The sequence below is a fragment of the Coregonus lavaretus genome (assembly GCF_964263955.1).
Source record: "Coregonus lavaretus genome assembly, contig: HAP1_SCAFFOLD_611, whole genome shotgun sequence".
Lineage (NCBI taxonomy): Eukaryota > Metazoa > Chordata > Actinopteri > Salmoniformes > Salmonidae > Coregonus > Coregonus lavaretus.
In genome coordinates this window covers 40,001-105,707 of record NW_028162780.1, presented here as the reverse complement: position 1 = coordinate 105,707, position 65,707 = coordinate 40,001, and the positions used below count along the sequence as shown (strand labels likewise).

General features: G+C 45.1%; 3 protein-coding genes across 3 annotated transcripts in view; 1 reads left to right on the top strand and 2 right to left on the bottom strand.

Moving 5' to 3' along the window:
• LOC311118861 (retinal-specific phospholipid-transporting ATPase ABCA4-like) overlaps positions 1–12,511 on the top strand; it is a gene marked incomplete at both ends in the record, with an annotated part of 39,291 nt that extends 26,780 nt beyond the window's left edge. Inside the window, 13 exons of the mRNA XM_084193627.1 lie at positions 28–175; positions 337–460; positions 1,287–1,416; positions 1,625–1,745; positions 2,185–2,247; positions 2,355–2,461; positions 2,687–2,828; positions 6,262–6,396; positions 8,115–8,218; positions 8,735–8,827; positions 11,108–11,357; positions 11,741–11,846; positions 12,288–12,511. Of these exons, the coding sequence (XP_084049753.1) occupies positions 28–175; positions 337–460; positions 1,287–1,416; positions 1,625–1,745; positions 2,185–2,247; positions 2,355–2,461; positions 2,687–2,828; positions 6,262–6,396; positions 8,115–8,218; positions 8,735–8,827; positions 11,108–11,357; positions 11,741–11,846; positions 12,288–12,511 (1,747 nt within the window). The remainder of the gene's footprint in view (positions 1–27; positions 176–336; positions 461–1,286; positions 1,417–1,624; positions 1,746–2,184; positions 2,248–2,354; positions 2,462–2,686; positions 2,829–6,261; positions 6,397–8,114; positions 8,219–8,734; positions 8,828–11,107; positions 11,358–11,740; positions 11,847–12,287) is intronic.
• A 2,358-nt stretch (positions 12,512–14,869) lies between these two features.
• On the bottom strand, positions 14,870–45,925 carry tecrl2b (trans-2,3-enoyl-CoA reductase-like 2b; the record flags this gene model as incomplete). The annotated part of the gene is made up of 12 exons (XM_084193625.1): positions 14,870–14,997; positions 15,696–15,741; positions 17,460–17,548; positions 17,772–17,829; positions 18,139–18,182; positions 18,407–18,479; positions 21,555–21,660; positions 22,283–22,398; positions 24,053–24,156; positions 44,048–44,092; positions 45,366–45,417; positions 45,770–45,925. The coding sequence occupies 12 exons, from the start codon at positions 45,923–45,925 to the stop codon at positions 14,870–14,872; spliced, it is 1,017 nt and encodes a 338-aa protein (XP_084049751.1).
• A 14,724-nt stretch (positions 45,926–60,649) lies between these two features.
• The window catches only part of LOC311118858 (noelin-3-like), a gene marked incomplete at both ends in the record, with an annotated part of 30,265 nt that continues 25,207 nt past the window's right edge, over positions 60,650–65,707 (bottom strand). Inside the window, 2 exons of the mRNA XM_084193624.1 lie at positions 60,650–61,327; positions 63,283–63,389. Coding sequence (XP_084049750.1) covers positions 60,650–61,327; positions 63,283–63,389 — 785 coding nt within the window. The remainder of the gene's footprint in view (positions 61,328–63,282; positions 63,390–65,707) is intronic.

Genomic DNA, 65,707 nt, shown 5'->3' with positions numbered 1-65,707 from the left:
TCTCTCTCTCTCTCTCTCTCTCTCTAGGTGGTCAGTAACCCCCATGATGTACCCCATGTCGTACATCTTTAACATCCCCAGTACGGCCTACGTCTCTCTGTCCTGCATCAACCTGTTCATCGGCATCAACAGCAGCGCCCTCACATTCATATTGGAACTGTTCGAGAACAACCGGGTGAGGAAGGGGGAGAGAGGGAGAGGCAGATTGTGTATGGGAGAGGAAGAAAGAGAGAGCGGTGGAGAATTATGCACATTAATGTCTAGTAGTGTTTTGTGTTCTCCGGTCTCTGCTAATGTTGAATTGTTGTTGTTGTTTCTTGTTGTTGTGCTCCCCAGGCCTTGTTAGAGTTCAATGAGTGGCTGAAGAAAGGTCTCCTGGTGTTCCCTCACTTCTGTCTGGGCCGGGGTCTGATTGACATGGCTATGAACCAGGCAGTGACTGATGTCTACGCACACTTTGGTGAGCACAACATAGCTAATGTTGTATCTCTGTGGCCCACAACACTGCCACATTAAACCTCCTCCAGCCCACAACACTGCCACATCAAACCTCCTCCAGCTCACAGCACTGCCACATCAAACCTCCTCCAGCTCACAGCACTGCCACATCAAACCTCCTCCAGCCCACAGCACTGCCACATCAAATCTCCTCCAGCTCACAACACTACCACATCAAACCTCCTCCAGCCCACAGCACTGCCACATCAAACCTCCTCCAGCCCACAACACTGCCACATCAAACCTCCTCCAGCCCACAACACTGCCACATCAAACCTCCTCCAGCCCACAACACTGCCACATCAAACCTCCTCCAGACCACAACACTGCCACATCAAACCTCCTCCAGCCCACAACACTGCCACATCAAACCTCCTCCAGCCCACAACACTGCCACATCAAACCTCCTCCAGACCACAACACTGCCACATCAAACCTCCTCCAGCCCACAACACTGCCACATCAAACCTCCTCCAGACCACAACACTGCAACATTAAACCTCCTCCAGCCCACAACACTGCCACATCAAACCTCCTCCAGCTCACAACACTGCCACATCAAACCTCCTCCAGCCCACAACACTGCCACATCAAACCTCCTCCAGCTCACAGCACTGCCACATCAAACCTCCTCCAGCTCACAGCACTCCTCTGTTCATTTAACCTCCTCCAGCCCACATAAACTATTCATTTGGGCATATCTCTAGCCTGGTAACCAGATCTGTTTGTATTTTAGCCAACTCTTCTGAGGATCAAGGCCCGGTATATTGTCCCATGTTGTGTTTCAGGTGAGGACCGTGCCATGAACCCGTTCAAATGGGACTTTGTAGGGAAGAACCTGGCCTTCATGGCTGTGGAGGGATTTGTGTATTTCCTCTTCAACATCCTCATACAGTACCGCTTCTTCCTGGACCACTGGTGAGGAACTATCTGTGTTCAATATTACATTTTATCCCGTCTTTGCACATTAGGAAATTAAAATCCCATTCACACTGGAAATCAACCTAATTTAGTGGGTCATTCAAGTTAGTTACTTATCTCAAACCCTACGTACACTTGATGTGAAAAGGGGTCGTATCGATCGATCAACCAATCAATGATCTAATAAATTCTCCCCCCCCCCCAGGTTATCAGACTTCCGAGGGCCCCCTCCTAAAGATGAGGACGAGGACGTGGCGGTGGAGAGAGAGAGGATCTACAACGGAGGGAACAAGAGTGACATTCTACAGATCAGAGACCTCTGCAAGGTCAACGATCATCTGAATACGACATTAGGAGACCCCCACGCAACACTTGTCTTAACATGCTTGTGCATACAGACTCCTCAAAAAAATATATCTGTTTCGCAACCCGTTGTGTCAAATGTGGTCTGCAACCTACTGGACCGAAGGGAGGAAACTGTGAAGTAATATTGGATTGTAGGCATGTGTAGTTACGTATATACTGCGTCTGTGTCCCTCTGGACAAACGTACTCTGGGTCTGTGTCCCTCTGGACAAACGTACTCTGGGTCTGTGTCCCTCTGTACAAACGTACTCTGGGTCTGTGTCCCTCTGTACAAACGTACTCTGGGTCTGTGTCCCTCTGTACAAACGTACTCTTGGTCTGTGTCCCTCTGTACAAACGTACTCTGGGTCTGTGTCCCTCTCTGTACAAACGTACTCTGGGTCTGTGTCCCTCTCTACAGACGTACTCTGGGAAGAAGAGACAAGCAGTGGACAGGATCTGTGTGGGCGTGCCTGCAGGAGAGGTCTGCCTCTATAAGCTCTTTCACCTTTAACCTTCTACCCCCTTAATTTCTTTAACAGATTGCAGTGTTCCACAGTCGCTAGTCTGACCACGTCTCTCTGCTGTCAGTGTTTTGGTCTGTTAGGAGTGAACGGGGCAGGGAAGACCACTACCTTCAAGATGTTGACTGGAGACACAGACGTTAGTTCCGGAGAGGCCACTGTCGCTGGATACAGGTACAACACATCGGAATAACACCAGGAATTATGTGGGGAAATAGTGTGTGTTGGACCCCATTCAGAAAATACTCAATGTTGTTGTATTCCTCCTGCAAAAAGCAACTGACAATGGTGCAAGTGTAGACAAGCCTTTTTTGAATTTGAATCAACGTTTTAAGTGAATCCACCCAATGCAGTAGAGACAAACTATCTCCAAGCACCACTTTCTCTGTGGTCCCTCAGTATCCTGTCAGACATGTTGGACGTGCATCAGAATATGGGCTACTGCCCCCAGTTTGATGCTATAGACGACCTGCTGACAGGCAGGGAACACCTGTACCTCTACGCTCGCCTCCGAGGGGTCCCCGAGTCAGACATCAGCAGAGTGAGTAGAGATAGATAATACTGGGTGTGTGTGTGTGTGTGTGTGTGTGTGTGTGTGTGTTTGTGTGTGTGTGTTTGTTTGTGTGTGTGTGTGTCTGTGTGTGTGTGTGTGTTTGTGTGTGTGTGTGTGTGTGTGTGTGTGTCTGTGTGTGTGTGTGTGTGTGTGTTTGTGTGTGTGTGTGTGTGTGTGTGTGTGTGTGTGTGTGTGTGTGTGTGTGTGTGTGTGTGTGTGTGTGTGTGTGTTTGTGTTTAAAATCAAATCAAATCACATTTTATTTGTCACATACAAGTGTTTAGCAGGTGTTATTGCGAGTGTAGCGAAATGCTTGTGCTTCTAGCTCCCACAGTGCAGTAATATCTAACAAGTAATATTTAACAATTTCACAACGTATACCCAATACACACAAATCTAAGTAAGGAATGGAATTAAGAATATATACATATATGGACAATCAATGACAGAGCGGCATGGACTAAGATACAGTAGAATATTATAGAATACAGTATATACATATGAGATGAGTAATGCAAGATATGTAAACATTATTAAAGTGACTAGTGTTCCATTTCTTAAATTGGCCAGTGATTTCAATAGGGAGCAGCAGCCTCTAATATGCTAGTTAGTGATGGCTATTTAACAGTCTGATGGCCTTGAGATAGAAGCTGTTTTTCATTCTCTCGGTCCCAGCTCTGATGTACCTGTGCTGACCTCGCCTTCTGGATGATAGCGGGGTGAACAGGCAGTGGCTCGGGTGGTTGATGTCCTTGATGATCTTTTTGGCCTTCCTGTGACATCGGGTGCTGTAGGTGTCCTGGAGGGCGGGTAGTTTGCCCCCGGTGATGTGTTCGGCAGACCGCACCACCCTCTGGAGAGCCCTGCGGTTGCCATACCAGGCGGTCATACAGCCCGACAGGATGCTCTCAATTGTGCATCTGTAAAAGTTTGTGAGGGTTTTAGGTGCCAAGCCAAATTTATTCAGCCTCCTGAGGTTGAAAAGGCTCTGTTGCGCCTTCTTCACCACACCGTCTGTGTGGGTGGACCATTTCAGTTTTTCAGTGATGTGTACGCAGAGGAACTTGAAGCTTTCTACCTTCTCCACTGCGGTTCCGTGGATGTGGATAGTGGGGTTCACCCTCTGCTGTTTCCTGAAGTCCACGATCATCTCCTTTGTTTTGTTGACGTTGAGTGAGAGGTTATTTTCCTGGCACCACACTCCCAGAGCCCTCACCTCCTCCCTGTAGGCTGTCTAGTCATTGTTGGTAATCAAGCCTACTACTGTTGTGTCGTCTGCAAACTTGATGATTGAGTTGGAGGCGTGCTTGGCCACGAAATCATTGGTGAACAGGGAGTACAGTAGGGGGCTGAGTACGCACCCATGTGGGGCCCCCGTGTACCTTCACCACCTGGGGGCGGCCCGTCAGGAAGTCCAGGACCCAGTTGCACAGGGCGGGGTTCAGACTCAGGGCCTCGAGCTTAATGATGAGCTTGGAGGGTACTATGGGGTTGAATGCTGAGCTATAGTCAATGAACAGCATTCTTACATAGGTATTCCTCTTGTCCAGATGGGATAGGGCAGTGTGCAGTGTGATGGCGATTGCATCGTCTGTGGATCTATTGGGGCGGTAAGCAAATTGAAGTGGGTCTAGGGTGACAGGTAAGGTAGAGGTGATATGATCCTTGACTAGTCTCTCAAAGCACTTCATGATGACAGAGGTGAGTGCTACAGGGCGATAGTCATTTAGTTCAGTTACCTTTGCTTTCTTGGGCACAGGAACAATGGTGGCCAATGTGAAGCATGTGGAAACAGCAGACTGGGAAGGGAGAGATTGAATATGTCCATGAACACACCAGCCAGCTGGTCTGCGCATGCTCTGAGGACGCGGCTAGGGATGCCGTCTGGGCCGGCAGCCTTGCGGAGGTTAACATGCTTAAATGTTTTAATCACGTCGGCCATGGAGAAGGAGAGGCCACAGTCCTTGGTAGTGGGCCTCGTCAGTGGCACTTTGTTATCCTCAAAGCGGGCGAAGAAGGTGTTTAGCTTGTCTGGAAGTGAGACGTGGCTGGTTTTCTTTTTGTAGTCCGTGATTGTCTGCCACATACGTCTTGTGTCTAAGCCGTTGAATTGCGACTCCACTTTGTCTCTATACTGATGTTTTGCCAGTTTAATTGCCTTGTGGAGTGAGTAGCTACACTGTTTGCATTCTGCCATATTCCCAGTCACCTTGCCAGGGTTGAATGCGGTGGTTCGCGCTTTCAGATTTGTGCGAATGCTGCCGTCTATCCACGGTTTCTGGTTAGGGTAGGTTTTAATAGTCACAGTGGGCACAACATCACCTATACAATTCCTGATAAACTCTGTCACCATTTCAGTGTATATGTCTAAATTATTTTCGGGAGCTACCCGGAACATATCCCAGTCAGCGTGATCAAAACAATCTTGAAGCGTGGATTCCGATTGGTCAGTCCAGCGTTGAATAGTCCTTAGCACGGTTACTTCTTGTTTGAGTTTCTGCCTATAGGAAGGGAGAAGCAAAATGGAGTCGTGGTCAGATTTGCTGAAAGGTGGGCGGGGGAGGGCCTTATAACCATCCCGGAAGTTTGAATAGCAATGGTCGAGGATTTTAGCAGCGCGAGTACAACAGTTGATATGTTGATAGAACTTCGGCAGCCTAGTCCTCAAATTTGCTTTGTTAAAATCCCCGGCTACAATAAATGCAGCCTCAGGATATGTGGTTTAGTGTTTGCATAAGGTCCAGTGAAGTTCTTTGAGGGCCGTCGTGGTATCGGCTTGAGGGGGGATATACACGGACGTGACTATAACCAAAGAGAATTATCTTGGGAGATAATACGGTCGGCATTTGATTGTGAGGTATTCTAGGTTGGGTAAACAGAAGGACTCGAGTTCCTCTATGTTACTACAATTACACCATGAGTCGTTAATCATGAAACACACACCTCCGCCCTTCTGCTTCCTGGAGAGATATTTATTTCTCTCTGCGCGATGAACTGAGAACCCATCTGGCTGGACCGATTTCGACAGAATATCCCCAGAGAGCCATGTTTCCGTGAAACAAAGTATGTTACAGGCCCTGATGTCTCTCTGGAAAGAAATCCTTGCCCTGAGCTCGTCGACTTTGTTATCCAAAGACTGAACATTAGCGAGTAATATAATTGGAAGCGATGGGTGGTGTACGCGCCTCCTAAGTCGGACCAGCAGGCCGAGTGCCTCTCCTCCGACGGTGTGTGTGTGTGTGTGTGTGTGTGTGTGTGTTTGTGTGTGTGTGTGTGTTTGTGTGAGTGTACTGTATGTGTGTATTCAGGTGTGTGTATGCAGGTGTGTGTATTCAGGTGTGTGTATGTATTTCTGTTAACATGCCTGTATTTTACCCTTTGCCGTTTGTGACATCCTGCACCTGTCCTGTCTCCCCACTAGGTGGCAGAGTGGGGCATCCAGAAGCTGGGCCTGTCAGAGTATGCTGGTCGCTGTGCAGGAACATACAGCGGAGGCAACAAGAGGAAGCTCTCCACAGCCATCGCTATGATTGGCTGCCCAGCCCTGGTTCTACTGGTGAGTCAACCAATCGGTGTTTAACACTACCATTGAAAAGGCAGGGCAGGCTCCCCAACCAGCTATGATTGGCTGGTTATACTGGTGAGTCAACCAATCAGTGTTTAACACTACCATTGAAAAGGCAGGGCAGGCTCCCCAACCAGCTATGATTGGCTGGTTATACCGGTGAGTCAGCCAATGGCATGGGACTTTATTCATTCCCACATGGGCCTGTGTTTTGGACAGTGTAGGGGTGATATGTACATCCTATTTGTCCACTGGTGCAGTGCCCCAAAAATACCTAAAAACCAGACCAGAGACAGCATGGACAGCTAAATGTTAGACAACGTTACAAGTGTTATACCTTGACACTATACATTCACTACCGTTCAAAAGTTTGGGGTCACTTAGAAATGTCCTTGTTTTCGAAAGAAAAGCAATTTTTTTTGTCCATTAAAATAACATCAAATTGATCCGAAATACAGTGTAGACATTGTTAATGTTGTAAATGGCTATTGTAGCTGGAAACGACTGATTTTTTATGGAATATCTACATAGGCGTACAGAGGCCCATTATCAGCAACCATCAGTCCTGTGTTCCAATGGCACGTTGTGTTTGCTAATCCAAGTTTATCATTAGAAAACCCTTTTGCAATAATGTTAGCACAGCTGAAAATTGTTGTGCTGATTAAAGAAGCAATAAAACTGGCCTTCTTGAGACTAGTTGAGTATCTGGAGCATCAGCAATTGTGGGTTCAATTACAGGCTCAAAATGGCCAGAAACAAAGAACTTTCTTCTGAAACTCGTCATTCTATTCTTGTTCTGAGAAATGAAGGCTGTTCCATGCGAGAATTATCCATGAAACTGAAGACAGAAAAATTGCTTTTCTTTCGAAAACAAGGACATTTCTAAGTGACCCCAAACTTTTGAACGGTAGTGTACATTATATATACACTATACACTATACACTATACACTACATGTACACTATACACTATACACTACATATACACTATACACTATACACTATACACTATACACTATACATACACTATACATACACTATACACTATACACTATACACTATACACTACACACTACACACTATACACTACATGTACACTATACACTATACACTATACACTATACACTATACACTATACACTATACATACACTATACATACACTATACACTATACACTACACATTACACACTATACACTATACACTATACACTATACACTACACACTACACACTATACACTACATGTACACTATACACTATACACTATACACTATACACTACACACTATACACTACATGTACACTACATGTACACTATACACTATACACTATACACTACACACTACACACTACACACTATACACTATACACTATACACTACACACTACACACTATACACTATACACTATACACTATACACTATACACTATACACTACACACTATACACTATACACTATACACTATACACTATACACTACACACTATACACTATACACTATACACTATACACTATACACTACACACTATACACTATACACTATACACTATACATACAGTATACACAGTTCAGCTCAGACTGCCACTACTGTGAAATGCCTGTCATATGTTAATGCCGATAAGGCGTTTTCACTGTGTTTATAAGACATTTAGAGTCATACTATATAGGACCCCAGTCCATCATGCTAATGTGTGTATGTATATCCCCCTATAGGATGAACCCACTACAGGTATGGACCCCCACTCCAGGAGGTTCCTGTGGACTGCCATTATGAGTGTCATCCAGGACGGGAGGGCTGTGGTTCTGACATCACACAGGTACACCCCACCCACACACACACACACCCAGGCCCTTCCCCAACACTTTCCCAAACAAGTCCAGTCCAATGGGATTACTGTACAATAACTAGTGTAGTTGCTGTTGATCCAAGACACAGCAACGTGGTAAACATGGGCAGGGAAGGAAGGAAGGAAGGAAGATGGAAGGATGGAGGGAAGGAAGGAGGGAAGGAAGGACAGAGGGAGGGAGGGAGGGAGGGAGGGAGGGAGGGAGGGAGGGAGGGAGGGAGGGAGGGAGGGAGGGATGGAAGGGAGAGAGAGAGAGAGAGAGAGAGAGAGAGAGAGAGAGAGAGAGAGAGAGAGAGAGAGAGAGAGAGAGAGAGAGAGAGAGAGAGAGAGAGAGAGAGAGAGAGAGAGAGAGAGAGAGAGAGAGAGAGAGAGAGAGAGAGAGAGAGAGAGAGAGAGAGAGAGAGAGAGAGAGAGAGAGAGAGAGGCTGAAGTGGTAAAGAGACAGTTTGATGTCTATTGACTGCTTATCTGTCTCTGTCTCCCCAGTATGGAGGAGTGTGAAGCTCTGTGCACTCGTTTGGCCATCATGGTCAACGGCACCTTCAAGTGTCTGGGAACCATACAGCACCTCAAATACAAGTAAGTCTGTTATCATACAGCACCTCAAATACAAGTAAGTCTGTTATCATACAGCACCTCAAATACAAGTAAGTCTGTTATCATACAACACCTCAAATACAAGTAAGTCTGTTATCATACAACACCTCAAATATAAGTAAGTCTGTTATCATACAACACCTCAAATACAAGTAAGTCTGTTATCATACAGCACCTCAAATACAAGTAAGTCTGTTATCATACAGCACCTCAAATACAAGTAAGTCTGTTATCATACAGCACCTCAAATACAAGTAAGTCTGTTATCATACAACACCTCAAATACAAGTAACTCTGTTATCATACAGCACCTCAAATACAAGTAAGTCTGTTATCATACAGCACCTCAAATACAAGTAAGTCTGTTATCATACAACACCTCAAATACAAGTAAGTCTGTTATCATACAGCACCTCAAATACAAGTAAGTCTGTTATCATACAGCACCTCAAATACAAGTAAGTATGTTATCATACAACACCTCAAATACAAGTAAGTCTGTTATCATACAGCACCTCAAATACAAGTAAGTCTGTCTTCCTTCTTACATAGGCGCTTATCCTACACTGGCTTCATTATACCCATCACTCCAGAGACTTTTTCCCTGCTGCTCATGTCCCAGGACAATTGTTCCTATCCGTCTTGAAGGACCATAAAAAAAGAGAGGAAGATTTAACAACAATCACATCATTTCTAATTAAATTAGTAGAAAAATAACACACCTGGTTTGACAAGATCTAAACGAGTGACTGATCACAGTGCTTTCCTCAAGTGCATGGAGTAACCAGCCAAATAGAGAAAGTAGCCGGCCAGGGAGTTCCGGGCTGGGACGGTATGCCGGTGCATGCCCCCCGGGATCTGTTTTTGCAGAACGAGCTCTATTCTGGTGGCCTCTGGTAGATTCAAAATACACATTATTGAATACTTCAAAGCTAGAATCCTTAGTTGCTACATCAATCATTGGACTTATAAATTAATAAATTAACCCATTTGATTCTTGTAGAATGTAACTTATAAATGCCTCGTGAGCTTAGTTCAACTGTCGTACCCCATCAGAACCCAAAATATAAACTTGTTTTACTCCAATGTTTGTAAACAATGTAAACAAACACGGTATAGCCTCACAACATGGTTAACACTACTCATTTTGATATCATGGATGGTCTGTCCTTGCATCCTTGGCTTTGTCTATGAATTTGAGTGGTTACATTTCTCCAGGCCCATCCCTCAGCTGTTTACCAAAACAGAAGCAGGGTGACCGCTTTTTTATTGTTTCAATTAAGGACTCTAGCTTTAACGACTTGGACCAGTGGAAAACACGGGGTTCTAAAAGCTAACGTCATGATACTTATATGGTATTATTCAAGATATTGATATAGGCCTGCTGATTTGATTAAGGTGTTGACAATGGAGTAGTCAACTGCTGCTTTCTGTGTAGCAAAGCCCATGATTAACACCTGCTTCATTCTTCAATCATGACCTCTCTCCTACTCTCCTCTCCCCTCCAGGTTTGGTGATGGCTATGTGGTGACCTCTCTCCTACTCTCCTCTCCTCTCCAGGTTTGGTGATGGCTACATGGTGACCTCTCTCTCCCCCTCTCCTCTCCTCTCCAGGTTTGGTGATGGCTACGTGGTGACCTCTCTCTCCCCCTCTCCTCTCCAGGTTTGGTGATGGCTACGTGGTGAACTCTCTCTCCCCCTCTCCTCTCCAGGTTTGGTGATGGCTACGTGGTGACCTCTCTCTCCCCCTCTCCTCTCCTCTCCAGGTTTGGTGATGGCTACGTGGTGACCTCTCTCTCCCCTCTCCTCTCCTCTCCAGGTTTGGTGATGGCTACGTGGTGAACTCTCTCTCCCCCTCTCCTCTCCAGGTTTGGTGATGGCTATGTGGTGACCTCTTTCCTCCTCTCCTCTCCTCTCCAGGTTTGGTGATGGCTACATGGTGACCTCTCTCTCCCCCTCTCCTCTCCAGGTTTGGTGATGGCTACGTGGTGACCTCTCTCTCCCCCCTCTCCTCTCCAGGTTTGGTGATGGCTACATGGTGACCTCTCTCCCCCCTCTCCTCTCCAGGTTTGGTGATGGCTACATGGTGACCTCTCTCTCCCCCTCTCCTCTCCAGGTTTGGTGATGGCTACGTGGTGACCTCTCTCTCCCCCTCTCCTCTCCAGGTTTGGTGATGGCTACGTGGTGACCTCTCTCCCCCCTCTCCTCTCCAGGTTTGGTGATGGCTACATGGTGACCTCTCTCTCCCCCTCTCCTCTCCAGGTTTGGTGATGGCTATGTGGTGACCATGAAGGTCAAGGCAGCTAAAGCAGGCGTGTCTCCAGACTTGGGTCCAGCGGAGAGCTTCATGGAAAGCAGCTTCCCGGGTTGTGTCCAGAGAGAGAAGCACTACAACACTCTGCAGTATGAGATCGCCGCCTCCTCCCTGGCTAGGATCTTCCAGCTAGTGGTCGCCAACAAGGACAAACTCAACATAGAGGACTACTCTGTATCACAGACCACACTAGATCAGGTAAACTAGAGGGATGGTGTTAAGATTAGGGTTAGGGGTTAGGGTTAAGGACTAGCACCAACAAGGTGAAACCACATTGAGGACTAGTCTGTATCACTGACCACACAGACCACAGGTAATGAGCACGGCAATGTTTAAGGTAGACTCAGCAATGTGACCTCATCATACACAGCCAGAAAGACATCTGAAGTCAGGGTGATTTATTATGAGTGATTAAGACTTGAATAAAGAATATCCTTGAGTACAAATTGATGGCACCTTCCTTAGCAAGCAGTGAGAGAAATAGCTGCAGCGAATAGTGATGATGAAGGACTTTTATTGAATGTAGGTGTTTTCGTTGACATTGTGTTGATAGTAATGGGTGTTCGCGCTCTGTTCTCCAGGTGTTTGTGAACTTTGCTAAGCAGCAGGCAGGAGAGGATGAGGACGTTGTCTTACAACCCCGAGCGGTCAACACACGCAAAGAAACACAAAATGTCCCCACGAAACGCAAGGTCTCCCCCGTCAAGATAAAAACCAGAAGACAAAATAAAACTTGAAAGTCAATCTGTGAAAATATGACTTCCTACAGAATGCATTGTCTAACTTTTTAATGCAGAAAACCGACTAAATATATTGTAATATCTAGACATGCACAGGCACTGGCAGTATTATAAAAAAAAAACATTTTTAAATTAATTATGGCTAGATTTACTAATTATATTTGGAATATGTTCCTTAGACTTTGGAAGTCATATTTTTCTTTTTAGATGTTGATTGTGCATTGTGTAAAAGGGTTGCCCAAGACAAGACAAGAGGTAATGTTTGCAGGACACTGACATCAGGTTGACAGCAGATGCTTTACTATTGTTCCTCAAACACATCAGGGGTGTATCTCAATAGTCTGAAGTGGCTTCCTCTCCTCATGTCCTTTCTCTTTCACTTGTTCAGTGAAATCAGACCCAGTGAAGAGGAAGCAGCCCCCTTGTTCAGTGAAATCAGACCCAGTGAAGAGGAAGCAGCCCCCTTGTTCAGTGAAATCAGACCCAGTGAAGAGGAAGCAGCCCCCTTGTTCAGTGAAATCAGACCCAGTGAAGAGGAAGCAGCCCCCCTTGTTCAGTGAAATCAGACCCAGGGAAGAGGAAGCAGCCCCCTTGGTTTATAGTAGTTTGTGAAATACACACCTACACAGAGAAAAGGTTCCCTATTTATTTTTAACGCAGTATCAATATGGGGACCACAAGGTGGCGCTGCCTTTACACTGACATTTATTTACAAAAACTAATAATAATGTTTAGATAACTTCTATAGCCTTTCAAATAATGTAGCAATATCTTGCCTGGCTTATATATATATATATGTATATATATTTTATTTAAATTTTCAGCACTTTAGGATGGTATTCATTTTCTTACAATCACACTGACATTTTAGTCATTTAGCAGAAGCTCTTATGCAGAGCGACTTACAGTTAGTGAGTTCATCTTAAGATAGCCAGGTGGGTCAACCACATATCACAGTCATAGTAAGCACAGCTTTATATGCTCAGCTAATATATAGTACAGGGAGAAAATGTTATCGGGAGAAAATGTTATCCACAGAGGGCTGTGTGGGTGCAGGCTTTCGTTCTAGCCAAGCAGTCTCGATTGAAGACTATGACTCTCAGTTGATTGGTTGAATCAGGTGAGTTTCTGCTTGGCTGGAACGAAAGCCTGCACGTACAACCTATTTGTGGATAAGGTGTAGGCTACCACTCCTGTTATGGTGGATTCAAACACAACGCACACAATGTAGCAAAACAAACCGCCCCAAAAATTGCATTTAAATTTATTGTTACCATTTTTTGAATTGTTTTCAACTCTTTTCAGTCATAGTTTTTTTTTTTTTTTGTCTTTGTTTGTCAATTGAAATGTCATGATATCTGTGAAGTTAACATGTCACAAATGCTGTTTCTAAACAAGAAAACCATGCAAATGGTTAACGCTTCCATTTCCTAGATCAGGGATGGGAAACTTTGTTGGGGGTGGGGGGGGGCCACAAAAAACAATCTGAACTCAGCATGAGGGGGGCCATAGTTGCTCGCGGTTCTCTATACCCACATGTGCTTACATTTTAGAGTTAATTTCGTGCAATTCTACTCATTTAGCCATGGGGCGGAGAACAAAAGGAGATGTTTTACAGCTAATTTCCTGTAATTACTACACATTTTTCCATAGGGTGGAGAGAAATGTGATATCTGAGTGAGACTGACTAACAAAATCAATGGGGGGCCCCCTGGCCGGTAATTCAACCATGATTACTAAGTTCAGATAGCTGGCCGACTAGACTAATTTACTAATCAAATGTGTTTTTGCTGATTGACTGACATAACAAGAGACGACCTGCTGATGCAACCCCCCCCCCCCCCCCCCTTCAAAAGAGGGGGGCCCTCGCAGACTGCCAGGTCCCCATCCCTGTCCCAGCTAGCATTACTAGTGAGAATAGATTTGTGTATCAACTTCGATTGATGCAATTGATGCCATGCTTTTCCAGCAAAACACAGGGCCCTGCTAAATCCAAATGGGTTCATTAAATAACACAGTTACTGTGGGGAAAAAAAAAGAAACACACTACAAAACAAATAAATTAAAACAAATAAGATCAAATATGATTAATATCACACAAATTAAATACTATAGTTACCTAAACACAGTCTGACCCTGAAAAAAAGCCTAACATCTGTTTTGACTGAACAGGGCTCTCAGTCCTTCAACAGAGGAACAAGTGCACTAGACTTCAAGTGCACTAGACTTCAAGTGCGCTAGGTTCAAGGGCACTACTGTACCAGTGTACACATTGTCACCCACATGAGCTGTGCTGCAACAACGATTATGGTGAATAAAAACGTTTCAATTCTCTACGACTACAGGGATCAACCAATCTATTGTGTCATTCCACACCTGCAGAACATTCATCCTAACGTAAACAGTGTCCGTGTAAAAAACCCACAACCCTTTGCTAGAGACGTACACTCTGGTGCGGAGTTGAGTGATGACGCTAGGTCACAGGCCTTGTAGCCCTATTCCGACTAATCACAGTGCTGATTTATATACAGCTCGCTTTTCTGACTGGGTATCTGTTTCTCCATATTCCCTATGTAGTGCACTTTTTTTTTAGCCAGAGCCACATCATATATCCCTATAGCTGCACTACACCAGCGTGTCCAGTTACTGCTCTCTCTCACTGCACTGAGTATCCGTGGTTCTTTCTCAAATAGCACCCTATACCCTATGTAGTACACTACTTTTGGCAAGAGGCCTATGTGGCTCTGGCAGAAAGCATAGGGAATAGGGTTGCACAATTTTGGTAATTCACCCCCAAATTCCCAGGTGTTCCAGAAATCCTGGGTCGGAGAATTTTCCGGATTTCCTGCTGATTCCCTTCTGATTCCTGGAGTTTACAACCGGGATTTCTGGAAAACCTGGGAATTTTGGGGAAAGTTACCAGAATTTTGCAACCCTAATAGGGAACAGGGGTATAATTTAGGATTAGGCTCAAAGGAACAGAGGGATGATAGCTGATCTTAGTTCAGGGTAGTCTGTAAACTCGCTGGTGTACATCTTGTGTTTCCCCCGTGCCCAGATAGTCATCTGGATGAAGCCCAACAACGTGAACAGAGCCACTGTGGAAAGAGAGACAGAACAGTCAGTAGAGTCACGAAATGGTGACTGATGCGCTTCTGTCAGTCTTTATCAAGACTGCAGAACTGGCAGTGTACAAGCATAACCTTTATTAACATAGCACAATAACTGGCATGACGCTCTCCCACGGGTGGCTATATTTCTATACAGTCTACCCTCTCTCCCACGGGTGGCTATATTTCCTTACAGTCTACACTTTCTCCCACGGGTATCTATATTTCCTTACAGTCTACTCTCTTCCCACGAGTGGATATATTTCTATACAGTCTACCCTCTCTCCCACCGGTGGCTATATTTCCTTAGAGTCTACACTTTCTCCCACGGGTGGCTATATTTCCTTACAGTCTACACTTTCTCCCACGGGTGGCTATATTTCCTTACAGTCTACACTTTCTCATTCTGAACTTCTTACGCGAGTGGGACGGGTGTGGCTTTGTGACAATAATCACAAGAGCAGCTTTTCACCAATTCTACAGCTCCAAATTAGTTACACCTCCGACACCAATAAGACACCAGCTGTGCGGGTGTCGGCTTTCGCCGGTTAACGCTTGATCTGATTGAATCTAGGCCTTAGTATTATGAAAATGCGTGTTTGTAAATATGTATTTTTTTGTAAAACAGCTTCAACATTTACTCCCTAAGTACAGTATAGGAGATGGTGAAATACATATAGTTTTACCTGGAACACACTGTGTCATGATGGAGAAACTCAACCACGTCCCCACCTGACGAATCAGAACACATCATAGACGTTTATTATATATATATATATTATTTGAAGGTGCACACAATACAAGCATGTGACCCCATGGTCAGCGACTCCAGTCTAGACTGTCCTGTGTGACCCCATGGTCAGCGACTCCAGTCTAGACTGTCCTGTGTGACCCCATGGTCAGCGACTCCAGTCAACACTGTCCTGTGTGACCCCATGGTCAGCGACTCCAGTCTAGACTGTCCTGTGTGACCCCATGGTCAGCGACTCCGGTCTAGACTGTCCTGTGTGACCCCATGGTCAGCGACTCCAGTCTACCCTGTCCTGTGTGACCCCATGGTCAGCGACTCCAGTCAACACTGTCCTGTGTGACCCCATGGTCAGCGACTCCAGTCTAGACTGTCCTGTGTGACCCCATGGTCAGCGACTCCGGTCTAGACTGTCCTGTGTGACCCCATGGTCAGCGACTCCAGTCTACCCTGTCCTGTGTGACCCCATGGTCAGCGACTCCAGTCTGTCCTGTCCTGTGTGACCCCATGGTCAGCGACTCCAGTCTGTCCTGTGTGACCCCATGGTCAGCGACTCCAGTCTAGACTGTCCTGTGTGACCCCATGGTCAGCGACTCCAGTCTGTCCTGTGTGACCCCATGGTCAGCGACTCCAGTCTGTCCTGTGTGACCCCATGGTCAGCGACTCCAGTCTACCCTGTCCTGTGTGACCCCATGGTCAGCGACTCCGGTCTAGACTGTCCTGTGTGACCCCATGGTCAGCGACTCCAGTCTACCCTGTCCTGTGTGACCCCATGGTCAGCGACTCCAGTCTGTCCTGTGTGACCCCATGGTCAGCGACTCCAGTCTACACTGTCCTGTGTGACCCCATGGTCAGCGACTCCAGTCTAGACTGTCCTGTGTGACCCCATGGTCAGCGACTCCAGTCTACCCTGTCCTGTGTGACCCCATGGTCAGCGACTCCAGTCTGTCCTGTCCTGTGTGACCCCATGGTCAGCGACTCCAGTCTGTCCTGTCCTGTGTGACCCCATGGTCAGCGACTCCAGTCTGTCCTGTGTGACCCCATGGTCAGCGACTCCAGACTACACTGTCCTGTGTGACTGAGTCAATAGAGCATGGCGCTTGCAACACCAAGGGTCTTGGGTTCGATTCCCACTGGGGCCACCCATACTTAAACATATGCATGACCGTATTAAAGCGGCTTCTGATAGAAGCGTCCTCTAAATGGAATACATTCATTTATATCACATTATAGACTAAATGGAAAAAGGTAATATCCTAATTGGTAGTTTGACCATAGACTTAGATAACGCATCATTGTATCGGTCCCGTTATGGCGTCTGTGAGAGTATGGGTAGCGCCGTTGAGGCCATCTCCATTTTGAAGAAGTACATTTTCTTTCTTCTGCTACGTCTATGAGTTGGCAAAGAAACTGAAAAGGGTGCACACTGCCCCCTGGAGGGCGTTGTTTGAACAGGTATAAAGCCAAGGTTGGGGATTTACCGCAACCTGGAGTTATGGAATGTTTCCTCACGAGTACAGTTCATTGGATGATCCCTACGGATGACCTGCAAGGAATTATGGGATCCTTCCTTAAGCCGATAGGAAGTCCCACCTAGTTGACTTCTTCAAAAATGGTGAAAGTCCTCAATGGCGCTGCCCAGGCTAAAACGGGCTTTTGGGCACTAGAGTCCTCAATCTACCTCTGTGAGTTTTGACCTTACCTCATAGGTGTAGTTAGGACACGACACGAAGAAGAAGAGCCATGTGAAGGGGTTCCTGGTGGGGTAAGGGATCCGCTTGGGCCTCAGACCTGGTAGGCAGCAGGACACAACTGTGAGAAGGAGTGCATCATCACGGAAATAGCTTCTCGGCAGACTGAACTGGCAAACTACCACACGGACGTTGCCGACTCAACTAGCAATTTGTGAGAAATATTTGAAGAACTTGGCTGCCTATTACCTATCTTGGCTATGACATTGTTCTAGGATATGCAATCAATACAACACATTCAAAGATGCTGGAAAGCAACTCACCACTGCAGCCCAAGTTATTGAGAGCCAAATTAATTGAGAAGTTTCCAGCTTCACAGAGCTGGGAGTAGAAAGAAAGACAGAAAGAAAGAAAGAAAGAAAGAAAGAAAGAAAGAAAGAAAGAAAGAAAGAAAGAAAGAAAGAAAGAAAGAAAGAAAGAAAGAAAGAAAGAAAGAAAGAAAGAAAGAAAGAAAGAAAGAAAGAAAGAAAGAAAGAAAGAAAGAAAGAAAGAAAGAAAGAAAGAAATACATTTTGGGGAAAGAAGCCATTTCCGAAGACAGATGATGGCGAAGAATGTTTTCCTCTGTTGTCTGAACTCACTTAATGAAAACACGATGCTGCTGGGAGATATAACGTTAGGCTTACATACCAGAAACACGACCAACGCAGAGTAGACTTGGAGATTCCCATACGCTGTAAGAGACAGACAGCTCCTTAAGCAGCAGAATCATCTATCAACTGTATGAGTTGTCATCCATTCTTAAGGCAGCCCCCCCCAGCACCTCTCTGATTCAGAGGGGCTGGGTTAAAAGCGGAAGACACATTTCAGTTGAATGCATTCAATTGTACAACTGACTAGGTATCCCCTTTTACCTTCCCCTTACCATTCGTTCATATGTTGGTTCAGTGGTACTCACATGGTGGAGTGTAGAGGGGGTGGTTGATGTAGTAGGCTAGCCAAGCAGCAAACCCCCAGTAGTACAGGCAGTTCTGAGTAGCGGGAATGGAATGGAATAGTATAGAATGGAATAGAATAGAATAGAATAGAAATAGAATGGAATAGAATAGAATGGAATAGAATAGAATATATTAGTATATAATAGATTGGAATGGAATAGAATAACATGGAATAGAATAGAATGGAATAGTATAGAATAGAATAGAATAGAATAGAAATAGAATGGAATAGAATAGGATATACTAGTATATAATAGAATGGAATAGAACATAATAGTATGGTATAGTATAGTATAGTATAGAATAATATAGAATAGAATATAATAGTATAGTATAGAATAGTATGTAATATAATAGTATAGTATATAATAGTATAGTATAGAATAGTATATCATATAATAGTATAATATATAATATAGTATAGAAAATCTAGAATAGAATATTGTGCATATTTCGTAGTTCTCCTTGCAGATGCCATATGGCCAAATGAATGCAAACTCTAGAACTCTTTAAATAATTGGATATGTTTGTTTTCAACAGTCAGTCCAAGATAATTGGTTCATAGGGAATCTAAGCTTGGTGATGAGAGGTCGAGGATTAGTTTGTGGAGGAAGAGGGCTCGTGACCCATGGGCCCTACGAAGAGATTATTCAGAAATGATGCCTCAGATAAGCCTCCCTCCCTCCCTCCCTCCCTCCCTCCCAATCCCTCCCTCCCTCCCTCCCTCCCTCCCTCCCTTCCTCCCTTCCTCCCTCCCCCTCCCTGCTTCTTTCTCACTCTCCCTCTACCCCTCCCTCCTGATCTGGGAGAAACTGAAGATGGACCACAGGAAGATTGATGTGGAGCGCGACCACAGGATTGGAAAATCCACCACCGGCCCAGTTGACAGGCCCAGGCTGATAGTGGTCAAGTTTGTGAGGCTCAATGACAAGGTAGCTGTTCTGGAAAGAACTTGAGAGGAACGTACATCTTCCTAAACGAGGACTATCCTGAAGAAAAATATCCCGGGCCATAAAGCTGCCAGAGCGCGTGGGGACATCGCTTACATCCGCTATGACAGGCTCATTGTCCACCCTCCCTCCCAAAAAGCCTGGAAGGGATGAGAGAGCCAAGCCTATGGGTTCGTAGCTTCAACCCCACAGCACACTGTGTCTATCTCTGATAAACTACCCAGGAAAGGGCTGAAAATAGCCCATTTTAATATTTGTAGCCTTAGAATGAAGGTTTATGAAACATCAGATAACGTTCATATATTAGCCATTTATGAGACTCAATTAGATAATTCCTTTGATGACACAGCAGTAGCAATACAATGATATAACATCTATAGAATAGACATGAATGCTATATACACTACATGACCAAAAGTATGTGGACACCTGCTCGTCGAACATCTCATTCCAAAATCATGGGCGTTAATATGGAGTTGGTCCCCCCCTTTGCTGCTATAACAGCCTCCACTCTTCTGGGAAGGCTTTCCACTAGATGTTGGAACATTGCTGCGGGGACTTGCTTCCATTCAGCCACAAGAGCATCAGTGAGGTCGGGCACTGATGTTGGGCGATTAGGCCTGGCTCGCAGTCAGCAGTTTACACTGCTCTAGAGTCCAATGGCAGCGAGCTTTACACCACTCCAGTCGACGCTTGGCATTGCGCATGCTAATATTAGGCTTGTGTGCGGCTGCTCGGCCATGGAAACCCATTTCATGAAGCTCCCGACGAACAGTTCTTGTGCTGACGTTGCTTCCAGAGGCAGTTTGGAACTCGGTAGCGAGTGTTGAGGAAAGCTAAAGTCATTCCACTACCCGTTACTGGTTCTAACAGCAGACCTATCAGCTTGCTGCCAGCTCTTAGCAAACTACTGGACAAAATTGTGTTTGACCAAATACAATGCTATTTCTCTGTAAACAATTTGACAACAGACTTTCAGCATGCTTATGGAGAAGGGCACTCAACATGTACTGCACTGACACAAATGACTGATGATTGGTTGAAAGAAATTGATAATAAGAAGATTTTGGGAGCTGTATTGTTAGATTTCAGTGCAGCCTTTGATATTATTGACCATAACCTGTTGTTGAGAAAACATATGTTTTATGGCTTTTCAATCTTTGCCATATTGTGGATTCAGAGAGGTCTGCCCGTAATAAAGAGATGCTTTGCTTTTTTGACACCACACTCCAAAAACCAAGTCCTGCAGGCTCTAGTTTTGTCTTATCTTGATTATTGTCCAGTCATATGGTCAAACGCTTCAAAGAAAGACCTAGTTAAGTTGCAGCTGGCCCAGAACAGAGCGGCACGTCTTGCTCTTCATTGTAATCAGAGGGCTGATATAAATACTATGCATGCCAGTCACTCTTGGCTAAGAGTTGAGGAGACTGAATGCATCACTTCTTCTTTTTTATAAGAAACAATGTGTTAAAAATTCCAAATTGTTTGCATAGTCAACTTACACACAGCTCTGACACACACACTTACCCCACCAGACATGCCACCAGGGGTCTTTTCACAGTCCCCAAATCCAGAACAAATTAAAGAAAGTTTACAGTATTATATAGAGCCATTATTGCATGGAACTCCCTTCCATCTCAAACTGTTCAAATGAACAGCAAACCTGGTTTAGAAAAACAGATAAAGCAACACCTCATGGCACAACGCCTCTCTCCTATTTGACCTAGATATTTTGTGTGTATGTATTGATATGTGTGCCGTTTAAAAATGTATGTAGTTCTGTCGTTGAGCTGTTCTTGTCTATTAATGTTCTGTATTATGTCATGTTTCATGTTTTGTGTGGACCTCCCTCCCTCCCTCCCTCCCCCTCCATTCCTCCCTCCCTCCCTCCCTCCCTCCCTGATCAGATGTTTCGATACATGGGGGAAGATCATCACCTAATTAAAAATGGCCATTGCTAGCATCTATCTATCAGCTTATTTTGCCTGATTAAGTTTTAATTCCGTTTTAGGATGAACATTCACAAGTGTTTAGCCAGGTAAGTCACATTATCTTATAATTAATCTTTGATCGTTGACCAGTTGAGCTACATGTAAACAACTGCTGAATTCCCAAATGTTTTAGGTGATGTACCAGGTTTGAGTTAGGTGGAACGTACCCTCATGATGGTGTGCAGTGGCAAGGTGCCATCGGAGAACCGATGAATGAAGATGGTTTCCAACAACCTCCTGAAGTAGTGGAGACAGTGGCACACGCACGCCAGCCTACAGCGGTAGAGAAGGCAAGAGTGGGGGTAGAGAAGGGATACAGGACAAAGTAGCTATCATTATTTCGTAGTTTAAATAATAATAAAAATAAATAATATGCCATTTAGCAGACGCTTTTATCCAAAGCGACTTACAGTCGTGCGTGCATACATTTTTGTGTATGGGTGGTCCCGGGGATCGAACCCACTACCTTGGCGTTACAAGCGCCGTGCTCTACCAGCTGAGCTACAGAGGACCACTACTACAGCTACAGTTTACCTTTTTATACTGGGTGAATTGACTGAGAACATGTTCTCTTTCACAGCAACGACGCAGACGTTCTAGAATATTGTAGCGACCGTAACTCAAAACCTTAGCGACCTCGTCAAGAGGTTCAGATCTCTTGGCATAAAATCTAAGGTGTTGGGTTGACAGTCGCTGGACCCGGGTTCTAGTCCTGGTCGGGGCTACCCCCAAATATAGCTACATTGGTGTCAGAAGTGGGACGGCGCTTGTGACGCCATCGGAGAAGAGTGTGCATGTGAGGGACTTGGTATAGAGAAACGTGGGGACATGCTCTTCCGAAGGAAGCCACTGGACTGGTCGGGGCTACCCTCGGAATTTGCTAGAATATACGTACGTGACCACTGAGCAGGGACTGGAGGTATAGTCATCTTTCTGCTCGTACATATTGAGGAGATGGAAGAAGAAGAAGAGGTAGATGAAGAGGGGACCGATGCACTCTGCCAGAAACACCTGGAGAGGAGAAGAGAGGTCAGATACACTCTGCCAGAAACACCTGGATAGGAGAAGAGAGGTCAGATACACTCTGCCAGAAACACCTGGAGAGGAGAAGAGAGGTCAGATACACTCTGCCAGAAACACCTGGAGAGGAGAAGAGAGGTCAGATACACTCTGCCAGAAACACCTGTACAGGAGAAGAGAGGTCAGATACACTCTGCCAGAAACACCTGTACAGGAGAAGAGAGGTCAGATACACTCTGCCAGAAACACCTGTACAGGAGAAGAGAGGTCAGATACACTCTGCCAGAAACACCTGTACAGGAGAAGAGAGGTCAGATACACTCTGCCAGAAACACCTGGAGAGGAGAAGAGAGGTCAGATACACTCTGCCAGAAACACCTGTACAGGAGAAGAGAGGTCAGATACACTCTGCCAGAAACACCTGTACAGGAGAAGAGAGGTCAGATACACTCTGCCAGAAACACCTGTACAGGAGAAGAGAGGTCAGATACACTCTGCCAGAAACACCTGTACAGGAGAAGAGAGGTCAGATACACTCTGCCAGAAACACCTGGAGAGGAGAAGAGAGGTCAGATACACTCTGCCAGAAACACCTGGAGAGGAGAAGAGAGGTCAGATACACTCTGCCAGAAACACCTGGAGAGGAGAAGAGAGGTCAGATACACTCTGCCAGAAACACCTGTACAGGAGAAGAGGGGTCAGATACACTCTGCCAGAAACACCTGTACAGGAGAAGAGAGGTCAGATACACTCTGCCAGAAACACCTGTACAGGAGAAGAGAGGTCAGATACACTCTGCCAGAAACACCTGCACAGGAGAAGAGAGGTCAGATACACTCTGCCAGAAACACCTGGAGAGGAGAAGAGAGGTCAGATACACTCTGCCAGAAACACCTGGAGAGGAGAAGAGAGGTCAGATACACTCTGCCAGAAACACCTGTACAGGAGAAGAGAGGTCAGATACACTCTGCCAGAAACACCTGTACAGGAGAAGAGAGGTCAGATACACTCTGCCAGAAACACCTGTACAGGAGAAGAGAGGTCAGATACACTCTGCCAGAAACACCTGGAGAGGAGAAGAGAGGTCAGATACACTCTGCCAGAAACACCTGGAGAGGAGAAGAGAGGTCAGATACACTCTGCCAGAAACACCTGGAGAGGAGAAGAGAGGTCAGATACACTCTGCCAGAAACACCTGGAGAGGAGAAGAGAGGTCAGATACACTCTGCCAGAAACACCTGGAGAGGAGAAGAGAGGTCAGATACACTCTGCCAGAAACACCTGTACAGGAGAAGAAAGGTCAGATACACTCTGCCAGAAACACCTGGAGAGGAGAAGAGAGGTCAGATACACTCTGCCAGAAACACCTGGAGAGGAGAAGAGAGGTCAGATACACTCTGCCAGAAACACCTGGAGAGGAGAAGAGAGGTCAGATACACTCTGCCAGAAACACCTGTACAGGAGAAGAGAGGTCAGATACACTCTGCCAGAAACACCTGTACAGGAGAAGAGAGGTCAGATACACTCTGCCAGAAACACCTGTACAGGAGAAGACATGGGACACTGACAGGCAACATGTCCGCTCACTGTTTGCTGTTCCCAAACGACAGTACAGTCCAATATCCCAGAAACATCGTGGTCTCACCATGGTCCACCCCAGCTGCGGTCCCAGGTCGTGGAAGAACATTGTTGCCGTGGTTCCCACCGGTAGATTCTCCAATACCTCATCGTCCTTCAGGGACTCTCCATCTGACAAAATGGAGCGTTGTTGTCATGGTTACAGTTCTGTATACCAATATGATTTATTTAGCAGCCATTTCCTGGACACAGATTAAGTCTAGTCCTGGACTATAAAGTACTTTTGAGGCGGCTTATTCGCTTAGCCTACCCAATAAAAATGCACTAAATCACCGATTTAGGCACATCATTGCACACATGTTAGGCTACACATCATGAAATATGTTGAGACAAATTACTGACAGTAGCCAACAAATGTGAGTGTGATAGAAGGAGTCAGGCGCAGGAGGGTATATCACCGAATACAGAGTTTATTCCGTCGTACACAGTTGCGCTGGATAGCGACCACAGAAAACAGGCACAGGGGAAACCATCTACCCCGGCAATACAAGGTACGAGTAGCTCCACCGAGCTACACTACTCTCACAAATAAACAATCACCCACAAGGACAAGGGGGGCAGAGGGAACACTTATACACAGACTAATGAGGGGATATGAACCAGGTGTGTGTGATTGACAAGACAAGACAAATGGAATGATGGTATATGGAGCGGCAGTGGCTAGAAGGCCGGTGATGACGAACGCCGAAGCCTGCCCGAGCTAGGAGGGGGCAGCCTCGACGGTAGTCGTGACAACATGTAGCAAAATAGAATTAAATTGATTGAACATTAAATGTATTTCAATATGATTGAAATTGGCCTATAGCCTATAATGTTTATATTTTAATGCAGTCATCTCGGTTTTCATCTGAAACATATTTCTATACGTTGATTGTTTGTATCAATTGCAAAGACATTGGCAACTTTGTATTTGTAATCAACTTTGTTTCTGAAGTTATCGGTGGTCACAGAGAGTGGGATAAACCATGTGATTCTAATATTGAACGACACACTTAGTTATTCTACAAGTGGTCTGAGACGGGTGTTAAATTACGAACGTTTTCAAGTGTAACGTTAATAACGATGTTTTTGGGAAACAGCTCTGAGATTTAGCAATGCTCCTACGAAGGTTCTAACCACGCCCATACCGAAGACTAATTTATTGACATATATTTCAAATACATATGTAGTATGTGCACTAATTTGAGAAATAAATATATCTAAATACATTTATTACTTATATATGTCCATATATGTCACACATGTAGTGGCCAGTTTATCAGTACCATCTAGTACTGGGTCGGAACCCTTTGCCTCCAGAACAGCCTTAATTCTTCGGGGAATGTCATTCAATCATTGCTCAATAGGCCTCAAGGGACCTAACGTGTGCCAGGAAAACATTCCCCACCCCAGTATACCACCATCACCGGCCTGTACTGTTAACACTAGGCAGGATGGAGCCATGGACTCATGCTGCTTACGCCTAGGGCTGTTGCGGTGACCGTATTACCGCCACACCGGCTGTCACCAGTCATGACGGCAGTCAAATTCCAGATGACCATTTAGTCACGGTAATTAGGTTTCTCCAAGCTCTGATGCTGCTGATGGTCATTAGTAGCCTACCAAACTTGCTAACTGCCTGGTACTCGGCACTCTATTGTCCCTCTAATCACTCTGACCATCAATGCAAATGTAATCGAAAATCTAATCAAACACTTAATGGAGAGCCCATGAGCTCATGTTGCGCAACATTTCTATAGGCCATGCAATTGCATGAGAAAAAACAGAGTGATGGCCTCTATTAAAAAGAGAAAGATCCCATCAGCTTTCTATAGGCTAGGCCTACTATACTTATTTCTCCACTTTTATAATATTAAGCACATTGCTTCTCTTTACAACAGGAGCATAGCCTACCTGGCTGGCATGAAAATGAACCACGGCAAAAGCCTCCATTCGCTATTTAAGTGCATAGATGTTTCGAGACAGGTGCATGATAATGGTCCATTTGAAATCAAAACAAATTTCACACATATATTATTTAGTATATGTAAAGACAAGATTAAATCAAGAATAGTCTGATGGGTGACAATATTAGTCTATCACTTGTGAATGATATATTATCACTTATGAATGATTTCTAGCTTGTGTGCAGTAAGGCAAGAAACGCATGCCTTTTTTTTTGCTACTTTTTCTAATCATAGTCGCACACCTCATGTAGCCTAGCCCATAGGCCTATATGTTTTGATAAGGTTTGTATCACAACTAAAGTGGCCAAATAACTTCTTAAAATTAAGCACATGAATCTGCTTTACCACGGGATGTAGAGCCTAACTTGCATATATACGCAGCACGTGAGTTTCAAGTTTGGGGGAAGATAATTTTCACCATAGAAATGCACCTTTATAATAAACTAATGACATGCATAATCGCATTTGCGGTCACTTTTGAGATAATGGAAGATTTGTGCTTACAGCCTACTGCCGTGTGCGCATTGCTGCACTTATAATGTGAAGAAATAGCCGAATAGTTTATCAACATTTTAAGCCAAATGTTCTGATCTGTTGTGTCAGCCTCATTGCTTAAAAAAGTTTTTTTGATGCTAGTGGTTGTATTAATTTGGGATCTATCGCTTCCCACAACTGTCCCAGACTATGTTTGGAATATTTATTTCTCGCACAGAATAGAATAGGTCAACTTTTGTACTATGGGGGATAGTAGATTCCCTGATCAGACCCTACACCCAAACGAGGGCACTACGTTCATCCACCTCTGGCCTGCTAGCCCCCCTACCTCTACGGAAGCACAGTTCCCGCTCAGCCCAGTCAAAGCTATTCGCTGCTCTGGCACCCCAATGGTGGAATAAGCTCCCCCACGACGCCAGGACAGCGGAGTCACTGACCACCTTCCGGAGACACTTGAAACCCTACCTCTTTAAGGAATTCCTGGAATAATCTAACAGTAATCCTTCTACAACGCACTGGCTATCCTAAATTCAATTCACCAATTTGTAAGTCGCTCTGGATAAGAGCGTCTGCTAAATTACTTAAATCTTAGATTGAGATAGGCTAGTGCTTTTGCTGTTCGTTAGGCCTACTTATCTTGTTGGCTGACGAAAAGTAAACGTGGACAGTTCTTCCAATATCTTCAATATGCACCTCGGAATTGGATAAGGACGCGCGCAGCTGTGTCCCAGATGTGTCTGTCTTCACTTGTAGCCTGTGAGAAAGACCCGATCACGTGACGGAGAGCCATTTCAGTGAGAGCCGCTTTGGAGCATGCAGCAGGGAGAAGGGAATTATAATTATTGTATTCAACCCAAGGGCACAACGGCTAATGGCCACAAAAGGCATGGATTTTTTTTTAGGGGGCATGACAGACACACAAAGGGAATGCCACCGGGAAATTTGAGGCATTATCAAGTGCTTGTCAAATTGCGAATGAGAGACTGATGAAGTGTGTACAGCCTGCGCAAAAAAAACAAAGCAGAACTCATGCCCTTCATGAGACTTTAAAAAAATCATCATTAGAGTAGCATCATGCAGCCTTAGAATGTATTAAAACATAGAGCCCAACGTTTGTATCACAACAAAAATGACATAAATAACTCTAAATGAAGCATATAGGAGTACCTGTTTCTTTGTTAACCGCTCAACACAGAATAGCCACATGTGCACACTCCCTCAAATCGTTTGGAGAAAATATCCTTTCTATTTTATTCAGCTATGTTCAATTGTATTCTTCATACTATAAAATAATATAAAATAACGCCATGGAAGTCTAAGTAACTCTTGTCTGCTAAATTAACTAGTGTAGCCCACAGCCATATGGCATAGCCAGATCAGGGCCTAATGTAAGGACAACTGAGAGTATGCTATTCTGTTCTTCTGAAATAGACTACATTTTCTTCATATCATGTTTCTTTAGACCTGTCTAAAATAAATAATTGATTTATTGTGACGGCGTAGGCTATATTACATGGATTCATTAGACTTTGATTTATTAAAATGTAGATGTTCCAAAGGTCTGCATCAGTGGCTTGTAGGCTATGCGTGGAAGACAGGAGATGCTAAATGTGTTTATGTTCATTAGTGGTCAATTACCGTGAGACCGGCAGTTATTTGCTTGACAATCACTGGCTGGCAAAATTTCATGACCGCCACAGCCCTACTTATGCCAAATCCTGACTCTGCCATCAGCATGACGCAACAGAAACCAAGATTCGTCGGACCAGGCAATGTTTTTCCACTCCTCAATTGTCCAATGTTGGTGATCGCGTGCCCACTGGAGCCGCTTCTTCTTGTATTTAGCTGATAGGAGTGGATCCCGGTGTGGTCGTAATGCGGCAATAGCCCATCCGTGATCGATGAGTTGTGCGTTCTGAGATGCCATTTTGCACACCACTGTTGTACTGCGCTGTTATTTGTCTGTTTGTGGCCCGCCTTTTAGCTTGCATGATTCTTTCCATTCTCCTTCGACATCTCTCATCAACGAGCTGTTTTTGCCCACAGGACTACCGCTGACTGGATGTTTTTTGCTTATTGCACCATTCTCGGTAAACCTTAGACAATGCCCTGGAGGGCTGCCGTTTCTGAGATACTGGATCTGGCGCGCCTGGCACCGACGATCATACCACGCTGAAAGTCGCGTTTAGCCCATTCTAATGTTAAATCGAACAGTAACTGAATGCCTCGATGCCTGTCTGCCTGCTTTATTTAGCAAGCCACGGCGACGTGATCCATTTTCGTGAATGGGGTGGTGTACCTAATAAACTGTCCACCGAGTTAATAAATACATGTACATATTCGATTTTGGCCGTTTTTAAATACGTTTAAATATTTTTGTTACATATTTAAATATATTTACATGTATTACTTATCCAAATGTGGTAGTATTTAACATATACAGTGGGGAGAACAAGTATTTGCTGAATATGAACGGCGCCGGAGAAGATTGCTGCCGTTTTACAACCCTCTAACCAATTGTACTATTATGTGTGTTTTTCCGCGTTATTTGTAATTTATTTTGTACATAATGTTTCTGCCATCGTCTCTTATAACCAAAAAGAGCTTCTGGATATCAGGACAGCGATTACTCACCTCGTATTGGACGAAGATTTTTTCTTCAACGAGGCGGCCGCGAAGGATATCCTACGGACACCCGACAAGGCCCAAATCCCCGTCATTCGCATGAGGAAGAGACTGAGTGTCACGCCCTGGCTCTGGGGACTCTTAAATGTTGAGCCAGGGTGTGGATTTTCCTTGTTTAGTTTTCTAGGTTTTTCGTTCTAGATCGTGTATTTCTATGTTGGCCAGGGTGGTTCCCAATCAGAGACAGCTGTAGCTCGTTGTCTCTGATTGGGGTCCATACTTAGGCAGCCTGATGGCATGTTACGTTGTGGGATCTTGTTCCGAAAGGTTTGTGTTAACCTAGGACTTCACGTTTCGTTTATTGTTTTGTTCGTGTGGTGTACTTCAATAAAATATGTACGTTTATCACGCTGCGCCTTGGTCCGCTTCATCTATCGACGATCGTGACACTGAGATATCGTGGACGTAGGTCGGGGTGCATTGTAAGGATCCGACGGCGAGCGAGTAAACTGCCGCTCCCATCAATCCTATAAGCCAATCTTCAATCATTGCAGAACAAATTGGATGACCTAAGATTACGGTTATCCTACCAACGGGACATTAAAAACTGTAATATCTTATGTTTCACAGAGTCGTGGCTGAACGACGACATGGATAACATACAGCTAGTGGCCTATACACTACATCGGCAGGATAGAACGGCTGACTCCGGTAAGACAAGGGGTGGCGGTCTGTGTATATTTGTAAACAACAGCTGGTGCACAAAATCAAATACTAAGGAAGTCTCAAGGTTTTGCTCGCCTGACTATCTTATGATAAGCTGTAGACCTCACTATTTACCAAGAGAGTTTTCATCTATATTTTTCATAGCTGTCTATTTACCACCACAAACCAATGCTGGCATTAAGATTGCACTGAATGAGCTGTATAAGGCCATAAATCAACAGGAAAACGCTCATCCAGATGCAGCGCTCCTAGTGGCCGGGGACTTTAATGCAGGGAAACTTAAATCCGTTCTACCTAATTTCTACCAGCATGTTAAATGTGCAACCAGAGGAAAAAAAAACTCTAGACCACCTTTACTCCACACACAGAGACGCATACAAAGCTCTCCCTCGCCCTCCATTTGGCAAATCTGACCATAACTCTATCCTCCTGATTCCTGCTTATAAGCAAAAACTAAAGCAGGAAGCACCAGTGACTCAGTTAATAAAAAAGTGGTCAGATGACGCAGATGCTAAGCTACAGGACTGTTTTGCTAGCACAGACTGGAACATGTTCCGGGATTCTTCAGATAGCATTGAGGAGTACACCACATCAGTCACTGGCTTCATCAATAAGTGCATCGATGATGTCGTCCCCACAGTGACCGTACGTACATACCCCAACCAGAAGCCATGGATTACAGGAAACATCCGCACTGAGCTAAAGGGTAGAGCTGCTGCTTTCAAGGAGCGGGACTCTAACCCGGACGCTTATAAGAAATCCCGGTATGCCCTCCGACGAACCATCAAACAGGCATAGAGTCAATACAGGACTAAGATTGAATCGTACTACACTGGCTCTGACGCTCGTCGGATGTGGCAGGGCTTGAAAACTATTACAGACTACAAAGGGAAGCACAGCCGTGAGCTGCCCAGTGACACAAGACTTCCAGACGAGCTAAACCACTTCTATGCTCGCTTCGAGGCAAGCAACACTGAAGCATGCATGAGAGCACCAGCTGTTCCGGATGACTATGTGATCACGCTCTCCGTAGCCGATGTGAGTAAGACTTATAAGCAGGTCAACATTCACAAGGCTGCAGGGCCAGACGGATGACCAGGATGTGTACTCCGAGCATGCGCTGACCAACTGGCAAGTGTCTTCACTGTAATACAAACATGTTTCAAGCAGACCACCATAGTCCCCATGCCCAAGGACTCTAAGATAACCTGCCTAAATGACTACCGACCCATAGCACTGACGTCTGTAGCCATAAAGTGCTTTGAAAGGCTGGTCATGGCTCACATCAACAGCATTATCCCAGAAACCCTAGACCCACTCCAATTTGCATACCGCCCCAACAGATCCACAGATGATGCAATCTCTATTGCACTCCACACTGCCCTTTCCCACCTGGACAAGAGGAACACCTACGTGAGAATGCTATTCATTGACTACAGCTCAGCATTCAACACCATAGTGCCCTCAAAGCTCATCACTAAGCTAAGGATCCTGGGACTAAACACCTCCCTCTGCAACTGGATCCTGGACTTCCTGACGGGCCGCCCCCAGGTGGTAATGGTAGGTAAACAACACATCTGCCACACTGATCTTCAACACGGAGGCCCCTCAGGGGTGCGTGCTCAGTCCCCTCCTGTACTCCCTGTTCACCCATGACTGGATGGACAGGCACGACTCCAACACAATCATTAAGTTTGCCGACGACACAACAGTGGTAGGCCTGATCACCGACAACGATGAGACAGCCTATAGGGAGGAGGTCAGAGACCAGGCCGTTTGAACAACCTCCCCCTCAACGTGACCAAGACAAAGGAGATGATTGTGGACTACAGGAAAAAAAAGAGTACTGAGCTCGCCCCCATTCTCATCGACGGGGCTGTAATGAAACAGTTTTCGAGCTTCAAGTTCCTTGGTGTTCACATCACCAACAAACTATCATGGTCCAAACACACCAAGACAGTCGTGAAGAGGGCACGATAAAGCCTATTCCCCCTCAGGAGACTGAAAAGATTTGGCATGGGTCCTCAGACCCTCAAAAAATTCTACAGCTGCACCATCGAAAGCATCCTGACTGGTTGCATCACCGCCTGGTATGGCAACTGCTTGGCCTCCGACCGCAAGGCACTACAGAGGGTAGTGCGTACGGCCCAGTACATCACTGGGGCCAAGCTTCCTGCCATCCAGGACCTCTATACCAGGCGGTGTCAGAGGAAGGCCCTCAAAATTGTCAAAGACTCCAGCCACCCTAGTCATAGACTGTTCTCTCTGCTACCGCACGGCAAGCGGTACCGGAGTGCCAAGTCTAGGTCCAAAAGACTTCTCAACAGCTTCTACCACCAAGCCATAAGACTCCTGAACAGCTAATCATGGCTACCCGGACTATTTGCACTGCCCCCCCACCCCATCCTTTTACGCTGCTGCTACTCTGTTTATTATTTATGCATAGTCACTTTAACTCTACCCACATGTGCATATTACTTCAACTACCTCAACTAGCCGGTGCCCCCGCACATTGACTCTGCACCGGTACCCCCCTGTATATATAGCCTCCCTACTGTTATTTTATTTTACTTCTGCTCTTTTTTTTCAACACTTTTTTTGTTGTTGTTTTATTTTTACTTTTTTGTTAAAAATAAATGCACTGTTGGTTAAGGGCTGTAAGTAAGCATTTCACTGTAATGTCTGCACCTGTTGTATTCGGCGCATGTGGCCAAGAAAATTTGATTTGATTTGCTTTGATCTGACACACTGCCGATTTTGCAGGTTTTCCTACTTACAAAGCATGTAGAGGTCTGTAATTTTTTATCATATGTACACTTCAACTGTGAGAGATGGAATCTAAAACAAAAATCCAGAAAATCACATTGTATGATTTTTAAGTAATTAATTTTCATTTTATTGCATGACATAAGTATTTGATACATCAGAAAAGCAGAACTTAATATTTGGTACAGAAACCTTTGTTTGCAATTACAGAGATCATACGTTTCCTGTAGGTCTTGACCAGGTTTGCACACACTGCTGCAGGGATTTGGCCTACTCCTTCATACAGACCTTCTCCAGATCCTTCAGGTTTCGGGGCTGTCGCTGGGCAATACGGACTTTCAGCTCCCTCTAAAGATTTTCTATTGGGTTCAGGTCTGGAGACTGGCTAGGCCACTCCAGGACCTTGAGATGCTTCTTACGGAGCCACTCCTTAGTTGCCCTGGCTGTGTGTTTTGGGTCGTTGTCATACTGGAAGACCCAGCCACGACCCATCTTCAATGCTCTTACTGAGGGAAGGAGGTTGTTGGCCAAGATCTCGCGATACATGGCCCCATCCATCCTCCCCTCAATACGGTGCAGTCGTCCTGTCCCCTTTGCAGAAAAGCATCCCCAAAGAATGATGTTTTCCACCTTCATGCTTCATGGTTGGGATGGTGTTCTTGGGGTTGTACTCATCCTTCTTCTTCCTCCAAACACGGCGAGTGGAGTTTAGACCAAAAAGCTCTATTTTTGTCTCATCAGACCAAATGACCTTCTCCCATTCCTCCTCTGGATCATCCAGATGGTCATTGGCAAACTTCAGACGGGCCTGGACATGCGCTGGCTTGAGCAGAGGGACCTTCCATGTGCTGCAGGATTTTAATCCATGACGGCGTAGTGTGTTACTAATGGTTTTCTTTGAGACTGTGGTCCCAGCTCTCTTCAGGTCATTGAACAGGTCCTGCCGTGTAGTTCTGGGCTGACCCCTCACCTTCCTCATGATCATTGATGCCCCACGAGGTGAGATCTTGCATGGAGCCCCAGACCGAGGGTGATTGACCGTCATCTTGAACTTCTTCCATTTTCTAATAATTGCGCCAACAGTTGTTGCCTTCTCACCAAGCTGCTTGCCTATTGTGCTGTAGCCCATCCCAGCCTTGTGCAGGTCTACAATTTTATCCCCGATGTCCTTACACAGCTCTCTGGTCTTGGCCATTGTGGAGAGGTTGGAGTCTGTTTGATTGAGTGTGTGGACAGGTGTCTTTTATACAGGTAACGAGTTCAAACAGGTGCAGTTAATACAGGTAATGAGTGGAGAACAGGAGGGCTTCTTAAAGAAAAACTAACAGGTCTGTGAGAGCCGGAATTCTTACTGGTTGGTAGGTGATCAAATACTTATGTCATGCAATAAAATGCTAATTAATTACTTAAAAATCATACAATGTGATTTTCTGGATTTTTAGATTCTGTCTCTCACAGTTGAAGTGTACCTAGTATAAAAATTACAGACCTCTACATGCTTTGTAAGTAGGAAAACCAGCAAAATCGGCAGTGTATCAAATACTTATTCTCCCCACTGTATGTGCCATTCATATATTTACATGTATTTGTTAAAAATATTTGTGACATTATTATATGATTATTTATGGCCAATATATTTCTATATCAATAATTCATATATTTTTATATATGAGTAATACATAGTTCATAATATATGGTGATATATGTGCAAGAAATGTAATGAAATGCATGCCACATGCAATAGAAAAAAGCACACAACACAAACAAGAAAATGCATTGTTTCCCTTTGTGACCTCAGAAAGTTTGAAGGTCCCATCAGAATAACTAAACATAATGTACAAATTACCTCTGTGCACTTATCATCGGAAGCTCGCATCATCTTCAAGACCATGGTGCTTGCCTACGGAGCAGCAAGGGGAACTGCACCTCTTTATGTTCAGACTATGCTCAAACCCTTCATCCCAACCCGAGCATGCCGTTCCGCCACCTCTGGTCTCTTGGCCCTCCCACCCCTACGGGAGGGTAGATCCCGCTCAGCCCAGGTGTTCAACCTTCCTAAGTTCTGCCATGTCACACTCCACTGGCTTCCAGATGAAGCTCGCATCATTTTCAAGACCCTGGTGCTTGCCTACGGAGTGGCAAGAGGAACTGCACCTCCTTACCTTCAGGATATGCTCAAACCCTACATCCAAACCCGAGCACTCTGTTCTGTCACCTCTGGTCTTTTGGCCCTCCCACCCCTGCAGCTACCACTCAGCCCAGTCCAATCTCTTCCCTGTCCTGGCACACCAATGGTGGAACAAGCTTCCCCCTAAAGTCAGGAAAGCAGAGTCTCTGCCCATCTTTCGAAAACGTCTGAAACCCTACCTCCTTGAAGAGTATCTCAAAGGGATACTTCGGGATTTTGGCAATTAGGCCCTTAGTCTAGTTCTCCAGAGTCAGATGAACTCGTGGATACCCTTTTTATGTCTCTGTGTCCAGTGTGAAGGAATTTAGAGGTAGTTTCGCAAGCCAATGCTAACTAACGTCAGCGCAATGACTGGAAGTCTATGGGTGTCTGTGCTAGTAGACTTCCAGTCATTGCGCTAACGCTAGTCATTTGGAGGCGGGACTGGGGGGCAGGGCTCTGGAACATTTCAAATTGTAATTGACAGCTCGGGAGAAATGCACTGCTCAAAAAAATAAAGGGAACACTTAAACAACAATGTAACTCCAAGTCAATCACACTTCTGTGAAATCAAACTGTCCACTTAGGAAGCAACACTGATTGACAATACATTTCACATGCTGTAGGCAATTAGCAAGACACCCCGAGCTGGTTTTGCAGGTGGTGACCACAGACCACTTATCAGTTCCTATGCTTCCTGGCTGATGTTTTGGTCACTTTTGAATGCTGGCGGTGCTTTGACTCTAGTGGTAGCATGAGACTGTGTCTACAACCCACACAGTGGCTCAGGTAGTGCAGCTCATCCAGGATGGCACATCAATGCGAGCTGTGGCAAGAAGGTTTGCTGTGTCTGTCAGCGTAGTGTCCAGAGCATGGAGGCGCTACCAGGAGACAGGCCAGTACAACAGGAGACGTGGAGGAGGCCGTAGGAGGGCAACAACCCAACAGCAGGACTGCTACCTCCGCCTTTGTGCAAGGAGGAGCAGGAGGAGCACTGCCAGAGCTCTGCAAAATGACCTCCAGCAGGCCACAAATGTGCATGTATCTGCTCAAACGGTCAGAGACAGACTCCATGAGGGTGGTGTGAGGGCCCGACGTCCACATGTGGGGGTTGTGCTTACAGCCCAACACCGTGCAGGACGTTTGGCATTTGCCAGAGAACACCAAGATTGGCAAATTCGCCACTGGCGCCCTGTGCTCTTCACAGATGAAAGCAGGTTCACACTGCGCATACCGAGATGACATCCGCAGACCCCTTGTGAGACCATATGCTGGTGCGGTTGGCCCTGGGTTCCTCCTAATGCAAGACAATGCTAGACCTCATGTGGCTGGAGTGTGTCAGCAGTTCCTGCAAGAGGAAGGCATGATGCTATGGACCGCCCGTCCCCCAGACCTGAATCCAATTGAGCACATCTGGGACATCATGTCTCGCTCCATCCACCAACGCCACGTTGCACCACAGACTGTCCAGGAGTTGGCGGATGCTTTAGTCCAGGTCTGGGAGGAGATCCCTCAGGAGACCATCCACCACCTCATCAGGAGCATGCCCAGGCGTTGTAGGGAGGTCATACAGGCACGTGGAGGCCACACACACTACTGAGCCTCATTTTGACTTGTTTTAAGGACATTACATCAAAGTTGGATCAGCCTATATTGTGGTTTTCCGGTTGATAAATTTGATTTCCATTGATCATTTTTGTGTGATTTTGTTGTCAGCACATTCAACTATTTAAAGGAAAAAGTATTTAATAAGATTATTTCATTCATTCAGATCTAGGATGTGTTGTTTAAGTGTTCCCTTTATTTATTTATTGTATCATGTGTCTCTTTTCTTAATAAACATAGCCAATCTTACTATGTTTTATAAGTGGCAGGTAACAGGCCCCAATAGCTGAATAATTTATTTTCAACCCCACTTTGGGAACCTAATGGCAAGGTACCACAGGTCAATTGACTCAACATTACAATTCAGCATAATACAGTGAGGGAAAAAAGTATTTGATCCCCTGCTGATTTTGTACGTTTGCCCACTGACAAAGAAATGATCAGTCTATCATTTTAATGGTAGGTTTATTTGAACAGTGAGAGACAGAATAACAACAAAAAAAAGTCAAAAATGTTATAAATTTATTTGCATTTTAATGAGGGAAATAAGTATTTGACCCCCTCTCAATCAGAAAGATTTCTGGCTCCCAGGTGTCTTTTATACAGGTAACGAGCTGAGATTAGGAGCACACTCTTAAAGGGAGTGCTCCTAATCTCAGTTTATTACCTGTATAAAAGACACCTGTCCACAAAAGCAATCAATCAATCCGATTCCAAACTCTCCACCATGGCCAAGACCAAAGAGCTCTCCAAGGATGTCAGGGACAAGATTGTAGACCTACACAAGGCTGGAATGGGCTACAAGACCATCGCCAAGCAGCTTGGTGAGAAGGTGACAACAGTTGGTGCGAAGGACTGAAATCCTGCAAGGTCCACCTGCTCAAGAAAGCACATATACAGTACATGCCCGTCTGAAGTTTCCCTCAGTCAGGGCATTGAAAATGGGTCGTGGATAGGTATTCCAGCATGACAATGACCCAAAACACACGGCCAAGGCAACAAAGGAGTGGCTCAAGAAGAAGCACATTAAGGTCCTGGAGTGGCCTAGCCAGTCTCCAGACCTTAATCCCATAGAAAATCTGTGGAGGGAGCTGAAGGTTCAAGTTGCCAAGCGTCAGCCTCAAAACCTTAATGACTTGGAGAAGATCTGCAAAGAGGAGTGGGACAAAATCCCTCCTGAGATGTGTGGAAACCTGGTGGCCAACTATATAAAACGTCTGACCTCTGTGATTGCCAACAAGGGTTTTGCCACCAAGTACTAAGTCATGTTTTGCAGAGGGGTCAAATACTTATTTCCCTCATTAAAATGCAAATCAATTTATAACATTTTTGACATGCGTTTTTCTGGATTTTGTTGTTGTTATTCTGTCTCTCACTGTTCAAATAAACCTACCATTAAAATTATAGACTGTCTTTGTCAGTGGGCAAACGTACAAAATCAGCAGGGGATCAAATACTTTTTAACTATATTTAATTAACATATATATATATATATATATATATATATATATATATATACAAAATATTTACATACATATTCTATGATGTGTTCAAGTTATATATTTCATAAATATATTCTGGACGTACACTACATGACAAAGTATGTGGTCAGCTGCTCGTCGAACATCTCATTCCAAAATCATGGGCATTAATATGGAGTTCGTCCCTCCTTTACTGATATAACAGCCTCCACTCATCAAACACTCTAGATGTTGGAACATTGCTGCAGGGACTTGCTTCCATTCAGCCACGAGCATTAGTGAGGACGGGCACTGATGTTGGGCGAATAGGCCTGGCTCGCAGTCGGTGTTCCAATTCATCCCAAAGGTGTTTGATGGGGTTGAGGTCAGGGCTCTGTGCAGGCCAGTCAAGTTCTTTCACACCGATCTTGACAAACCATTTCTGTATGGACCTCGCTTTGTGCACGGGGCATTGTCATGCTGAAACAGGAAAGGGCCTTCCCAAAACTGTTGCCACAAAGTTGGAACAACAGAATCGTCTAGAATGTCATTGTATGCTGTAGTGTTAAGATTTCCCTTCACTGGAACTAAGGGGTCTTGCCCAAACCATGAAAAACAGTCCCAGACCATTATTCCTCCTCCACCAAACTTTACAGTTGGCACTATGCATTGGGCAGGTAGCATTCTCCTGGCATCCACCAAACCCAGATTCATCCGTCGGACTGCCAGATGGTGAAGGGTGATTCATCACTCCAGAGAACGTGTTTCCACTGCTCCAGAGTCCAACGGCGGCGAGCTTTACACCACTCCAGCCGACGCTTGGCATTGCGCATGGTGACCTTAGGCTTGTGTGTGGCTCCTCGGCCATGGAAACCCATTTCATGAAGCTCCCGACAAACAGTTCTTGTGCTGACGTTGCTTCCAGAGGCAGTTTGGAACTCGGTAGTGAGTGTTGCAAATGAGGACAGATGATTTTTACGCGCTACGCGCTTAAGCACTCCGCGGTCCCGTTCTGTGAGCTTGTATGGCCTATCACTTCGCGGCTGAGCCGTTGTTACTCCTAGATGTTTCCACTTCACAATAACAGCATTTACAGTTAACCGGGGCAGCTCTAGCGGGGCAGAAATTTGACGAACTGACTTGTTGGAAAGTTGGCATCCTATGACGGTGCCACGTTGAAAGTCAATGACCTCTTCAGTAAGACCATTCTACTGCCAATGTTTGTCTATGGAGATTGCATGGCTGTGTGCTCCATTTTATACACCTGTCAGCAACGGGTGTGACGTAAATAGCCGAATCCAGTAATTTGAAGGGGTGTCCACATACTTTTGTATATATACAGTGGGGAAAAAAAGTATTTAGTCAGCCACCAATTGTGCAAGTTCTCCCACTTAAAAATATGAGAGAGGCCTGTAATTTTCATCATAGGTACAAGTCAACTATGACAGACAAATTGAGATTTTTTTTTCCAGAAAATCACATTATATTGAATTTATTTGCAAATTATGGTGGAAAATAAGTATTTGGTCACCTACAAACAAGCAAGATTCCTGGCTCTCACAGACCTGTAACTTCTTCTTTAAGAGGCTCCTCTGTCCTCCACTCGTTACCTGTATTAATGGCACCTGTTTGAACTTGTTATCAGTATAAAAGACACCTGTCCACAACCTCAAACAGTCACACTCCAAACTCCACTATGGCCAAGACCAAAGAGCTGTCAAAGGACACCAGAAACAAAATTGTAGACCTGCACCAGGCTGGGAAGACTGAAGCTGCAATAGGTAAGCAGCTTGGTTTGAAGAAATCAACTGTGGGAGCAATTATTAGGAAATGGAAGACATACAAGACCACTGATAATCTCCCTCGATCTGGGGCTCCACGCAAGATCTCACCCCGTGTGGTCAAAATGATCACAAGAACGGTGAGCAAAAATCCCAGAACCACACGGGGGGACCTAGTGAATGACCTGCAGAGAGCTGGGACCAAAGTAACAAAGCCTACCATCAGTAACACACTACACCGCCAGGGACTCAAATGCTGCAGTGCCAGACGTGTCCCCCTGCTTAAGCCAGTACATGTCCAGGCCCGTCTGAAGTTTGCTAGAGTGCATTTGGATGATCCAGAAGAGGATTGGGAGAATGTCATATGGTCAGATGAAACCAAAATAGAACTTTTTGGTAAAAACTCAACTCGTCGTGTTTGGAGGACAAAGAATGCTGAGTTGCATCCAAAGAACACCATACCTACTGTGAAGCATGGGGGTGGAAACATCATGCTTTGGGGCTGCTTTTCTGCAAAGGGACCAGGATGACTGATCCGTGTAAAGGAAAGAATGAATGGGGCCATGTATCGTGAGATTTTGAGTGAAAACCTCCTTCCATCAGCAAGGGCATTGAAGATGAAACGTGGCTGGGTCTTTCAGCATGACAATGATCCCAAACACACCGCCCGGGCAACGAAGGAGTGGCTTCATAAGAAGCATTTCAAGGTCCTGGAGTGGCCTAGCCAGTCTCCAGATCTCAACCCCATAGAAAATCTTTGGAGGGAGTTGAAAGTCTGTGTTGCCCAGCAACAGCCCCAAAACATCACTGCTCTAGAGGAGATCTGCATGGAGGAATGGGCCAAAATACCAGCAACAGTGTGTGAAAACCTTGTGAAGACTTATAGAAAACGTTTGACCTGTGTCATTGCCAACAAAGGGTATATAACAAAGTATTGAGAAACTTTTGTTATTGACCAAATACTTATTTTCCACCATAATTTGCAAATTAATTCATTAAAAATCCTACAATGTGATTTTCTGGATTTTTTTTTTTCCTCATTTTGTCTGTCATAGTTGACGTGTACCTATGATGAAAATTACAGGCCTCTCTCATCTTTTTAAGTGGGAGAACTTGCACAATTGGTGGCTGACTAAATACTTTTTTCCCCCACTGTATATATATATATATAGGATAGCTAGCTCGCTCACAAGTCTAGCCAAGTTAGCTCCGTTGTTGCTTGCATGCGATTGGCTGTGGTCTTGGGGATGGCACACAGTCTGGGTGACTATGATGTCAGCATCGTTCAGGGCTTAAATTCCCCACAAGCGCTTAGCTCAAGGTAAGGGACGTTTAGCTTGCTAACATTCTAATTTATAAACTGATAATGAGCCCCAAACACAAAAAACTTTTATGTAGTGATCATGAGATGAATAAATTGTGATTTTAAACATAACAAAGGAACTCTGGATTATATGCATCAGCCTATAAAGCGCTGACAGCTAATCTGCCTGTAAGGAGCTTTACCTATGAAACAGCCTACAAGGCAGCATCCTGACTTATCAGCCTCTGAGGCTGAAATTGAATCTGATCAGCCTGTCAGGAATGGAGCTCACCCACTGTAAATGTAAATATTATCCACAAAACATATACTAATAATTATTATACACATATCAGTTACGCAAGCTAACAACCAGAATAGATAACAAGCTATCTTGCTAGCCAAGAAAACTACCTCGCTAACTAGCTAGCTCACAAGACTAGCCAAGTTAGCTGCGTTGGTTCCTTGCATGGGATTGGCTGTGGTCTTGGGGGGCGGCACTCAGCCTGGGAGACAGTGTTGCCTGGGCGACAGGGCTGCCTGTCAGGCATCGTTCAGGGTTTAAATGCCCTGCATTGCGATCAACGCAGCCACATGAATCTGATCGAATTAATGGATGACGCGTGGTGCTTTTAATTACCTGTGATCTCGACAAGTATCTGTGATCATGACTACTTTCGTCATGTAGTGATCACGAGATAAATAAGTTGTGATCTCAACATAATGAGGGAATTATAATTTTTCTATTCATATGTCCTCTCTGGACTTCCGTAGTTTTGGGCTCTAAAATGTGTTTATTATGATCAAGTTCGATCCTCACTGTGAATTATTTTAAAGTTTGCTACAAATCGAGATATTTAATTAAATAGTGATTCCTTCTGACTTTCTGACACAGACAGGCAGGATGAAAAGGATTACATCGATAATAGACAGGTAATTTGCTAGTTACGGCCACTTTCACCATGATCTTTAAAGATTTTTTTGAAGCCATTCAGCCAAATTCAGCAATATTGCACACTTCAGTAGTTAGTGATAGCGCTGATGTCATCCACGTATTACTATGGAAAACTCCCGATGGCACATGGCACCGGAAGTATTTTAATTAGGTTTTAATGTCTTTGATTTAAACACATAGACATAAACACATAGACGTGCACGCACACGCACGCACATAAACACCATGAGTGTTAACCGACACCCTTTCCTGCTTTTTAAGATGACAGGGGTCAAACCTCCCCAGATTGTGGTGGCAGGTAGCCTAGTGGTTAAGCGTGTTGTGCCAGTAACCGAAAGATTGCTGGTTCGGCTCCCTGAGCCAACTAGGTGAACAAATCTGGCTATGTGCTCTTTGAGCAAGGCACTTGACCCTAATTGCTCCTGCACGACGCTCTGGTTAAGAGCGCTTGTTAAATTACTAAAATGTAATTAGCCTTCCCCAGCCTGTTACTCTAAGCTATCAAAGCTATGGCCCTCTCTGAGAGACCCGGGTTCAAATAGTACTTGTTTTCTTTCAATGTCGTGTTTGACTGAGCCTGCCTGCAGTGTCAGACGGGCAGGAATGCACAGACCTCATAGCTACGGTCCTCTCTGTGACCTGCTGTTGGCCAGCTAGTGCTTTGGCACAGAACCTGACCCGACCTGCTGCCAAAGCTTCTCTGTTATGTCCGAGAAGCTCAGGTCATGCTCTCAGCTGTCCAGGCTCTTCGGTTGCGTCAAAAAAATATCATCAGGTTACCGCTACATCTTCCAGTCGGTCATATGAGAGGTCATGTGATGAAAGATGAATGTGGGCTTCACAGGTAGTGCCGTCCCAATGGGAAAACATTGACGTGATGACAAACAAACTACTCTGTTGTGCTGCTGGTTACTTCTAATGTTGAAATGTGTGACAGTGTTGATATTGTTATAGATATTCATATACGGTTTGTATTTCTAAAATCTTCCTCCTGTGCTCTGTATGTCACTGTATACAGTACCAGTCAGATTGGACACACCTACTCATTCAAGGTTTTTTTCTTTATTTTTTACTATTGTCTACATGGTAGAATAATAGTGAAGACATCAAAACTATGAAATAACACATGTGGAATCATGTAGTAACCAAAAAAGTGTTAAACAAATCAAACTATATTTTATATTTGAGATTCTTCAAACAGCAATTCGACCATGAAGGCCTGATTCACGCAGTCTCCTCTGAACAGTTGATGTTGAGATGTGTCTGTTACTGGAATTCTGTGAAGCATTTCTCTGGGCTGCAATTTCTGAGGCTGGTAACTCTAATGAACTTATCCTCTGCAGTAGAGGTAACTCTGGGTCTTCTATTCCTGTGGCGGTCCTCATGAGAGCCAGTTTCATCATAGCGCTTGATGGTTTTTGCGACTGCACTTGAATAAACTTTCAAAGTTCTTGAAATGTTCCGGATTGACTGACCTTCAGGTAATGATGAACTGTCATTTCTCTTTACTTATTTGAGCTGTTCTCGCCATAATATGGACTAGGTATTTTACCAAATAGGGCTATCTTCTGTATACCACCCCTACCTTGTCACAACACAACTGATTGGCTCAAACGCATTAAGAACGAAATAAATTCCACAAATTAACTTTTAACAAGGCACACCTGTTAATTGAAATGCATTCCAGGTGACTACCTCATGAAGCTGGTTGAGAGAATGCCAAGAGTGTGCAAAGCTGTCATCAAGGCAAAGGATGGCTGCTTTGAAAAATTTAAAATAGAACATATATTTTGATTTGTTTAACACTTTTTTGGTTACTACATGATTCCATATGTGTTATTTCATAGTTTTGATGTCTTCAATATTATTCTACAATGTAGAAAATAGTAAAAATAAAGAAAAACCCTTGAATGAGTAGGTGTTGGTGCTCAGGGATGTAGCTCAGTTGGTAGAGCATGGCGTTTGCAACGCCAGGGTTGTGGGTTTGATTCCCACGGGGGACCAGTATGAAAAATACAAAAAATAATGTATGCACTAACTGTAAGTCGCTCTGGATAAGAGCGTCTGCTAAATGACGTAAATGTAAATGTAAATGTGTTCTAAAACCTTTGACTGGTACTGTATGTCAGTGTGTATGTCAGAGGTGAAGGCTTGGAGGATTCAGAGGAGGACGTACCTGGTTGAAGCGACAGAGCCTGCCTGGCTGGGTACCATTTGGGATCTGTAACCATCACAATGGGCTTTAGTCACTTCAGAAACACTATTAAGACATCCTCAGGGTTGGGGTCAATTCAGTCAATTCAGGATGTAAAGTTGGAGTTGGAATGTCAGTGTATTTCCTGAAATCTATCTATGGCCAAATGCTGAAGATGAAATGCAACAAGCTATTTCATGCCATCCACTGGTAATAATGAATGTAACACACTTGTATAACAGACAGAGACAGGGCAGAGACAGGGACAGGACAGAGACAGGGCAGGGACAGAGACAGAGCAGAGACAGGGCAGAGACAGGGCAGAGACAGGACAGAGGCAGGGAAGAGACAGGGCAGAGACAGGACAGAGACAGAGACAGGACAGAGACAGGGCAGAGACAGGGCAGAGGCAGTGAAGAGACAGGGCAGAGACAGAGACAGGGCAGAGACAGGGCAGAGACAGGGCAGAGACAGGGAAGAGACAGGGCAGGGACAGAGACAGGGCAGAGACAGGACAGAGGCAGGGCAGAGACAGAGACAGGGCAGAGACAGGGCAGAGACAGGGAAGGGACAGGACAGAGACAGGGCAGAGACAGGACAGAGACATGACAGAGACAGGACAGAGACAGGGCAGAGACAGGGCAGAGACAGGGAAGAGACAGGGCAGGGACAGAGACAGGGCAGAGACAGGGCAGAGACAGGGCAGAGACGGGACAAGACAGAGACAAGACAGAGACAAGACAGAGACAAGACAGAGACCGTAAACAGACAGGACAGAGACATGACAGAGATAGGGCAGGACAGAGACAGGGCAGAGACCGGGCAGAGACAGGACAGAGACAGGGCAGAGACAGAGACCGGGCAGAGACAGGACATAGACGAGACAAGACAGAGACAAGACAGGGACAAGACAGAGACAAGACAGAGACAGGACAGAGACAGGGCAGAGACAGAGACAGAGACCGGGCAGAGACAGGACATAGACAAGACAAGACAGAGACAAGACAGAGACAAGACAGAGACAGGACAGAGACAAGACAGAGACAGGACAGAGACAGGGCAGAGACAGAGACAGAGACCGGGCAGAGACAGGACATAGACAAGACAAGACAGAGACAAGACAGAGACAAGACAGAGACAGGACAGAGACCATAAACAGACAGGACAGAGACATGACAGAGACAGGGCAGAGACAGAGACAGGGCAGAGACAGAGACAGGACAGAGACAGGACAGAGACCTGGACAGAGACAGGACAGAGACAGCACAGAGACAGGACAGGGCAGAGACAGGGTACTCACAGCTCTTATATAATAGACACTTGATCTCTCCAATAGTGGCATTGGGTTCCACCTGACAGAGTACACAGCTGTTACACATAAACAAGTTGACATCATCTTGAAGTACCCACTATCCCAAAACCTCCGTTTCATAAAATTAAGGGCTCTATTCAATCCGCATTGTGGAAGTTCAGCTTTACAGCGTGAGTGAAATTTAAAGTCAATGTTCCCTCTTTAGCGGAGACTTTATTCACGGTAAACGCTTCAGCTTTACAGTACTGTAGGTTGCCTCATAACAGAATACAGCTTGTGATGACAAAAGGGAAATGCCTGGTTATAATTACCACTGTCCCAAACAGGTGAATTGCAGTAATAGATTTATTTCAGCAGCTAATGAAATGAAACTAGGGAAGTTTTTTACTGACCTTGTCCAAGTAGCACAGCTTCAACTTCTTGGAATCCAGAATCTCCACCTCATAAGAAATATAATTCTTATCCTTTTTGGCCTTTCCTGCCATCATACCATGGGCACATCTTGCCTTTATAAACTGAGCTACCACGAACAGGCTTTTTAAATCCATGTTTCTAATGGGTACCTTCCAGGTGTGTGGTTTTTCAGGCCCAATCTGCCCTGTGGTGTGTGAGTGTCAGAACCTAGTTGCTGTGTGACAGGGGTAAGATAACATCGACATGACTAACCCTGTGGTGTGTTCGTGTGTGTGTGTGTGTGCGCGCGTGTGTGTATGTGTGTGTGTGCGTGTGTGTGTGTGTGTGTGCGTAGGTGTGACCCTAATCATTATCTCAGTGATAAATAGGTTTGAGCAACATGAGGGGATGTTAGGGAATCTGATGTTAGGGGATCTAATGTTAGGGGATCTGATGTTAGGGGATCTGCTGTTAGGGAATCTGATGTTAGGTGATCTAATGTTAGGGAATCTGATGTTAGGGGATCTAATGTTAGGGGATCTGATGTTAGGGGATCTAATGTTAGGGGATCTGATGTTAGGGGATCTGATGTTAGGGATCTGATGTTAGGGGATCTGATGTTAGGGGATCTGATGTTAGGGGATCTGATGTTAGGGGATCTGATGTTAGGGGATCTGATGTTAGGGGATCTGATGTTAGGGGATCTGATGTTAGGCTACTTTTTTTCTGATGCCAAATAACTGCAGCATTCCCCATATGCTGTGGCCTTCGACATCAATGAACGTTATTTCCATATATGTTAGACCCATGAACACATTTACACCCCATCTGACTAGTCTAAACATGATATGGCATCTGATAGAATATGTCATAGCGTCACCTGCTACATTCTGACATGGTAACGTCAGGTCTACGTTCCGAATGGCACCCTATCCCCTATATAGTGCCCTACTTTTTAACAGGATGCCATTTGGGATGCAAACCTAGTTGAAGCCAAGTAATTCTTCCAGTAAACAGTATGGTGCTACTGTAGAAGCATATCCCTGGCTAACAGTACGGTGTTACTGTAGAATCATATCCCTGGCTAACAGTATGGTGTTACTGTAGAAGCATATCCCTGGCTAACAGTACGGTGTTACTGTAGAAGCATATCCCTGGCTAATAGCACGGTGCTACTGTAGAATCATATCCCTGGCTAACAGTACGGTGTTACTGTAGAATCATATCCCTGGCTAACAGCACGGTGCTACTGTAGAATCATATCCCTGGCTAATAGCACGGTGCTACTGTAGAATCATATCCCTGGCTAACAGTACGGTTCTACTGTAGAATCATATCCCTGGCTAACAGTACGGTTCTACTGTAGAATCATATCCCTGGCTAATAGCACGGTGCTACTGTAGAATCATATCCCTGGCTAACAGCACGGTGCTACTGTAGAAGCATGTCCCTGGCTAATAGCATAGGGGCTTATCAGTGTTGAGGTTTCATTGGTAACCATAGTGAAGTCATACAGTATCTTTCACCACCACTGTAAGTCTGTACTGGACATAAGCATCATGTAAATCACAGTAGGCCTACATCCAAACAGATTTAGTTGTTTGTGCAGTCTGCATTTAAAGATACTGAGTGTACAAAACATGAAGAACCCCCCCCCCCCCCCCCCCCCCCCCCCCCCCCCCCCCCCACCCTCCCCTGCCCTCAGAATAGCCTCATTTCATCGGGGCATGGACTCTACCAGGTGTCGAAAGCGTTCCACAGGGATGCTGGTCCATGCTGACTCCAATGCTTCCCACAAGTTGTGTCAAGTGGACCATTCTTAATACACTTGGGAAACTGTTGAGTGTGAAAAACCCAGCAGCATTATAGTTCTAGAAATAAACCGGTGCGCCTGGCACCTACTACCATACCCCGTTCAAAGGCACTTCAATCTTTTGTCTTGACCATTCACCCTCCGAATTGCACACATACACAATTGTCTCAAGGCTTAAAAATCATTCTTTAACCCATAAGAATCTAAGCCCTGTCTAAGCTAGGGGAGGGGGATTCTACTAAGCTATATGGAATTGTTTTAAGGTCATACCCAGGATCATTTTGCTATTTGATTTAGAATTTTAAGACCCCTTGAAGTATAAAGGAAATATATACAAATATCATTTTATTAAAAAAAATATATTTGGGCTTACTGCTATTAGCCCTTACAAACGCATTGGAATAACAGATTCACTACATGGAACCTCAGATAGTCCTCCCCAAAAACATCTAAAGGAAGTTTGTTCTGTTTAGTCTGTCCTATATCTGAGAGATATAATAAAAGATCACAAAACATTTGTTTGTGTTTGTTTGTTTTTTGTACGTTTTTTTTTTTTTTTTTTTAATCAACTTGTACCGGGAGACCTTCAGACGAGTCTTGTGAGGACATTAACATTTTTGTGGGAGTCTCACCTTTTAAACAGAGGGGTTATAATAGTTTGGAAGCTACAGACGTTTTTGTGAGAAGACCGATTTTCGGGGATGTCTCATGGTCTGACACACACCGCTCTGGCTCTGTCACCTTTCACCCCAGATGCGGAGTGAGACGTTGGCGGATGCGGTGGATTGAGACGCATCCAATGCAAAAAAAACAGATATCTCTAGCTTAAACTGACACATTTTTATGGGGATGTTTTTATTATGCCAATTTGATTTTCATGGGGTTGCTGACATCAACCATAGGGTTTAACCTGTCTCCTCCCCTTCATCTACACTGATTGAAGTGGATTTAACAAGTGACATCAATAAAGGATCATAGTTTTCACCTGGATTCACCTGGTCAGTCTATGTCATGGAAAGAGCAGGTGTTCACAATGTTTTGTACACTCAGTGTATAAGTGAGGTGAAGAGGACATTTAATTCAGCAACTCTTCAGTTTGCTCCTTAAGCTCCTTAATTCATGCACCTTTCCTATGCGTTCAAAATATAACTCTTATTTATGAGAACAATTATAATGATTACTCTTACCTCAAAGAAAGCAATTCTGCTCAGCGCTCTGTCCTGTCTCCTCTGTCTTGTTCCCCTCAAAGATCTTCTCAACAGCTCCTCGATGTCTGATTCTGAAACAACCCTGGCGTCATCCTCCCATTCCTCTCCAGGTGTGTCTGAACCTGAACAGTCCCTCCAGTCACCCATCTTGACTCCTCAATGTCCTGCAAGAGGTTATGACTCTATACCCATCCAGATAAATGGACCTATGCTCTCTCTCTGCAAGAGGTTCTGACTGCACAACCTCTCGAGTCCAGATAAATGGACCCATGATGACAGAGGTGCTATATGCAATCACAGCCGCCTTGAAACTGACGGAGGCACATTTAAAGCAGGTGTCCATCAGAAGTCAGACCAGAGCAACAGATCAGCTGTTTCCTGACCAGGTCTTTGCCCAAATGGCACCCTGTTCCCTTTATAGTGCACTACTTTTGACCAGGTATCATAGGGCTCTATAGGGTACTGGTCAAAAGTAGTGCACTACATAGGGAATAGGGTGCCAATTTGGGACATAGTTTTCCTCTGGGGACATTATGGAGTCTCATTAGTAAGACATCAATCACATCTATTGATCGGCTCAATGTAAAGTGCTGTGCGTTCACCAGTCAAAGGCTTTGAGACAGCTGTTCCATAATCTACCACTAGAGGGCAACACCAGTACTTTGTCTACTTGGTCTTCTGAACAATACCACCTTAGGGCAAGCCTGTTTTAGAATAGCAGAGAAGAAGAGGCAGGTTTTTTTTTTAATCAATAGTTGGCATATCTAATGTTGTCTTGTGTTTTAGTGATTGGCTGCGATTCAAAGCTCACCCACAACACAGAAATCAGAAATACCATGCCTGTACAGTCGTGGTCAAAGGTTTTGAGAATGACGCAAGTATTGGTTTTCACAAAGTTCGCTGCTTCAGTGTCATGAGATATTGTTGTTAGATGTTACTATGGTATACTGAAGTATAATTACAAGCATTCCATAAGTGTCAAAGGCTTTTATTGACAATTACATTACGTTTATGCAAAGAGTCAATATTTGCAGTGTTGACCCTTCTTTTAATTATATCAAGACCTCTGCAATCCGCCCTGGCATGCTGTCAATTAACTTCTGGGCCACATCCTGACTGATGGCAGCCCATTCTTGCATAATCAATGCTTGGAGTTTGTCAGAATTTGTGGGGTTTTTGTTTGTCCACCTGCCTCTTGAGGATCGACCACAAGTTCTCAATGGGATTAAGGTCTGGGGAGTTTCCTGGCCAAGACCCCAAAATGTTGATATTTTGTTCCCTGAGCCACTTAGTTATCACTTTTGCCTTATGGCAAGGTGCTCCATCATGCGGGAAAAGGCATTACTGTTTTTGGATGGTTGGGAGAAGTTGCTCTCGGAGGATGTGTTGGTACCATTCTTTATTCATGGCTGTGTTCTTAAGCAAAATTGTGAGTGAGCCCAGTCCCTTGGCTGAGAAGCAACCCCACACATGAATGGTCTCAGGATGCTTTACTGTTGGCATGACACAGGACTGATGGTAGCGCTCACCTTGTCTTCTCTGGACAAGGTGTTTTCCAGATGCCCCAAACAATCGGAAAGGGGATTCATCAGAGAAAATGACTTTACCCCAGTCCTCAGCAGTCCAATCCCTGTACCTTTTGCAGAATATCAGTCTGTCCCTGATGTTTTTCCTGGAGAGAAGAGGCTTATTTGCTGCCCTTCTTGACACCAGGCCATCCTCCAAAAGTATTTGCCTCACTGTGTGTGCAAATGCACTCTCACCTGCCAGCTGCCATTCCTGAGCAAGCTCTGCACTGGTGGTGCCCCGATCCCGCAGCTGAATCAACTTTAGGAGACGGTCCTGGCGCTTGCTGGACTTTCAATAAAGATAATAATAATCTTGAATTGCCGAAAAAGGCTCCAAATACATTAACGGCAACGTAAATATATACATAGTCACATTCACTATTGACTTTGGGATATATGAACCAGTTTTCCAAAGACACTATTGTGTAAATACAGTTTTAAACAGTTTTTATGTACAGAGGAAGGAGCCATGAACCTGCTCTCAGTACATCTCTCTGACTGAAGAGCGGGCGGACCAACTTTCCAAATAGGGGAGAAGCACTCAAAACCCACTAGTTGTTCTTTCAAGCAAAAATAATACAAAACTGGTAAGTCTGAAGACCATATCGTATTGCCAACCTTACTACAATGGCAGCAAATATTTTCATGAATTCGACGTCACATAATGAAAGGAAACGTTATTAACGTCACACCTTTTTCTGAAGTGAAAATGTACAGTTTCCATCAACCTCGCGCGCGCAATGTAGATATCAGAGAACACAGCTGTTCGCATAAAGAGCAGTGGGTGAATGGATGGAAACGGTACATTTTCACTTCGTCACAATTGCATTTTGCTACTCAACTCCCCCTTAGTTTCAACATGAAAGTTTTGCCTCACTCCTTTAATTGGTGTAACGTTAGCCAGAAACCACAAGTGTCTGTCCTATAATGTAAAAGGCACCGCCAAAAAGAAAATTCAAGGAACTTGTTTATCTACGCTGTTGTGCTGTTTTTACATTTGTATTGGTGTTCCATGTCCGATGCGCTCAGGGTGTTGTTGTGTGTCATTTGTGACGTGCATCATGATTTAAAGTGATTGTAGTTTATCATTTCACTTCCCCTGTGAGAACCATGAGTTGTACCGCAGCCGAAGCCTGCCAATAGTTATCCATAGTACCAGAGCTTCATTTTATTACTAGTTCTATGGCACATTAAAGGATGCAATTTATGCAGAGAGAGAGACAGACAAAACTATATTTTCTCCACGCACACTCGTTCCCATATTACTCTTTACGCTTTACTATCATATCACTTTAGTAGACCAAACCGTTCGGACGCTACAGACTTTTCCATGAGAAGACCGGTTTTCGGGATGTCTCCTGGTCTGACAAACACGCTGTAGCTCTGCCACCTCCCACCGCAGATACAGACGGCCGATATCGGCGGACGTGTTGGATTGACATGTAGCCCATGCAACAAAAATATATATAAAATATATATCTAGCTATTGGCAGAAAGTATAGCTGTAAGCAGAGCAGCATCTTCCTTTTCTTCTTCATTGTCTTCTCTCTCCTCTGTCCCTCTCTCCTCTTTCCCTCTCTCCTCTGTCCCTCTCTCCCCTTCCTCTCTGGTGCTCCTCTTCCTCTCTCCTCTGTCCCTCTCTCCTCTTTCCCTCTGTCCCTCTCTCCTCTTCCTCTCTGGTGCTCCTCTTCCTCTCTCCTCTGTCCCTCTCTCCTCTTTCCCTCTGTCCCTCTCTCCTCTTCCTCTCTGGTGCTCCTCTTCCTCTCTCCTCTGTCCCTCTCTCCTCTTTCCCTCTGTCCCTCTCTCCTCTTCCTCTCTGGTGCTCCTCTTCCTCTCTCCTCTGTCCCTCTCTCCTCTGTCCCTCTGTCCCTCTCTCCTCTTCCTCTCTGGTGCTCCTCTTCCTCTCTCCTCTGTCCCTCTCTCCTCTTTCCCTCTGTCCCTCTCTCCTCTTCCTCTCTGGTGCTCCTCTTCCTCTCTCCTCTGTCCCTCTCTCCTCTTTCCCTCTGTCCCTCTCTCCTCTTCCTCTCTGGTGCTCCTCTTCCTCTCTCCTCTGTCCCTCTCTCCTCTGTCCCTCTGTCCCTCTCTCCTCTTCCTCTCTGGTGCTCCTCTTCCTCTCTCCTCTGTCCCTCTCTCCTCTTTCCCTCTGTCCCTCTCTCCTCTTCCTCTCTGGTGCTCCTCTTCCTCTCTCCTCTGTCCCTCTCTCCTCTGTCCCTCTGTCCCTCTCTCCTCTTCCTCTCTGGTGCTCCTCTTCCTCTCTCCTCTGTCCCTCTCTCCTCTTTCCCTCTGTCCCTCTCTCCTCTTCCTCTCTGGTGCTCCTCTTCCTCTCTCCTCTGTCCCTCTCTCCTCTTTCCCTCTGTCCCTCTCTCCTCTTCCTCTCTGGTGCTCCTCTTCCTCTCTCCTCTGTCCCTCTCTCCTCTTTCCCTCTGTCCCTCTCTCCTCTTCCTCTCTGGTGCTCCTCTTCCTCTCTCCTCTGTCCCTCTCTCCTCTTCCTCTCTCCTCTTTCCCTCTCTCCTCTGTCCCTCGCTTCTATCCCCAAGCCATAAGACTCCTGAACAACTAATCATGGCTACCTGGACTATTTGCACTGCCACCCCCCCCCAACCCCCTCTTTTACGCTGCTGCTACTCTGTTTATTATTTATGCATAGTCACTTTAACTCTACCGACATGTACATATGACCTCAATTACAGTGGCTTGAGAAAGTATTTACCCCCCTTGCCATTTTTCCTATTTTGTTGCCTTACAACCTGGAATTAAAATTGATTTTTTGGGGGGTTGTATCATTTGATCTACACAACATGCCTACCACTTTGAAGATGCAAAATATTTTTTTTTGTGAAACAAACAAGAAATAAGACAAAAAAACTGAAAACTTGAGCATGCATAACTATTCACCCCCCCAAAGTCAATACTTTGTAGAGCCACCTTTTGCAGCAATTACAGCTGCAAGTCTCTTGGGGTATGTCTCTATAAGCTTGACACATTTAGCCACTGGGATTTTTGCCCATTCTTCAAGGCAAAACTGCTCCAGCTCCTTCAAGTTGGATGGGTTCCGCTGGTGTACAGCAATCTTTAAGTCATACCACAGATTCTCAATTGGATTGAGGTCTGGGCTTTGACTAGGCCATTCAAAAATATTTAAATGTTTCCCCTTAAACCACTCGAGTGTTGTTTTAGCAGTATGCTTAGGGTCATTGTCCTGCTGGAAGGTGAACCTCCGTCCTAGTCTCAAATCTCTGGAAGACTGAAACAGGTTTCCCCTCAAGAATTTCCCTGTATTTAGCGCCATCCATCATTCCTTCAATTCTGACCAGTTTCCCAGTCCCTGTCGATGGAAAACATCCCCACAGCATGATGATGCCACCACCATGCTTCACTGTGGGGATGGTGTTCTCGGGGTGATGAGAGGTGTTGGGTTTGTGCCAGACATAGCATTTTCCTTGATGGCCAAAAAGCTCAATTTTTGTCTCATCTGACCAGAGTACCTTCTTCCATATGTTTGGGGAGTCTCTCACATGCCTTTTGGTGAACACCAAACGTGTTTGCTTATTTTTTTCTTAAAGCAATGGCTTTTTTCTGGCCACTCTTCCGTAAAGCCCAGCTCTGTGGAGTGTACGGCTTAAAGTGGTCCTATGGACAGATACTCCAATCTCCGCTGTGGTGCTTTGCAGCTCCTTCAGAGTTAGCTTTGGTCTCTTTGTTACCTCTCTGATTAATGCCCTCCTTGCCTGATCCGTGAGTTTTGGTGGGCGGCCCTCTCTTGGCAGGTTTGTTGTGGTGCCATATTCTTTCCAATTTTTAATAATGGATTTAATGGTGTTCCGTGGGATGTTCAAAGTTTCTGACATTTGTTTTATAACCCAACCCTGATCTGTACTTCTCCACAACTGTGTCCCTTACCTGTTTGGAGAGCTCCTTGGTCTTCATGGTGTTGCTTGCTTGGTGGTGTTGCAGACTCTGGGGCCTTTCAGAACATATGCTGAGATCATGTGACAGATCATATGACACTTAAATAAAGTCCACCTGTGTGCAATCTAGCTAATTATGTGACTTCTGAAGGTAATTGGTTGCGGCAGATCTTATTTAGGGGATTCATAGCAAAAGGGGGTGAATACATATGCACGCACCACTTTTCCAATATTTATTTTTGAGAATTTTTAAATGTTTCACTATTTTTTATTTCTTATGAAATTCACTGAGGATGGTCCTCCCCGCCGTCCTCTGAGGAGCCTCCTCTGTGTGGGAGATGGGATTCTTCCATCTATCATGTACATCTGCCTCACTCTGTTAGTGATGTTTCCATTAGCCTCAGAGTTATATATGGTTTAGAGATGGTAATGCTGCATTTCGTTGTCACGGGAAGGCTAAAAAGATCATCGAGGACATCAACCACCCGAGCCACTGCCTGTTCACCCCGCTATCATCCAGAAGGCGAGGTCAGTACAGATGCATCAAAGCTGGGACCGAGAGACTGAAAAACAGCTTCTATCTCAAGGCCATCAGACTGTTAAATAGCCATCACTAGCACATTAGAGGCTGCTGCTGCCTATTGAAATCACTGGCCACTTTAAGAAATGGAACACTAGTCATGTTTACATATCTTGCATTACTCATCTCATATGTATATAATGTATTCTATAATATTCTACTGTATCTTAGTCCATGCCGCTCTGTCATTGCTCGTCCAAATATGTATATATTCTTAATTCCATTCCTTTACTTAGATTTGTGTGTATTGGGAATATGTTGTGAAATTGTTAGATATTACTTGTTAGACATTACTGCACTGTCGGAGCTAAAAGCACAAGCATTTCGCTACACCTGCAATAAGACCTGATAAACACGTGTATGTGACAAATACAATTTTATTTTATTTTATTTTATTGGTTAGAAGTGTTCCACAGAAGCACGCTGTCCTCAGCTGTGGGTCTGAAGATTAAACAGTGTTCATACCTATTGGATCTGGGAAACAAGGTAAAGGTGCTATCTTCTTCTGTGGTTGGTTCTGATGACAACAGCCGGTAGAATGCTCAGCATTGTGACAGAAGCCATTCTGTTGAGACTATCTGTCAGCTGGTTCCACACCCTTGTGGCTCTGCTTCGGTGGTACTGTCGATGTGACACATTCAAGCCACTGGCTTTATTATCTGTTTCCCCTCACGTATCTTACTCCTTCACGTTGCAATATACTGCTGACCTGGTGATGTCCTCAGCTATATAATCTACTAATCTCTTCTCCTCTGAATCACTGAGGGCCTGAGGTATAGAAGCAGAGAGAGCAACTGTCACTTACTTAGACCATTTACATCGCTGCTTAAGCAAACACAAAGTTTGATTTAGCAACGTTATACATTTTCTCATTTTCCAAGTCTGGTCCCCTCTTCCTCCTCCTCCTCCTCCTCCTCCTCCTCTTTCTTCTGTCCCCTCCTCATCCAGATGTTATATTTTCAATTCAACGTTGATTTGACCTGAAGCGTCACTTCATCCTGCATCCTGTCAGCCATCCAGGCCAGGCCAGGCTGTTGCCCCTAGGTGCTGATCCTGTCAGCCATCCAGGCCAGGCCAGGCTGTTGCCCCTAGGTGCTGATCCTGTCAGCCATCCAGGCCAGGCCAGGCTGTTGCCCCTAGGTGCTGATCCTGTCAGCCATCCAGGCCAGGCCAGGCTGTTGCCCCTAGGTGCTGATCCTGTCAGCCATCCAGGCCAGGCCAGGCTGTTGCCCCTAGGTGCTGATCCTGTCAGCCATCCAGGCCAGGCCAGGCTGTTGCCCCTAGGTGCTGATCCTGTCAGCCATCCAGGCCAGGCCAGGCTGTTGCCCCTAGGTGCTGATCTTGGGTTAGGTTTTGCATTACTAATGGTAAAGGTTAGGATTGGGGGGGGGGGGGAAGCTGATCCTAGACCTGTGCCTAGGGGAAACTTCACCCTGGAGCAGGTCAGGGTGCGTTGGTGTGGGGGTCATCTACACACACACACACAGATTAGTCCCTACAGCCCTGGACAGACAGACAGGCAGTCAGGCAGACAGGCAGACAGACAGGCAGGCAGACAGACAGACAGGCAGGCAGGCAGACAGACAGACAGGCAGTCAGGCAGACAGACAGGCAGGCAGACAGACACCATACTCAGGTCAGACCTGATAGGATCATAATCACCATGGTAGCTAATTTACTCTTACTCAATTAATTGTATTCTGGTTAGAAAGGCTTCAGTTCGTTCTGATAGAGATCATTAACATAATATAATAGCATATCACACAGACAATCAATTATTTTGGAGCACTTCTGCTGCTGGTGCTCGTCGAGGTGCTGGGAAACTACACGAGGATTACCTGCTGCATCCATTTACGTGAGAGGTGTGTAAATCTGTGACGAGTACTGAGGATACGAAGAGGCAGGACGAAGACGCAGGAATCAACAAGGTAAAAGTTTACTTAACAATGAGAAAGAGAATAACAAAGAGCAAGTAAACGACACGACGCTAACAATTACACACAACATCAAACAGAACAGTCCAGGGCTAAATAGGGGTGGTGATGATATAACGAGGTGCAGGTGCGCTGGAGGTGATTAGGGTGCGTTGGGTTTCCATTCCTGTGTTTGCCGAGGTGGTGCGCTCAGACCGGTGGCTCAGTAGACCGGCGAATCAGAGCGCCGGAAGGGAGCAACGGGAGGAGACGTGACAGTACAGGGCTGATCCTGTATCCCAGGAAGGAGATGGCCTGTTGGTGGAATTCGGTACTTGGTGGTGACTGCATTCAGCCCCCTGTAGTCAATGCACAGCCTCAGTCCTCCCTCTTTTTTGGCCACGAAGAAGAAGCTGGCGGAGGCAGGAGAGGTAGAGCGTATGATGAACCCCTGTTTCAGGGTGGAAAGGGAGTAAATGCGACTCTTTGGGGGGAGTTTGGCCTCCAGTAGTCCCAGGGCCTGTGAGGAGGGAGACACATAGCTTTTAATGAAGAGAAGACATCGGAGAGATCTGCGTACTCACGTGGAATGTTGGGCTGGAGGGCGGCCTCCGGACTCTCCACTGACGTGGAACAACAAACCACCAGCAGGCAGGTCTTCCGGCATGAGGTGGACTAGGCTGTGATCCTCTTGGTGATCTGATTGATGGTGGGGTTGTGTAGTCTGAGCCAGGGCAATATCAAGACGATCCGGTGAAGGGGTGACGTGACGATGTGGAATGACAGCTCCTCGTGGTGATGGTGATGGGGAGAGTGACGTGCGTAATGGTGCCTGATCCAGGTGGTTTATTGTCCAGCGAGGTGACGTGTAGCGGAGAAGGCAATGGCACGGTGGGCAACCCCCATTCAGAGACCAGCTCCCTATCTATAAAGGTTCCCCGCTGAGCCGGAATCTATCATTGCGGTGGAAATGGAAGAGAAGGAATAACCAGTCACCGTTATGGGAACTAAAAACAATGGTTTTGTGATAGGAGATGACGTAACACTCACAGAGCGGCGACGGGAGTCATACCGCCTAGATTGGGAGCCGCCAGGAGATCTGTGGTCCGTGGTGGTGTAGGGGGTGTTTCCCACCTCCATCGGTGAGGACTCGGAGGCAGGGCGGCTTCCATAGCTCAGATGAGGTGAGCGTCGAGGTTCCGGGAGGTGTTGGGAACGCCGTCTGTCTCTCTCAACATGTCATCAAGACGGATGGACGTGGTGATGAGGGTATCAAGGTCCATCTCATCGTCCCGACATGCAGGTTCCTTTTTGATGTCCTCCCGTAAGCCTCTCCTGAAGGTCGTGCGCAGAGCGCGCTCATTCCAGCCAGAAGACGCCGCCACCGTGCGGAAGCTCAGAGCGTACTCGGACGCGGGCCCCTCCCCCTGTTGTAGCTGAAGGAGACATTCACCCTCCGTCCTTTCCCTCCGTGGGATGATCAAACACCGCCCTGAACCGAGCGAGGAAGGTGGAGTAGGGATGCGCCGCGGCCTCACCTCCTTCCCAGACTGCCGTGGCCCAATCCAGCGCCTTTCCTTTTTGTAGCGAAATCACCAGTGCTATCCTGGCTTGGATATGCCCAAGGCTGACGCACCAGATAAAGTGAAACCTGTAACAGGAAGCCGCTACATTTAGCAGTTTTTACCGTCATAGCGCTCCGGTAGGGCGAGGGGTCCCTCAGAAGTTGGTGATAGCACGGGAACAGGTGGACTGGGTGCACTTGCCGCTCCCTGAGGTGTAACCGGAGCGCTGGGAAGATTATGCAGAGTTTAGAGCACTTCCTGCATAGAGGCGTTCAACTGGGCAAGCTGCTGCTGGTGCTCGTCGAGGTGCTGGGAAACTCCACGAGGATTACCTGCTGCATCCATTTACATGAGAGGTGTGTAAATCTGTGACGAGTACTGAGGATACGAAGAGGCAGGACGAAGACGCAGGAATCAACAAGGTAAAAGTTTACTTAACAATGAGAAAGAGAATAACAAAGAGCAAGTAAACGACACGACGCTAACAATTACACACAACATCATACAGAACAGTCCAGGGCTAAATAGGGGTGGTGATGAGATGATGAGGTGCAGGTGCGTTGGAGGTGATTAGGGTGCGTTGGGTTTCCATTCCTGTGTTTGCCGAGGTGGTGCGCTCAGACCGGTGGCTCAGTAGACCGGCGAATCAGAGCGCCGGAGGGGAGCAACGGGAGGAGACGTGACACCATCAAGTTACAAAATAAAGATACAATGGTGTATATAGTGCCGTAGCGTAAATAAAAAAAAAACACAAACCAATATTGTCAGCAAATCAATACTCTAGCTACATAACTTAATCAAAAACAATAACTTTATATTCATAATGTAATACTAATTATTTATGTAAATGAATGTTTTCCTGTTCATCCATGTACTGTGTCTGCAGGTTTTTCACTCCTCCCTTGTCTTTGATTGATGAAATAAGGTCACTAATTAGTAAGGAACTCCCCTCACCTGGTCTTAATTGAAAGGACACAGACACTAGGCCCTCCATGGAATGAGTTTGACACCCTGCTATGCAGTATACAACAACAGTAATAATGATGTGTGTCACAATGGGAGAGAGTGAAATGGTTGCTGACAGAGAGGCCACAGACAGAGTTATAGATGCTATCAGGATAACCACAGGCTGCGTCTCAAATAGCACCCTATTCCCTATACAATGCATTACTTTTGACCAGAGCTCTAGGGTGACATTCTGGGATGCAAGCCATATAGAGGTATAGATGCTATGGGGACAGCTAGACATTCAGGACACCAGTTATAGATGCTATGGGGACAGCTAGACATTCAGGACACCAGTTATAGATGCTATGGGGACAGCTAGACATTCAGGACACCAGTTATAGATGCTATGGGGACAGCTAGACATTCAGGACACCAGTTATAGATGCTATGGGGACAGCTAGACATTCAGGACACCTGCTATCCTAAGGGCTTACAGAACAGACTGAATAAGGCATACTCCTATTGAAACTGTTGCTATGGATTTAAAAGCTACTGTACAGAGAGGCATGTTACCCAAGCCCACCCAATCAGAGGCATGCTACCCAAACCCATCCAATCAGGGTTGGGGTCAATTGGAATTGAAGTCAGTCAATTCAGGAAGTGTTTTAAATGTAAAATTCAAAAAACTTTTAAACCTTTTCAGTTTATTGAGAAATCATTGAACGTAGATGGCCTTTTTTCAATTATTGAATAGGAATTTCAGTTTACTTCCTGAATTGACTGGCTTGAATTCAAATTGACTAACCCTACACCAAATCTCTCATGTTCTCAGACTTACAGGGTCCAGTGTAGAGCAGCTGAGAGGAGAGGAACACAGTCCAAATGAAGGGTTGTGAACAAAGAGAGTTACATACAGTAAATAAGAGAACCCAAGACAGAAGGCTCTCAGGGCACAATTTCACCATTAGAGGGCCAGATGCTTGTTTTGAAATGGGGTTGCTATGTAGAACTACCAGAGAAGGTTATGAGTTTGTCATGACATTGGGAGTCAATTGATGTTTGGAGGCCAAATTACTATTAAAATAAATTTGCAATCGACAGGAAGTGTGCTGAGACTTTTTCCAGTTTTTCAGAGTTTGGAGACCAAAGTCTTCGGTAACCCTGGGCATCCAGGCAACTATCAATGTTAAGCCTTGCATTAGGAATTCGAAAAGAAAGCAATAGAGCGGAAGATGGATTGGCAAAAGAAGAGAGCACAAATAAAATGCAGAGACCCAACAATAGAACTCCCACAATGACTGACGGAACACCGGAACACGAGGAATGTTAGTCAGTGTTCCAGTGGGTTCCTCTGAGTTCCTCTGAGTTCTTCCTTCTCAGGAATCATCCTCTGTCTTGATGATGTGGAACAACGTGACGTTGAACAGAACCTGGTGTCCGTTGTTCCAGCCGTACAGAGCCCGGTCCCTGGCGTTGTAGTCCAGCATTGACATGTGGAAGTACTGGTTGTGGAAGGGGATGTCTGTGTACTCATAGCTGGAGGTCTTGGTGGAGTATGAATAGTAGACCTTAGCACCAGTCAGGTGAGAGTTAGTGATGTAGAGTGTTCCGCAGATCATAAAGGACTCCCCCGCGTTCCGTTTGGAATATTCCGTGTTCCAGGTTCCGAGGATTTGTAGCGTCTCCGGGTGGAGCTGGCTGATGACGATGTTTCCGGCGTTCTGATTGGTGGCGTAGACGGCCCACAGGCCCAGCTCGTCGGCCATGAGGTCTATGTCGGAGAAGCCTCCCCAGGTGTAAGGGTAGACGTTGTGGAAGCCGGCGTTCTCCAGGCCTCTCTGGGTCAGCACGCGGCCCGTCTCGAAGTGGTAGCGCACCATGATGTTGCTCTGGACCTTGTTGTAGTAAAGAGAGCCGTTGTACACCACGTGGTTGGTCCCGGCCCACTTGAACGGCAGGTTGTAGGTTCGAGACCCGGCCCCGGACACAAAGTCTGCTATGGACTTGTACTCTTTGACTATCTTGTTGTTGTTGTAGCTATCCATGTACCAGACCTGGGTTAGAACAAAATAGCACAAGGACATTAACAATTTAAAGGTCTACCTTCTATGTACAGTTGAAGTCGGAAGTTTACATACACTTAGGTTGGAGTCATTAAAACTCGTTTTTCAATCACTCCACAAATTTCTTGTTAACAAATTATAGTTTTGGCAAGTCGGTTAGGACATCTACTCTGTGCATTTACAGACAGATTATTTCACTTATAATTCACTGTATCACAATTCCAGTGGGTCAGAAGTTCACATACACTAAGTTGACTGTGCCTTTAAACAGCTTGGAAAATTCCAGAAAGTGATGTCATGGCTTTAGAATCTTCTGATAGGCTAATTGACATCATTTAAGTCAATTGAAGGTGTACCTGTGGATGTATTTCAAGGCCTACCTTCAAACTCAGTGTCTCTTTGCTTAACATCATGGGAAAATCAAAAGAAATCAGCCAAGACCTCTGAGATTGTAGACCTCCACAAGTCTGGTTCATCCTTGGGAGCAATTTCCAAATGCCTGATGGTACCACGTTCATCTGTACAAACAATAGTACACAAGTATAAACACCATGGGACCACGCAGCCGTCATACTGCTCAGGAAGGAGACGCGTTCTGTCTTCTAGAGATGAACATACTTTGGTGTGGAAAGTGCAAATCAATCCCAGAACAACAGCAAAGGACCTTGTGAAGATGCTGGAGGAAACAGGTACAAAAGTATCTATATCCACAGTAAAACGAGTCCTATGTCGACATAACCTGAAAGCCACTGCTCCAAAACCAGCATAAAAAAGCCAGACTATGGTTTGAAACTGCACATGGGGACAAAGATCGTACTTTTTGGAGAAATGTCCTCTGGTCTGATGAAACAAAAATAGAACTGTTTGGCCATAATGACCATCGTTATGTTTGGAGGAAAAAGGGAAAGGCTTGCAAGCCGAAGAACACCATCCCAACCATGAAGCACGGGGGTGTCAGCATCATGCTGTGGGGGTGCTTTGCTGCAGGAGGGACTGGTGCACTTCACAAAATAGATGGCATCATGAGGAAGGAAAATTATGTGGATATATTGAAGCAACATCTCAAGACATCAGTCAGGAAGTTAAAGCAAAATGGCTTAAGGACAACAAAGTCAAGGTATTGGAGTGGCCATCACAAAGCCCTGACCTCAATCCTATAGAACATTTGTGGGCAGAACTGAAAAAGCGTGTGCGAGCAAGGAGGCCTACAATCCTGACTCAGTTACACCAGCTCTGTCAGGAGGAATGGGCCAAAATTCACCCAATTTATTGTGGGAAGCTTGTTGAAGGCTACCTGAAACATTTGACCCAAGTTAAACAATTTAAAGGCAATGCTACCAAATACTAATTGAGTGTATGTAAACTTCTGACCCACTGGGAATGTGACGAAAGAAATAAACGCTGAAAGAAATAATTCTCTCTACTATTATTCTGACATTTCACATTCTTAGAATAAAGTGTTGATCCTAACTGACCTAAGACAGGGAATTTTTACTAGGATTAATTGTCAGGAATTGTGAAAAACTGAGTTTAAATGTATTTGGCTAAGGTGTATGTAAACATCCGACTTCAACTGTACATTAGTCAGAATAAAGCACACAGTAGGTAAGGTAGAACATAGCTACAAACTATTTTGGGAAGTCTAAAATGCTTTTCTGTCTGTCCTTTCCATCACCAGACGCAACTGTGGAGTATGCTGTTGCCCCTCCCCCTGGAGAGTTACTGGGTGTAGGAGGCTTTTGCTCCAGCCCTGCTCTAAACACACCCGATTCAAGGTTCTGACTAATAGGATGTGGTGTCTATCAGTAGTTCTCCAGGAGGAAGATTAGCTCTCCAGGAGAAAGATTAGCTGATTGGTCACACTTGCTGTAGTCAAATACACAGATATGCACCCTCATCCCTCCCTCCCTCCCTCCCTCCCTCCCCCCATCCCTACCTCCCCTTACCCTATTGTTTGTAGGGGAAGCCTGTGGATCTGTCATCCAGGCTCCAAACCGTGTCCCAGAGGTCTTCACTGTCACGGGTCCAGTGATCTTCATCAGTTTACCGCAGGCTGTTCACGCACACAACACACACCACACAAACAACACACACCACACAAACAACACACACCACACAAACAACACACACCCCACAACCCACAGTACTCAGGTATATATATATATATATATATTTCCCTTGACTGTGCTAGCTCTTAACAGTTTATTGACTCTAACATTTACATTTGAGTCATTTAACCAATGGAACACTCCACCCAGATCTGTTATTATGTTACTAGGCCTGAGTCCCAAATGGCACCCTGTTTTTCTTCTTCTTCTCCTCATTGTCAGAATAGTAGGCTTAGTTCTGTGATATTTTTTAGCAGAAACGGTCGGAGGCCAGTTGCGTCCCGACTCGCCTAAGCCTGGGGCATGAGGAAGGTTTGGTTTAGATAAAGGGAGGAGTGATAACTGCAGGGGTGTAAGTGATAACCAAAAATGCCTCACTGGGGAAAGGATTTGGGTATAAAAGATGGTGGAATCTTTTGTTGGCATCGTTTTGACTTGTTAGAAGAACCTGTTACCTGAAGAAGAAGATTGCTGTATATTTTTTAGCTTATATATACACACTTTGATATTTATTATATTTCGATTTTTATAACAGAGTGTTAAAGTAAAGTTCTAGAAGGAATCCTTAAGGTTACCTTATTGATAGTCTTTAATTTGCTGTTAAGAGTTTCATCAACAACTAAGGGACTGATCATCCTGAGGGAGGAGACAAAGGATGCTTTATAGTTGTAGAGGTACGAGACCGTTTCTTCTTGTAAATGTGGTGCTTCTCATGAAATCGTCATAGATAAACATTGGTAGTCTAACGGGGGAGTTAGACAAGGATGCTGGAGGTATCGTATTGACGATTTATTTGCTTATCATAAATGCTTGAATAATTTGGATTTCTTTACGTCCGTTTCTGGAATTTTGAATAAACTTGCTTTATTGTTCTGAAACCATATCATTTAAGAGTCATACAAGTGCATGGCGTTTTACTCTAGGTTCCTAAATTGATTTGATTGATTGAGGATTTATAGCATCTGGTTAATTTATCGATTGGGAACTGGGTATAGCCAACTAGGAAAAAATGTCCCCTTGTAGTGTCTACAGGGGGAAGCTCTGGCCTAGGCGACCGGGACGGTGACAGGTGGAACTAGAATGAGGGAGCATAGACACTAGGCTCTGAGGATGAAAACACCTTTTTGTGTACTATGTCTGGGAGGGACGTAGTAGTAGTAGTAGTAGTAGTAGTAGTAGTAGTAGTAGTAGTAGTAGTAGTAGTACTAGTAGTAATAGTAGAAGTGGTAGTAATAGTAGAAGTAGTAGTAGTAGTGATAGTAGTGGTAGTGGTGGTAGTATTAGTAGTGGTAGTAGTAGTAGTAGTAGTAGTAGTGGTGGTAGTAGTAGTAGTAGTAGTAGTAGTGGTAGTAGTAGTAGAAGTGGTAGTGGTGGTGGTAGTAGTAGTAGTGGTAGTGGTAGTAGTGGTAGTAGTAGTAGTTTAGTAGTAGTAGTAGTAGTAGTAGTAGTAGTAGTAGTAGTAGTAGTAGTAGTAGTGGTGGTAGTAGTAGTAGTAGTAGTAGTAGTAGTAGTAGTGGTGGTAGTAGTGGTAGTAGTAGTGGTAGTGATAGTAGTAGTGGTAGTGGTGGTAGTGGTAGTAGTAGTAGTAGTAGTGGTAGTAGTAGTAGTAGTAGTAGTAGTAGTAGTAGTAGTAGTAGTAGGAATAGTAGAAGTGGTAGTAATAGTAGAAGTAGTAGTAGTAATGATAGTAGTGGTAGTGGTGGTAGTAGTAGTAGGAGTGGTGGTAGTAGTAGTGGTGGTAGTGGTAGTAGTGGTAGTATCAGTAATGGTGGTAGTAGTAGTAGTAGTAGTGGTAGTAGTATTAGTTTAGTAGTAGTAGTAGTAGTAGTAGTAGTAGTAGTAGTAGTAGTAGTAGTAGTGGTAGTAGTAGTGGTAGTAGTAGTGGTAGTGATAGTAGTAGTGAGTAGTAGTAGTAGTAATAGTAGTAGTAGTAGTTGTAGTAGTAGTAGTAGTAGTAGTAGTAGTAGTGGTAGTAGTGGTAGTAGTGGTAGTGGTGGGAGTGGTAGTAGTAGTGGTAGTGGTGGTAGTAGTAGTAGTAGTAGTAGTAGTAGTAGTAGTAATAGTAGAAGTGGTAGTAATAGTAGAAGTAGTAGTAGTAGTGATAGTAGTGGTAGTGGTGGTAGTAATAGTAGTGGTAGTAGTAGTAGTAGTAGTAGTGGTGGTAGTAGTAGTAGTAGTAGTAGTAGAAGTGGTAGTGGTGGTGGTAGTAGTAGTAGTGGTAGTGGTAGTAGTGGTAGTATCAGTAATGGTGGTAGTAGTTGTA